We start from the raw sequence: 72,089 nt of genomic DNA, 5'->3' as shown, positions 1-72,089 counted from the left end.
TGTGAGCTGGATGTTTCTTTGGCACTACGAAGTACACTGAATAGATGCCCTTGTTTACCTCGTGAGCTGGATCTGTCTTTGGCACTAGGAAGTTCACTGAATAGATGCCCTTGTCTACCTTGTGAGCTGGATCTTTCTTTGGCACTAGGAAGTACACTGAATAGATGCCCTTGTTTACCTTGTGAGCTGGATCTTTCTTTGGCACTAGGAAGTACACTGAATAGGTGCTCTTGTTTACCTCATGAGCTGGATCTTTTCTCGTGAGCTGGATCTTTCTTTGGCACTAGGAAGTACACTGAATAGGTGCCCTTGTTTACCCCGTGAGCTGGATCTGTCTTTGGCACTAGGAAGTACACTGAATAGATGCCCTTGTTTACCTTGTGAGCTGGATCTTTCTTTGGCACTAGGAAGTACACTGAATAGATGCCCGTGTTTACCTCGTGAGCTGGATCTTTCTTTGGCACTAGGCAGTACACTGAATAGATGCCCTTGTTTACCTCGTGAGCTGGATCTTTCTTTGGCACTAGGAAGTACACTGAATAGATGCCCTTGTTTACCTCGTGAGCTGGATCTTTCTTTGGCACTAGGAAGTCCACTGAATAGATGCCCTTGTTTACCTCGTGAGCTGGAACTAGCTCAATTGCGCCTTATGAAGAAGAGACTCGATTTCTTCTTGTAGGATCTTTTGATGCTGTGGAGACATCTTCCTGAGTCTTGGTGGATGATGCTGGGGCTTCTCCAGAAACACAATTGAGTAACACCCCCCCCCACGCTACTGTAGCTAACACCCACTGATCTGACGCGATTCCCTCCCATGCCTGGGTGAATTGAGAAATGCGTCCTCCTACTGGAGAGGCATGGGAGGGACCCTGGGTGGGAATGTCATTGCTTAGAGGCGGCGGTGCCTCTAGCAGTGGGGGCTCTACCTCTACCCCAAGCCTGGTAATGGGTGGATTGGCCCTGAGATTTGACCCAAGAAGCGGACTGTCCCCGACTGTAAACCTGTGAGCGTGGGAATCCCTGCCCAGGAAAGGAACGTTGTGGGTTAAACACCCCTTTGTTGTACATAGAGTTTGTTTGTTATTTGACCTAATGATTTTAGGGTTTCACGTTCTTCCTTTGCACTTTTAAGTGCATCATCAACAGCTTTGCTGAAAGGAACATTGGGCTCAATGGGCATATTTAGCAAGGTAGCTTGTGTCTCTAGTATGAACCCTGATTGGCGTAGCCAAGAATGACGTTTTAAAAGTGCACCTTCTGCAATAATGCACCCAACATTGTCTGCTGCATCTAAGTTGTTCTTGAGAATGCAGTTGGCAACTTGCTTGCCCCCAGACACTGATTTTAAAATCTGGGATTTCAAGGGCTCAAGAACTGTATCCAGTTGTTGTTGGACAGTGTCACATAGGTGGCAGCTATAGCTTGCCAACAAGATGGTACCGCTGTCGATGTAGCCACTTTCCTGCCTAATGTGTGTCATTTTTTACTGCCTTTTTCAGGGGTGTCTCTGTGGATGCTAGCGGGGTACCTGCCTTTTCTCTTGTGGTTGTCACAACCAAGGAATCAGGTTTCAGTTGTCCTCTAATGTAGAGGGGTTCTGTAGGAGCAGGCTTCAACTTTTTTTCAATTCTAGTGTTAACAGCTCTAGTTAATGATGGAGTTAGCAAAGACGGACAAATACTACTTTGTACCGATTGAAGTAAAGGGATAAACTGTGTAACTGACTTTTTATCCCCTAAAATGTCATCCGCAAAGTCTGTGTCCTGCAGGGCTTCTTGAGTGTCCATCTTAAAATGCTCTGCTGCTTTAATAAGTAGTTCATTATATTGTAGCTGATTATCTATCAGGGAATCAGCAATGGGTTGGTCTTGGTCTTCTGGTGAAGGTAAGACATAAATGCCTGGGCCATCATCTTCATAATATTGATCCTGTGTGAATTGGTCATCTTGAGAATATTGGTCTTCCTGCTGTTGGTCATCAATAATGTATAAATCATCTAATGTGTCCTGACCATGTGTAGGGGCAGTCTGAGTCGAAGATGTGTCAGGGGGGTGCAATGAGGGTGACCTTTGTGTTCTAGCAGGAGGTTCTCCTCCCACTTGGGGGTCTGTAAATTGGTCAGGGTGCCTGTCCATACAGTCTACAAAGCATGACATTTGTTTCATGGTCCTTTCAAACCTTTGCCATGTTCACTGACTAGAGCTGGGGACATCTTGAAACTAAAAAGGATCTGTGGGATCCTTTCCCTTCAAGTAGAGCTTCTGTCAAGGTAGAAGTTGAAGGAGTGTAATGCACGTCTTTCGATGCGATATTAACAGGCGTGGAAAGATCCATAGATTTTGTTGGAGTTGGTTTTAAAATGTTTTTGACATGTTTTTTAAAACATATATTTGTTTAAGTTTCAACGTACCATGGACATCCAGCGAGTGTATGTTTCAGCGCTTGTTTTGCGGCAGTGCAAAGGAACGATTTTTTAGGCGCAGTGTCTGTTGTTGCTTTGCTCAGCGTCTGTTTAGATCATTTGTTATACGCCGATCACAAAAGCGAGGACCCTGAGGACAAATGACGTTTCGAGATAGAAAGCGTTTTCCCGCTTTCTTTTCATACCGCCTGACTGTTTGTCTGACGAATTAGTCGAGGAATGGCTAAGGGTTGTGTGTTTAGTGTGATGGGCATGTGTGCCTTTGTCGCTGAATATGGTCTCCATCACAGGACTGCCGGCCTGCTTATCAGAGGCTGGGGCTGGCACTTGGGATTTTGATGAACCCAATCATCTTCGGCGTCACTATGTGCACTGTGGTGGGCAGTCATAATTTCGAAAAAAAAATGTCGACAGACAAAAATGTCGACAAAAAAATGTCCCAAAAAAAAATGTCGACTTTCGTTTTTTTTAATTATATATTTATTTTAGGGGTTCGGGAGTAAAAAAAAAGGGAAAAATGTAAAAACAAAAAAAAAAGGGGGGGTTGGGGGGGAACCCCCCATTTAAAAAAAAAAATGCATTGAAAAAAAAAGTCGACATTTTGTTTTTCAACATTTTTTTTTCGAAATTTTGACTTTCGACATTTTTGTTGTCGAAATTATCACTATAAACCGTGCACTGTAGCTGCCTTGTTCATCTTCAGACTCTTCTGCGCCTATTGGCACATCAATGGACGCCTCGGCCTGCATGGTCTGGGCCGCCCAACATTTAGTATGCCGGTACTTCAATGTTTTGAGTTTAAAAAGTTTACATGATTTGCAGTGTTTCTCTGAGTGATCTCTAGGAAGGAAATGATTGCACACACAGTGCGTGTCATTCCATGGGTATTTACTGTTGCATAATAGGCAAAATCTAAATGGTGTTTTTTCCATTATTAATGTAAAAGGCAGCGCAACGATAAACGGAAAATGGAGAAAAAGGAAAAGACATTCTTTGTGTGCAAGAGTAGATGACCACCCCCCCTCTCCCTACTGTAACAGGCTGGGGACTAGTGTAGGCCGAAGCCAATGGTCATCGCGAGGCGATGATCTCCCACCGAAGGTTGAGAACTGGAGCCGTTCGTCGAAAGCCGGTACAGAATGGTTGTCGAAACGATAAGCAAGCAAAGGCTTGAACAGCTAATATTTTTATATAACTTTTTATTACAAATGGCGTTAGCCAGGAAACTCCGCAAATAGTGACCGACTTCAATGGCGGAAAAAAACAATCTGAGGGACCTCAACGCTTGAAGCACCATGGGTACAGTACACGTCACACAACACGCCCAGTCGACGTCCCTTTTGGAATTTCAAAAACAAGTCATGCAATACTCTGTGACTACCACTAGATGTCGGACTATGCATAGCATGTGATTCCAAGCAGATCCAGAAGCCTCAGAAATGAGGCTATGCTTGAGTATAAGTAAACTGAGCAAGTAGTGTGATACATGCCTACGGGTAGTCTAAACAGCAATATTTAGAAAAGCAACAGTAGTGCTAAGAACAACAAAAGTATTGTGAGAAAGGCATGGTATCAAGAGAGACAGACGCAAAAGTCACAGTTTGAAAATCTTTATTATCAAACTGTGTGTGGTTGGTGTAATGCCTACCTGGCCCTTACTCTAAGGGCATTGTTCCCTCATCTGATGCTTCTAAGGACCTTCGATGTCCGTAAGTCCAAAACCAAAGTTTGTCTGTGCCCAAACCTATGCTTGCCCTCACTCTTAGACCAAATGTGATGGGGGATTTTCTTAAAGGAAAAATGGTGACTCAAAAAAGAAAAAAAAGGAAATGTAAACCACAGCTGTTTTCAGGTAGTCGTACCAATAGGTGTAGTTCTGCCAGTTCAAAATAGTTCAACTCAAAAGGGTTGCCCTTGGAACCTTCCACTCAAGGCTCTTGCAGCAAGTCAATAGAGTTCACAATGTCTCTGGGTCTCTTGCGGTTCCCTTCCCCAAGCTTTGATCCTTCCAGTTTCAAACAAAAAATCACAGTTCCTGCTAGACCTCTCAGGGTTCCCGTCCCCAAGTCTAGGCCTCTCTTCACAAAGTTCAATACTGTATTTAGCGGGCCTCTTAGGGTGCTCTTCCCCAAACCTAGGCCCCTCATTATGAAGTTTAACGAACAAACAAAAAGTTCCTCTTGCCAGGATACGAAAGGTTCCTCTTGTCTGGATGTACCTTTCACTGTACAGTTCTTTAATGGTGGTAGTTATCAGAGACTTTCGAGAACGCTGGGTTCTTTGCTCCTCCCAGGCAGGCCTATTCTGACCTCTAACCCCTCCCCTTATTCTCTGGCACCATTTCCTCTTCTGTGCCTCTTTCACTCTGTCCTGTTCCACTTTATTGTGCTTCCTGCACACCTTCTTTTTCTGTCATGCACACGTGCACCTTCTTTCCACCTTTCTGCGCCTCTTGCACACTTCTCCTTACCTTTCACTGTGCTCTCTTGAACCTTCAATTTCTCACTGTGCTCTCTTGCACTTTCATTTGCCCTTTAACGTGCCTCTTGCACTCTCTGCATTTCTTTCGGGTCGCTTGCTCCCGCTCCTGACTGTCCGTTTTCCTTCTCACAGTCTCTTTGCTGTCTCTCTCGGTTTTGGGAAGCTTGCACCCCTCTCCTTACTTTCAGGTGTCCCTCGCACTCACTCTTGGCTGTTTCCGCGTCGCCAGCGCACTTTGCTGTCTTTCATTACTTACGAACTTCTAGAACACCTTTTCTATCATTCTGCTTTGCTTTCTTTTACCGTTTTCCAGCTTTCGCTTTCTTCGCTTTGCTTTTACCTTTCTCTTGCTTCGCTTGGTTTTCTTTTGTCCCACTTTCACTCACCGGGCTCTTCTTTCAACAACGCTCCTGCCCCAGCCACTGGCACGCTACTGAGTTTCTCTCTGTCTCATGAAACTCACCCATAGTGGCGCCGGCGATCAGGACAAATGGGTTTGGGTCGAGGTCAGAGTCTTACCACCTGCCCCTCAAACAACCTTGGGACCAGCACACGTCCCAAGGGAACAAGCATTTCCCTGGACACCACTAGCAGGATACAGGATGCCTCGCTCCGGCTCCCTGGAGACACGGCTCCCTAGCCACGCTGCAGCCCCTCACGAACACCGGGCCAGCGTCTCAGCATGCCGTTCTCCTCCGGATCCTCCAGGCTTCTCTTCCTGCAGCTCCCTGCTCCTTGGCTACTCTAGTCCAGTCAGCACCCCCAGCTCGCCCCCTGATTCTGGCAGAACCTCCCTTTTTATACTGCAGGTGAGAGTCAATTGGAGTCAGGTGTGCACAGTTGGGGAAAAGTGCCTGACCTTGCCTGACTATTAGAGGGACAATTCAAAGGTGTTAGATGGCCGGCCTCACTTTGTATCCCTATGTTGTTTCTATGGGTAATCCTCATTGCTACCGATTGCCTCTTCCTGGTCCCAAAACTTATTGGAAAGGGGCAGGCGATGGGGTGTGATCGGAAATACCCCATTAAGGCTGAGGGGAAGTGCCTTGGTGTATAATTGGGAAGAGGGGAATATCATGGCTCGCCCTTGGGTATTCTCCTCCCAATCCCCTGTGACCCTCTACTAAGGTGATTCTCCCTTGCTTGTGCACCCACAGGGTCAGGATCCAAAAGCGATGACCCTTCCCCGTCCACCTGATTGAGAGATCCCCGGGGAGTAGATCGAAGAATACCATCAGGTTTCTCACAGTATACCCCAAGTACTTTAATGCTCAAATGGGCACTAGAGGCCTATATTAACACTGTATTGAAAAGTAGTTCCACAGCAAGAGAGCTTTAATAATAGTGTGACAAACATATAGCGAGAAGTGTTTCTGTGAGAACATACATTCATTAATTCATGTAACCATTTTTTATAGAAAATGCTAAGTAGCTTGATAGCTTGAGCATATTTTTATTAATTTAATTTATTTGTAAAGCGCTTGAACACAGACCCGGAGGCATAATAGTGCTAAGACAAGGCAAACAACACGTAACATGAAAGCAGGTCAAAAACTCACAGAAGGGACATCACCAGGTTATCAGACAAACAGAACGGTTTTCAGACTTTGGTTGAGGAGTGCAAGTGAGGGGCATGATCTAAGATCGAGCGGAAGAGTATTACAGATCCGTGGAGCTGCGTGAAAAAAGGTTCTCTGGGCCACGTAGGAGCGTCTGGTTCTCAGGACCTGCAACAGGCAGGTGTTATTGGACCTCAGTGTTCTGCGAGCTGGCAGCAGTGAGATGCAAGTAGATATTTATGAATAATGCATAACACGCGAAAAGTGATTCTGCTACAAACAGGAAGCCAGTGTAGAGCTCTCCTGGCCACAGAGACATGCTCTCTTCTATGTAAACAATAACCACAGCCAGGTCATTTTAGTCCCGAGTCCAATGGGTATGTTCTTTTATGAAGAATGGATACAATGTGTAATGTTTGCATGTATGAGATGCCAGTTAGCTTCTAACGTCAACAGGGGTTGTTTACATGTATATGGACTTGTTGGACAGTGCCAGGCCTCTGCCTGGGTTCAGAGATTACATGTCTAGAGACTCAATAACATGCAAATCACATTGTACTTTGCCATACTTGACTCTGCATCACCTCCAGCCTCACCAATGATAGACTAGTGTGTACGTTGGCACAGTCCTATATAACACACTACTAGTGGTGTTTGTGTGAATCACAGATGCATTTAAGTTGATTCATCCATTTGGATTTTTTGACAGCACCAATAACTTTCAACTCTACTTTGGCCCGCAGATCTCAATATGGTCACGATTCGCTCCCTTCACTCCCATTCCCACCACTTGGGGGCATGATTTGGGGTTTATTCCCTACTGGACTTTCCTTCCGAACCTTATGCTACAGTGCTGTGATGAATTGGGAACTCTACTTTGGCCCTCAGATTTCAATATGGTCACGATTCGCTCCCTTCGCTCCCATTCCCACCACTTGGGGGCATGATTTGGGGTTTATTCCCTACTGGACTTTCCTTCCGAACCTTATGCTACAGTGCTGTGATGAATTGGGAACTCTACTTTGGCCCGCAGATCTCAATATGGTCTGGACATAACTAATATAGTCTCTTATTCATTTTAGGAGTGGCTGCTACTGTCTCGGGAGGATAGCTTAAGGGCAATGTGCTTGCCTTGGAAGCAAGACGACACAGGGCAACACAGGTTCGATCCCCGGGTCCGCGCTTAGACACCTCTGGGTATTAAGTGCTTTATAAATAACCTATTTTATCATATCATACTGTTACATAGTGAAAAGCATTGTATGCATACGTGAGCCTTGTTAAGGGCTCACGCATGCGCTGTTGGGATAAACGGATCCTGAACAGCAGTTGCCGCCGGGACCTTGCCACGAACAGACGCGTCTCCAATTGTCTCTGTGTGTGCGTGTTTGCTGAGTGTGTGAGGCGGCCCAAGGTACTCCCAACCACATAACACATACTATCTCACATCATCCACAGCTGGATGATGTCTAAAAGGATCCATTTATATATCATACATGCTTTTCTGAATTAGGAGCTACTCAACCCCATCAAACGTAAGATTGCCCTCTTTACAATTGATAACAGGGTTTTTACGGTTTCTGTGAGTGCTAGAAGCACGCTTATTTATTAGTTACATTCTTAGGGTATATACACCAGTTAACAGTTTTTTTCTATGACACTATATTGTTATGGCGCTTGAGTGTGACGTCATGCGTTACGTATGACGTCACCCACATTATTTACACAATATAACCAACTTCAAAATGGCGCCGCAAGGCGCGCCAAAAGACATCACACGGGACACATCCTGGCTTGATTTGAGCACACGGGTAAGTTGTTGGTTTGAATCTTTACACATATTTTAGTGGCATTGGCCTTACAGTTCTAGTGACAGGATATATCTTTTCTAGGTATTATAAACCTTTGAAGGGTTGCTATAACCTTACAAGCCACTTAATAATTCCTGCTGACCTAGAGGAAGAATCGATTATTGACAATTGGTCCTGATTATCTTAATGACTCATTTACAGTGGGTAACGCAGGTCTTGGGACCATTCACTTCTTTATGAGATCGCAGTAAAGCATATTCAACTTGACCACACAATTCCACTGATGTATGTTCTCTATCTAGGGACTTAAAGTGCGAATTGCCAAGTTATTTGCTAAGGATTGGACCTGGATTCACTTTCATCACTATTACCAACATTTCGATTGGAAATTTAACCCCAACATACGTGTTCTTTATATTGACACAGAACACCCAGGGTAAGCATACTTCTACCCTCTAAATAACATGGCTAAATAGATAATTGTTGTACTTTGAAGATATGGCTTACACCAGATTAATGGACCTTGCTATTCTATTGCTTGTTGTCCCATCTAGAAATACACACTAACCGACCCTGGTGAGTAATCGCTGTTTGTTTCAGCCATTTGGTCATGCATGTTGCACAATATAGATTCCACAATAGGAGCTCTTTTAGTATCACCAGTATATGATTATCTTTTCATGCAACACAGGGAGAAGGTGATCACAGACATATATTTTATATTTTTTGTCTAACTGGCATTGCACACATGTTGGTGAACTTTTAATCTACTTGAGATGTTTGTTATGGTATAATTTCTTTCTGGACATTATATCTTGCTGAGGGAATTCGCACCCAGCTCACGCATAGGTTTTTGCATGAAGTTAGTCATGGTAATTTGCAACTCCAATTGGAAGGAGAGGGTTGATGGGGTTGAACTTTACAACTACCAGTACCTGTTATTTATTGATGTGTACCATACATATTTTTTTCCACATGTTCGGCCAAATCCTACCTGACACTCTTCAACCTTATGGTATGTAATCACCATTGTTACACTCGTGTTACCAATACTTATGTCTGGATGGTGTTATCCTTTGTTAATCTGCATACATGACATGGTATTTATTCTTTTAATCTGTACTGTGATATTAACTTCAGCCTTGAGGACGACCGACTGGTCGAAACACGTGTCGGCTGATAAAACTATTGGAATTCACCAATAAACAATGGACATTGGGATTTAACCCATATAAACTTATGTGTTCTCACTGACTAATAGTCAATTTAAGATTTCTGAGCCTGTGCGCATTAGAACAACACAATTTCTCTTTCTCTGTTTACTTTGTGAGGCTCTGGGTGGGCCTCTGTTGTTGCTCCTGCTGCAACTGACAACCCTACGACAACTTTGAGAACCCAGCGCACCAGTTCCTGTTACACCCCACACTTTATAGTTCCAGTCATACCAACTGCGCTACCCTCCCTCAAACCCGTTAGTAATCCTACACTGCCCAGCTTAGACTCTCCACCCTCAGAAGGTACCAACCCACACCCTAGAACAACCCAAATCAGGAACCTCCCACATCTGCACCTAAGGGCCTCATCACGAGTTGGGCGCTAACCCCAACGGTATTACCTCCAGGGCTATTAGCCCTACCACCAAACCCCCTGATGCTATTAGCGTCGGATCACGGGTTTGGCGGAACGGTAAGTCCCCATTCCCCATTGGGCCCATTCGGGAATTTCCCATTCCCCATTGGGCCTAATGGGGAATGTTCGGCGCTATTACTGCCGGCAGTAATAGTGCTGAAAATCGTCAAAATCGCTGCGGATTTGCCCCTAGCTGAAAGCTGGGGGAAAATCCACCAATCCCGTGATATGGCAGACCCAAATCCAACGTTAATAGCGTTACCGTCACATTTAAGGGTTACCGCCAAACTCGTGATGAGGCCCTAAGTCTTATGCAGACAACCCAGCCAACCTACAACAGCAGTCCTCAAAAGCACCTCCACTGCCGGATCATAACCAACCTACAAAGACACAAGCCCACAGAGTGCACTCCACTATCACAGTGGAAGAGGGCAAAACCCAACAACATCCAAACTATGCAAGGTCCTACAGGCGGGCTACAGCCCCTGTAACCCAAACCCAGAAACAACCTACAACAAAAGAGCAAAAGATTCACCGACACAGAGCTGGACGCTGCCAAAGAGAAACGGTACAAAGAACAAACCGTCCGGATATGTGCCCGCTTCCAGCAGAAACTGCCACAAATGCAGAGCACACTCCGAAAAACACCCCAGCCAATGAAACAAACATCACGAGAAGAGAAAAATCCCTATATCTAACACCGTACCTCGCAACTGCCTCACCACCTTGGCAACTCAACATCCCTGACACGTCCAGGCATGCCGAGAACCCACCGGAACCCTACAGGAAAAGAAGAGAAGATCAGAGAAGAGAAAGGAACAAAATCAACGCCATCACCCCTTATATCACAAAAACACAAGGGCACTGGGAGCAACCACATCAAAACATAGAAAATGAAGAAGCAGAAGAATTTATCATCAACCTGACAATCAACCTAACAGATCGTTTCAGCAAGGAAGCAGACTACACAGAGCACCAATCAATGTGTGACAAAAACACAGAAGAACTCCCACAGAACATCCACAAGACAAAGCTAGAATTAAAAAACAAATCTAACTGCATCAAAAAGATCCACTGCAACCTAATCAATGCCAGATCAATGTTCAAACATGCCACAGAGATTTTTGACCTCCAATGCGACAGCGGTATTGACATTTTATTCATAACCGAAACATGGCTGGACGACAACTACAAAACCACATTGCATAATTGCATCCCTGACAACTTCAAGTGGTCACAAGCAAACAGGAAAAACAAAAGAGGAGGAGGACTGGGGATAGCATACAAGGAACACCTGGGAATTAAAACAGATGAACCACTAAACATCAAAAACTGTGACTCCCTAATCCTTTACCTAACAGCAAATCCCAAAACAAACCTCAAATTTGTTCTGATAAACAGACTACCAACATACGATGCAACCTTCACCAACGTGTTCGCTGAAGCTATCACCAACCTAGCCATCGAGCAGTAACACCTAATAATCCTGGGGGACTTTAACATCTGGTTCGACGAAGAATCTGCTAACTCATAAAAATCACTATCCAAACAACTGAAGACAATTAAACTATATCAGCTAGTCAAAGGAGCAACCACCGCAGCGGGACATACGCTAGACTCAATCTTCTCCAACAAAAACCTCATCACCACGACGCCACCATTACAGATATTCTAGAGTGACCACCTTGTCATTCCCTTTGTGATCACGCTCCCCATGACAACAGTCAAACAACCCAACAAACTGCCAACTATCATGAAAAGAAACTGGAGAGCCATCAGAGCTAGCAACTTAGCAGAACAACTAAAAATCATCAAACCACCACCAACAACCCTGTACGAAGCTGACTTCGATAGAAAAACAGAACTACTTCATAAATGGATTGCCGGAACAATCAACGGGATCTCCAAGGAAAAACCTTTCACCCCATCATGCAAAAGAACGACAGCAAAATGGTTTATCCCGCTACTCAGCACCATCAAAAAAGAAAAACAGAAAGCTTGAACTATAATGGAGGGGAAAAAACGATCAGGTAAAGAAATTACAACTCCAGCAACAAATCCACTCATACAAAAAGGAAATCCATAATTCCAAAAGAAATACTACAACAGAATCCCAAAAGCCACCAACACCCAAAAATAATTGTTTAAAATCATAAACGAAATGAGAAACTCTCCTGGCTGCAACAACACACTGGGCCTCATTCCGAGTATGGCGGTAAGGGATAGCGGCCACCGCTAACGAGAGCGGTGGCGGTAATCCCTTACCGCCATACTCCGAGTTCCCTTAGCGCCATGGTGCTTTTAACACCTGCTTTTAGCAGGCGTTAAATACCATGGCGCTAAGGGACCTTGATGTTAATTACGCCACCGTAATTTACGGTGGCGTAATTGACGCCTTCCCCACTCCCATTATGCCCTATGGGGCAAGAATGGGAATGGGGAAGGGTAAATGGGGATTGGGGAATTACCGCCCCGCCAACCTTGGAATGGGGCGGTAATTCCGCCAACCACCAAGGCGCTGCCGGTCCGGGTACGGCGTCAACCAAGGCGTTAATAGCGCCATTGGTTAGCGCCGTACTCGGAATGAGGGCCACTGACACCTTCACTGAAACTATGCAGTGACCTCGCAGACCACTTCAAAAACAAAATCACCACCATACAACAGATCATACAAAGCAGACCATTCAACTACAACATGTAAAGCATCCAACCATCCAAGGATCAGCAGAAAAAACTCTGAAGCATCCCCCAAATATCAGCAGAGACATTTGTCAAGCTGGTAAGCAATAGCAACAAAGCAGGCTCCCCCATTGATCCATTCCCCCTAGACGTACACAAATCAATCCTCACACAAGGAACACCCATGGAATACTACAGAAACCTTTTCAACCAATCACTTTCAACAGGGAAAGTACCGCGATCATTCAAATTGGCATACATCAAGCAGCTACTCAAGGACACCGCAGGAAACGTGGAGGATCTCTCCAACTACAGATCCATATCCAACATCCCCTACCCAGCGAAACTACTCAAGACATACGTCTATAGAATAACACAAGAATTCATAGAAAAGCACCAACTGTTGGACCAAGCACAAGTAGGATTCAGACCCATGAGGGGAATGGAAACAGCACTGCTTTCAATCTGGGACCATCGAAAGACTAATGCAGACTCAGATAAAAGCACAGCTCTAATACTTCTGGATCTCTCTGCGGCATTTGACACAGTCAACCATGAAATCCTCATCGGGAGATTGGAAGAAATAGGAATCACTGACCTAGTCCTACTATGGATTAAATCCTCCCTAACAAACAGAACAGAAACCGTATGGATCAAGCCTTTCAAATCCACTACAAGGGAATCCACCTGTGGAGTACCACCAGGATCCTTCTCCTCACTGCTCTTCAACATATACTTGGTGCCTCTAATCAAGCTCATTAAAAAACATGGCCTCACTTGCTACAATTACGCTGATGACACACAGATCTTTTGCAAAATACAAGACACACAGGAAGGAAACACAACCCTGGAAGAATGCCTACAAGAGCTCTACAGCTAGATGAACACAAGTAGCCTCAAACTCAATCCATGCAAAACAGAAATAATGATCATAGCTAAAAGCAGGGAAAACAACCACTACATCCTATGGCCAACGGAACGGGCAACAGCACTGACTCCATCAACGATAGTAAAGGACCTGGGAGTCTTGATGGACAACGAACTAACACTTGAGCCACAAGTAAACGCCATAATCTAGAAATGTTTTTCCTGCCTATGACACTGGACCCAAGGGCCCTCAGAAATCGCAAAACAACCCGAGCACGAGGGAGGAGGAATTCCAGGGAAAAGGGGTATAGTCTAGTGCTATGAGAGGGAAGAACTGCAAAGCCCATAATGCATTTCAAGGAGTCACATCAAACAGAATACAATAGAAAATTCCCTAAGCCACAAACAGTCAAAAACCATAACAAAAGACTAACACCATATCATAAAGGGGGAAGGACCTATAGGGCAGAAAGAAACCCAACCATGCTATTGGGACAATGTATGGCACCGGGTGAACGAAAGGCAGTCATGCAGGAGGAATGCGGGAGAAGGGAGGGTTTGATTACACCTGGGAAGGGGAGGGGTAGAGGGACATTAAAAGCTGCGGGCGTGACTTCAGGCTCTCGCTCTGTTTTTGGAACTAGGAGCAGCATGAAGAGGGAGACATGTGGATGGAGGATGCTGCCAGCTGGAATTGGGCTTATTAAGGAGAAGAAACACAGGCCAGAGACGACTCCTTACACCCGAAAGCAATTTAAGGAGAACCAGAGTCTCAACCGGAAGAAGCAAGGAATCCTGAAAGGTTTTACTTAGCGGAAAGTATCGCCGGAGGCGAGAACAGCATTTTGTCTCTGCTTTCTTCAGTTTATGAACTTTGACGGACAAGGCACCACCCGACCGGCACAAAGTGCCTGTTAACTCCGCGAGGAAAGCGGCATCACAGTGATATTCCGGTACCCATTGCTTCTTTAAGGGTCCGGTCGGTAAGAAAAGAATTACAAAACCATGAGTGGGTTTAAGTTTGGTTTTTCCTCCAGTTCACGGTGACCGAGCCGGGAAGACTCCGAGACATTTAATTAATGCTGGGAACCACGAACTGAATGCTTAATAAGGAGACTGATCCTTGATGACTTGTTTTTGGTGAACTGTGCTCTGCTGAATAAAGATTCATAGTTGACCATTGATTGTGAATGTTAGCATGTGCCACACTGAGATGGAATTAGATAGAATGCTTATCTCTAGCCTACATCACATCTAGATAGGATTGTGAATGTTAGCATGTGCCACACTTGGATGGAATTCTGAACTTTAGCCTGCATCACATCTGGATGGGATTGTGAATGTTAGCATGTGCCACACTTGGATGGAATTCTTAACTTTAGCCTGCGTCACATCTGGATGGGATTGTGAATGTTAGCATGTGCCACACTTAGATGGAATTCTTAACTTTAGCCTGCGTCACATCTGGATGGGATTGTGAATGTTAGCATGTGCCACACTTAGATTGAATTAGATGGAATGCTCATCTTTACCTGTCTCACATCTGGATGTTTTTTTTTCTGAAGATTAGCATGTGCCACACTCAGATGGAATAGTGAATGATAGCAAGCATCACACCTAGACATAACTGCAAGGACAGCAATGCTAATTAACCGATCCACTAACAATTTCACCCCTCTGCATACACCTCTCAAACTCTAACCAAAAACAACCACAAGCCTACAACACAACAATCCGCACAAACTTCACTACACTGCAACAACAAAACAAACCAGACATAGACTTGCACAACAGCACACGCCGACTACCGACCGTAAAACACCCCAAGCCCAGTCAATGGACCCACCGGGCTGAGGCTGCCAACAGCACATCACTACTCTCTTGCACTTTTCCAGCTTATTCCCACTAACTCACCCCCCCATTCCCTTTTTCAGAGCCGCCAGAGTGCCAGGGGACCACTCCGGTGGTGATAGTGCACGGTACAAATATCCTTTAACATTAACATTGACCTGTGATTCCGACTGCTGATTTAACAGTGGGGGCAGCAGTGGGATCAACAAACGCTGAACCAAGCACAACATGAAAGCAGTAATAAAGACCCTGGCAGAAGGCCAACAACAATTACAACAACTCATCCAGGTTCAAGGCCACCATGCACAAGCGGACCGCCAGGCACTGCAGCAAGCACTTCAGGTACAGAGCGCGGCACAAGATCAAAGGAGAGAGGCGCTAAGAATCCTGGGGGAAGCTGTAGCCGCCAACCGGTCCCAACCGGCCATACCTCCCACAGTTTTATAAAAATATCAAGCAGGGGATGACCTGAGTTTTTTCTTTGGAAACTTAGAACGTATAGCAAAAGCAGCACATGGCCACAAGAAAGACGGGTGTTCCTTTTGGCTCCTTTGCTGATGGGAGTCATGCAAGAGGACTTAACCCAGATGTACCAACCCCGCGCGTAACAGCACCCTTTCTTTTGCTGATATAGGAGGGGCCTCCCAAGAAGCAAACCCAACAGGGGATACCTCTTACGTGGAACTGAAAATAACTATTTTGGAAAGACTGGGGATGGATGAAGAATAAGTACAGGGAGACCAGACTCAAACCAGGAGAAAGTCCGAGACAGCTGTTTTACCGGATTCAGGACCTGGTGGAAAAATGGTTAGGCAGACCCTGTCCTGGATAAGAGCTTTCATTCTGGGACATCCAGAAGGACTTGATCCTTTCCTTTTCTCTAAACCAATTTTTTGAACCAGAAGTACTGGTTAGGTATAAGACTGCCTTCACAATAGTTGGGAGGCTAACAGACATAACCTATAGGCACCATAGGTTATAGGTCTGTAAAGCAGCCAGGTTAGGTTGCTCATGTTCCTCTGTCCTTTGTGTCTTTTATGTTCAAGTATTTTTGAATCCTTGTTTTTCAACACTTTTTTTTTTAAATTAATTTCTTCTCTTCCGGTTATTCTTTCATTTCTTTGCTGTTCATTAATAATTTTTCAATAATATGTATATGTGTATGTAGACATTGTTATAAGTTGCTGTGCCTGTATTTGTTGTGTTTTTTCTTTGTTATGTTGATTTGTTTAATGCTCTTGCACTGTTTGCTGTAAAAAATATATACACATTTGTTTGATACTTGTGGTCTACAAGGTGTTTTTATGTGAATGAATGTAAAAATGATTTCTCAATGATGGGCTGGACTAAGGAGTTTTTTCTAAATAATTTAACCGAGATGTACCAACCCCGCGCGTAATGGCACCCTTTCTTTTTCTGATACAGGAGGGGCTTACCAAGCAGCAAACCCAACAGGGGATACCTCTTAGGTGGAACTGAAAATAACTATTTTGGAAAGACTCGGGATGTTTGAAGAATAAGTACAGGGAGACCAGACTCAAACCAGGAGAAAGTCAGAGACAGCTGTTTTACTGGATTCAGGACCTGGCGGAAAAATGGTTACAACCCAGCACGGCAACCATTGTACAGATTAGGGACAAAATCATGCTGGAGCAGTTCGTGGAAGCTTAACCGGGTCCCATTCAAAGATGGGTCAGGCAACACCACCACCTGTCACTACAAGAGGCTATAGATGTAGCCACAGTTTACCAGAAAGCTGGGACACCAAGAGCATTCACGATACCACAAGTAAAAATAGCAAGTGAGACAGGGGCCCTGCGCACTGGTGCATACTGACCGATCCCGGTGGAGTCCAAAACAAGTCCTGAACCCAGAGCTACCTCAGGAAATGGCAACCCAAGAACCACCGGCCCGCAATGTTTTGAGTGTGGGGAATTGGGCCATATAGCAAGGTTCTGCTTAAGAAAACCTAAGATCGAGCCCATGGAAATTGGAACTGTACAATCTCAGGAGTTCAAGGGAAGGCAATTATCCTATGTAATCGAAGTAACGGTGGATGGGCATCCCGTCCAAGCTATGTTGGACAGCGAAAGTCATCAGACAACGATCCAGCCACATGTGAGCAGTCAAGAAAACGACCAGGTGAGCGGAATAGCTGTGAAGTGTGTGCATGGAGATGTGAAGGAGTATCCCTCTAGAGATATTACTGTGGGTAGAAAAGGGGATAGAGCCCTAATAAAAGGGGATAGAGCCCTAATAAAAGTGGCAGTGATACCTTCCCTCCCCCCAGTCCTCATAGGGACAGACTTCCCAAAGTTCAAAGAATGGTTAAAAGAAGCTCCCTATGTAGGGACCGAAATAGAGGACCGTCCATTGAGGGAAACATTATCACGGAAACAGCAAAGAACCATTAAGTCAGACTGGAAAGGGGAAGCACCAGTCATTGCTCTGATTGATTGGAGGGTAGAGGACCATATACCCTCTTTTCGGACAGAAACAGAGAATGGTGAGACACTGAAAAGAGCCAGGGAACATGCCCGGGGTGAGGCCAATACTACAGGTTCCACGCCATATTTTAAAGAAAGGCAGGGTCAATACTATCGGATCACACGAGGTGGGGACAACATAGAGAAAGAACATTTGTTGGTGCCCAAGTCTTACCGCCAAAACGTGATCCAACTCGCCGATGACCACAACACGGGGGGACATCTGGCAGAAAATATGACCCTGTAGCGTCTCCTCCAAAATGTCTACGCAGAAGTGACCAACTATTATCAGGAGTGTGCCACCTGCCAAAAGACCAGTACGCATATCCCACCCAGGGCACTGCTACAAAGAATGCCACAAAGAATGCCCATAATTGAAGAGCCATTTCAGCGGATAGGGATGGACATTGTTGGGCCACTCGAACCCAGCAGCCAGGGATATAAATATCTATTAGTGGTAGTGGACTATGCCACCAGATACCCGGAGGCATTTCCCTTTAGGGGAATCTTGACCAGACAAGTCTGTGATGTCCTGATACCCTATTGCGTCAGAGTGGGGATACCCCAGGAATTGGTGTCAGATCAAGGAAGCAATTTTATGTCAATAGGGAGGAAAGAGGTGTGTAAAAACACTGTGAATCTTACATCTGAAAACATCCGTCTATCACCCGCCAACAGATGGACTTGTGGAAAGATATAATCAAACCATCAAACAGATGCTCAGAAGGGCCACCTATCCCACAGGGTTGGGCTGGGACCGAATATTGACATGGGTATTAATGGTACTATGGGATACACCACAATCATCTGCAGGATTTTCACCCTTTGAATTGTTATTTGAAAGGCAACCCAGGTCCATACTGAACATCTTAAAGAAAACCAGGGAGGACCAAGCGGGAAAAAAAAAACCTTAACTGAATATGTGAAAGAGATGCAAGAGAATTTAGGGCACCTGAGGGAGTTTGCACAAGAGAACCTGGGATGGGCCCAGTTGCAGCAAGAGAAATATTATGACCAAGGGACATGACTATGAACCTTCAAAGCTAGTGTAGGAGTTTGGACAGAGGATGGATATATTGATTTGGACGAGCACCCCTCTGTTACTTTGTTTAGGTAGGGAAAACCCCATAGTGATAGGTAGGCCTTTTCTTTATTGACAGAAGAATGCCACCTCTGTGTCCGACCCCTCACTCCAGCACGCCACAGTACAATAACCCTATATGCATACATATGACACCGAGCTATAATGAATAGGCAGTGAGAGCAAATCCACTCCATTTTCAATGTTGGAGGAATAGACAGAGATTCAGGCCTCCACGGAAATTAAAACAGCTGAGAGAAGCAAACCCAGAAAGGTAAAGCTCTCTCTTGGATGTATAATACAGATTAAGCCTGTTTTATGGTAAGATAACTGTAGCTAATAAAAAGTATGGTACATCCATTCTACAGGGTTGGATCTTCAATACCACTGTCCGTTGAATCAAAGGTGGCATTGGTTGCTTCACCAAACTACAGAGGCGTGAATATTAGGAAATTAAAAGATCTCTCGGGTAAAAGTGATCTTTGGCTTTAAGGCTCACGAGTAGTTCTGATGCCTAATGGGAAGTACAAAGGGAATGGCGAGGTGGGGCCAGGGTAATAACAGTGAGTATAGAGTTAATAGAAACTGGACTTGCTCTCCTACATCAGTCTCTTGCTCGTAGCATCACAGACCATCCCCTGTTGCACTGCTGCCATCTGCTGGTGAAAGTGTGAACTGAATTTGCACTGACATCCTAAGCATTTTATATATGATATTGTAGGTCAGCAAGTAGGACCAGTAGCAACTGTTTGCTATCGTATCAATTTACTAGCAATGGAGTTTTTAAGCATCTCCTGAATGCTATGAAGGAAATTCTAGTGGTGATTATATTGTATTGATTACATTTTTAATGTTATTGTTTAATATCTTGATATTTATAATTACATACAAATATATTTGCGTTCAAATATCTCACTGTCCAAAAGCCACAGCTGTGTTTAATAGAAGCTGGCATGGAGCGAGTGAGATATCCCACCCTTGCTGCAATTATCCTCTGCAGTTGTGAGTTCTTTACTTAAAGGCAGTGCCCTGGTATACGTTGCAGCTGACTATTTCCAAATGCTTTCTTCTGGATCCAGTTGCCAACAGATGGGTTTATGTACTTCCCCCCCGAGTTGCTATCAAGAAAGTTCAAGGGGTGATCTTATCTCCTCGCTCTGCTGTTGACACTTCCCCTATAGTGCTGACATGACGTCCCTATGGAGGAAATGCTGTACTTCTGGTTCTATATCTGCCTGATCCTCTCTCACCTACAGTAAATCCTCTTCTTGCTGCTGACTCTGATCAGGTCCCTGGCAGTGGATCGCTGCTGTTACAGGTCTACAGATCCCGGATCCCCTCTCACCTTCAGTAGCTCCTTGTCCTGCTGCTGGACCCTCTGTTCTGTCTCTGGGATCAGGCCCCTGTGGGTGGATTGCTGATCTAGTTCTATAGATACCTCATTCCCCTTCACCTTCAGTAGATCCCCATTCTACTGCTGGCACTTCCTCTCCAACTCTGTCATCAGGTCCTTGTGGGTGCTTTGATGCTCTAGTCCTAAAGATCCCGGATCCCCTCTCACCTTCAGTAGATCCACATCCTGCTGCTGGCACTTCCTCTCCAGCTCTGTCATCAGGTCCCTGTGGGTGCTTTGCTGCTCTAGTCCTAAAGATCCCGGATCCCCTCTCACCTTCAGTAGATCCACATCCTGCTGCTGGCACCTGGCACTTCCTCTCCAGCTCTGTGATCAGGTCCCTGTGGGTGCTTTGCTGCTCCTCTAGTCGGGTCAGTTTCTCCTGAATCTTCTTCATCTTCTCCTCTTGCTCCTTCTCCAGTCTGCTGAGCAGCTGCTGTTTCTCCTTCTCCAGAAACTGCTTCAGATGCTCAAATGTACTAAGGATGCTCTCTCTCTGCTTCATAATGTTTCCCTTAAAAATAGATTTAAACAAACAATAGACATATATTATATTTCTGATTATTATATTAACTATCATAACATATCTTACATATAACGTCTGTAGTGGTTCCCTCTCAATAACTCTTAAAATCATAAACCCAACACACGTGAATAACCGATTGCCAATTATATTTTTCTTATAAACCAGTTTTTATTATGTTTTTTCCATATTGCAACATTATTCATCATATCCTTGTTCAAATACACATTTTTGTTATTGTTGACCATTCATCCTATCCCATTCCTCCTTCCTCTCGCTCATTCTAACCCCTTCCTTCCCTTGCCCTCAATCCCCTGCCTCCCCCTCCTGTAGTATCTCGTACCGATGTGCCCCTTCTCTCAGGCATCCATGTCCCATTTCCCCCATGTCGTCTGATACTTCCTCATGGACCCCCTCCTTATTCCTGTACATGGTCTCCTCCATTCTGCTGCAATGGTCCATTCCAATCTCTGTTTCCCAAAGTGGGCATTTCCTAGGTCTCCCATTTTGCCACTAGGTCCCTTTTTACCACCATCGATGGTATGTGTATCAGTGTCTCTTCCCCTCTGCTTCCTTCACACTCCCCTCTTATATGCAGTAACATCATCTTAGGAATGTTCCCACTTCCCTTCCACATTTCAGACACCGGCCATGCGTTACTCTACCCCTGTTATGCAGTCTATCTCTGGAGTGGTATACTCTGTGCAGAATGTTGTATTGTATGAGCCTCATCCTGGATGATACATTGGGCCTCATTACAAGTGTAGCGAACCAGAAATAAGGGTGCCGGTAGCAACGTACCAGCACCCTTTCCTGAATGCCACACTACAAGTCTGCCTACAGGGGCCGTTGCGCCCGGCAGGTCTGACGTGCCGGGCGCATCCGCCCCTGCAGGCAGAGTTGTCACAGAAGCACCAGCACCGTTAACAGCGGTGTCAGTGCTTCCGTAAAACCCATTCCATGGGGTCCTATGGGACTCCACAGGAATGGGGACTTACCGAATCTGCCGCCTGACTTCCCTGTCCTGGTGGCACCGGGAAGTCAGGCGGTGGATTCAGGCCCATTAATCTCTCTTGAAGCCACTAGCGCTTCTATCAATTTTTCATCCTCTTTTGTTCATGGGTCTCTTTCCCATCTCCTCTTCTGGTGTGCCATGGAGGAAGGGGTATGTGTTTTATTTATGACTTGATATAGTGTTGTTATCCCTTTCCCCTTTTTTCTCTGAATAGATCAATCTCCGGGGACGGGGGTGTGTTCAGAGAAGTCCAATTCCCCTCCAAAGTGAGCTTCTACTGCATGTTTTAGTCTCATGTATGTGAAGAATTATTCCTGGCCCAGTCCATATTTTTCCTGCATTGTTTGGAATGGGTTATCTGTTTTTTATCCACTATATCTCCCAGTCTGCATACTTCCTTTTCCACCCGACGTGGCTGCCTGCCTGGCTTTTATATCTCTTTAATATTGGGATTTTCCCACAGTGGGAACTGTCTGGTAGCTTTCCCCTTCCATCCCATTGCGTGTGTGACTTCCTTCCTGATTTGCACCAATCTCGGTCCTGCTGGGGGGAGAGAACCCTTCCCCGGGCTTCTGTGCAGTATCTGTTAGGGGGTTCGGCCTTCCATTTGCGACAGTTCCAGTCTTATGTGAGCTTGATTTCCCCCTCCAAATACCCACTCATTTGCTACCACCAGATGGGCCGCCCAGTAGTATTTCCATATATCTGGCAGTCCTACCCCTCCGTCACATACCGCTTTTGTGAGCGCCCGCAGGGCTATGCGTGGATTCTTGTCACCCCATAATAGTCCTTTAATTATAGCTTTGATCCTTGTGAACTGTATCTTGGGTGTTTTCACCAAAGTGTTCTGCAAGACATATAGCAGTCTGGGCAGTGCCATCATTTTTAATGAATTGACCCTTCTGAGAAGTGTTATAGGTAGGTTAGCCCAATGTTTAGCGTCTTCTTGTTGTCTGCGATTTATTGGTTTTAGATTATTTTTATGAAACACATGTTCTACCTTTTCCAATATTATGCCCAAATACTTAAATCCCCCTTGCTGCACCCAGAGGGGCCTTCCTCAGGGACTGCATCTTCCCCCGCCTGTACTGGTATTGTGACTGATTTTTTCCAGTTAACTCTCGAGACCACAGTAAATTCCGAACTCCCGTATGGTATCCATTACCCTCGGTCCCATTCTTCTGGGATCCCCTCGATTTTATCTTCCCAGTTCCTGGGTCATCGGAACCCTTGAATTGTAGGATACACTCTAATGCGCTCGGCTAGTGGTTCCATTGCTATGAGGAATAGCAGCGGTGACAGTGGACATCCTTGTCTCGTTCCCCTCTGGAGCGAGAAGATATGGGATGTGTGCCCATTCACTCTAACTTTCGCGAGTGGTTGTGCATTTAGTTGTTTCTTCTATCCTATCCCCGGCCTGCCTTTTCCATTGCTGCTCACAGGAATTCCCATTGCACCGAATCAAAGGCCTTCTCTAGTGCCATTATTGCGTGGGGACCCTCCAATGAGTCGGATAATACTAAAGTGTTATGTATACGTCTCAGGTTCATCCTGTTTGCTCTTCTGGAACAAAACCACATTGACCAGAGTTCATTCGCTTGCTTCTTACCCCTACTAACCTTGTTGCTAGTATCTTGGCTAGGACCTTTGCCTCTCCAATCAGCAAAGATATGGGACGATACAGGGCACATTTATCGGTGGGTTTACCTTTTTTGTAGCCGTTCTCGTGTTTCGTGGGAGTGTGCCTTGTGCACAACTTTCCATGAACATGTCCCACATTGACTTGACCACCTTGTCGCCAATGTATTTCCAAAATGCAGTCGTGATTCCTTTCGGTCCCAGGGTTTTCCCACAATGTAAGCTCTTAATTGCCTCTTGTACTTCCTCCAGCATCATCTCTTTATCCATTACTTGTTGAGTTTGTTCATCAACCTGTGGCAGGTTTACCCCATCTAAGTATCTCCCAATTTCAATCTCTGTAGGCCCTGGGACCGCACTGTATAGCCCATGGTAAAAATGTGCAAAGTTGTCTATTTTATCCCCTTCCGTGTAGATTGTTCCCTCCTCATTACTGATGCCCCTAACCCATCTGGACTCCTCCTCCCTTTTCTCCAAGCATCCTTCCACTGTGAGAAACCAGAAGGTGTCTCGCCCACTAGTCCTGTGGATCAGTAATCCAGGTAGCCAGGGCATGGCCATCACTTTTGGATCCAGTTCCTGGGGGTGGACCAGTGCGGGAGGATCGCCTGCGTGAGAGTTCTTCGGGGAGTGGGACACTGGATGATGAGATGCGGTATCCCCTTCTCTGTTAACACCTTTACCCCATCCTACCAGGTAGGATGTTTAGGAACTCAACCACCCCCCGCCCTCCTTTTACAACACAAACACTTTCACACAGACAGCCCGCTATGGGAGAAAACAGACTAACACCCGAGCAGTATATCTGATGTGTCCCAATACAATGGTAAGGCAATTATGGACCATCACACACACCGACTCCCATTACACTTCCCCACGCAGATAAAAGGCAGAGCATGAGAGCTCAGTCTGAGTGAGTCTGTGAGGCAAAGCACATGAGGAAACAGCAGCTCCAAGATGGCAGCTTAATGAGAGACAAAACAGAAGGAGATCGCAAGGAGGGAAATTCCCTTGACCTTTTCGACAAGGAACCGTTACTTTCTAGAGACCTCGAGAATAGAAATCGTATGACCAGGAAACCAAGCTGAAGAATCCCGCATTGTGTGTCGGAGGTACCCGGGTCCTCCCGTGTCAATAATCGGTATCAGGTAATATTATCCCCACTAATAATATCGCCATATATATGGTTGCCGGGATCTGCCATAGGCGATATTATTAGTGGGGTTAATTTTTGGGGTAAATGGGAGTGGGGTTGCAGGGGTGTTCCCCGCTCCCTTTGAAATAATATGGGGGTTGTGGGGGTGTCCCCCGCAGGTTCAATGGGTTAATATAACCGCAAAAATATGGCGCCATTCTTGTATGGCAATATTTCTGCGGGGATATTAACACATGGAACCCAATAATCAAGGTGGGGAGAATAACCAGCTGCCGTGGTTCCAACCTTGGCTTCAAGAACAAAGCTGCTTCAGTAAAAACAACACAGCTGGTGAGTTGGGGCGACCAATACAAGACCGGGCTGTGTTGAAGCCAAGGTTGCAAGCAGCTCTGGAACGAACATTGTTAAAACGTGTGTGATAAGAGGCGCACGTGAAGTTGAACTGCTGATGAGTGATTGAACTTTAAAGCAAGCTACAATACCTTTGACAGAGTGGTCCGGCACTGCGTGGGTGCTCAATCGAAGGTCTCTGTAAGGTACCCAGCCGAGAAGTGACAAAAGTAGATACATTTGATCTAAGCCCAGCGGAGGGAGATCAATTGAAAGAGAACGAATGAATGTAAATCGAAGTGGTCCTGTGACAGGTCAAGCAAAATCCAGCACACAGTCAAAAGTCTTCGATTTTGAGGAAGTAGACAAAGTCTGGAAAAGTGCATGAATTCGGTCCGAGCCCGGCAGAGGGAGACCAATTGAAGGTTTTGTGTAAAAGTGGGTCGGAGCCCGGCAGAGGGAGACCCGAGGTGAATAGTGAATCACCTGAGAAATTGTGTACATGTGAAATCCTAAGAAGAAAGGAAATGTATTGTTTGTTTGTCGAATCAGGCCCTTTGAAAGAAGAGACTCTGAATGACAAAAAGACTTGGGCACAGAAGGCCCTGATGCTGAGTTTTTGAACTGCATCCTCATGCTAGAGAAGCCAGAGAGTGTACTAAGCTCGAGTGTGCCGCCTTGTCCCGTGCTGAAAACGTGGGGAAGGGGAGCCAATGGCTCAGATGTTCTGACATACCATTTCTTGAACACTTTTCTTCTGCATAACCTTGTTTCCCACACTATTCGCATTTAGATGTAAGGATTGGCAATAGGTTTATTAGTATAGGACCTTTTATTTCGACAAATCACCACTACGACTACGTTATTATTATTTGATGGTGTAGCTTGCTCTCATCTTTAGATTTAGGATTAGATAGGTGTTTTTCAATCCCAATTGAAGTTCAATAAACACCCTTGAAGTGTGGTCACTTGTGTCTGTCTTACTGTTTGATACCATGCTTCTCTACACCACCTTTGGACCAGAGTTCATACACTCTGGGTTTCGTGGCCCAGCTTGTCTTTTGCCTCATCCGTCACCGTTACTTTGTATTGCCCTGTGACATTTAGCATCTCTATTTTAGATTATTTTATTTGTTCATCTACGTGCCTCTTTTCTGTCCTAGCCACCTCTTTTTCTAGTGTCTCCAGCGTTTCCCTTCTTTCTTTCCAATATAACCTTATTGCGGCCTTTGCCCTTCCCCTAACTACTGTTTTATAATTCCCAAAGTGTGCAACCACTATTCAGTGTGCCCTCATTCAATTCAAAGTATTTAATCTCCTCCTGTATTGTCTCGATCCCTAGGTGGTATGTGTTCAGTCGCCACTCCCCTTACCCCTTCAGTCCCTCCCCTCTTATCGTAATATACAGCGGGGCATAATCCAATATCCCTCTTGTCAGGTTTTCCGCTTCCAATACCCTTCCGGTCATGGTACATGGAAACAAAAAGTAGGCTCAGCGAGACATTGAGTCGTGTGCTCAGGAATAGTACAAGAACTGTCTTTTACCGGGGTGTAAACCTCTCCAGATATCCCATTATCCTGTTGCCTCCAAAAAGGTCGCCAGATTGGTGCGTGTCTCCCTCTGGGATATTACCCCATCTGAGGACATCTATTTGTCGGTGAAGGACGTCATTAAAGTCACATCCCACTATGGTTAAATTTGCACCGTGGGTTGCCAGTATTGACTGACTCTTGTTAACTAGGTCTGGTTGTGTGAAGTACCTGAGGGTATTTCACTGCCCAGAACCTTAGGGAATGACAAGGAAGCATCCAGTGGGACGATACAGTATTCCCCCCACCTCTGCTCCACCTTTTCAGCATAGGCTGGTCCTGCGTACAGTTGACATCTGCAGCATGACACTGGGGCTATTGTCCGCGGTCTTAGATTCTCCTCGATGAAGGTTCTGCGGGCCTGGGACAAAAAGGGAAAGGTCACTTCTCTTGTCGTCACCCTCTCGCTTCCCGCCGCCTTTCTCCTTCTCTTGAACTGCTGAGTCGAATTAGCCTTTTCCTTGTGCTGTCTGCCGTATTCGCCTTTCTCGCCTCGCTAGCCTTGCTCATACTGTGCTCTCTGGCTCCACCGTTTATACCTGTGGGGAACGAAAAGGGCCATCGGGGGTGTGTGATTTTGATCAATTGCATGACCTTGCCTGGCCCTTGCATTGGGACATGTCAGGGAAACGGCTCGAGTATTAGTCTGTTGTCTTTGTTGTTGTGCGGTGCGAAAGTGATAGAGGCAGAAAAGTGGGGGTAGTGGTGTGGAATGTCCTACTTGAGAGGATGGGGAAAAGGTGTTAAAGGAATGGGGATACCTAGTCCCACCCGTCGGCGTCCCACTCCCACTCCCCGGGGACCCCCATCCAGGTGATCCTCCCTCACTGGTCCACCCCCAGGAACTGATCCAATAGCGATGGCCATATCCTGGCCATCTGGATGACAGATCCACGAGGTTTAGGCAGGGAGATACCTTCAGGTTTCTCACAATAGGCATGTCAATATTACAGTAGGTTGACCGCTTTTAGGTAGTTTCCGGGGAAGTATTATGACTAGTATAAATGCTAGTCTCACAAAACAGTTTCCATAATGGCGTCAACGCCATTTTAAGCTATGATATCACTGCGTCTTCACAATGTTACTACAAAAGAACAGCCATTTTGTATTGCCACGTTTACAGTGGCGTTTCAGATTGCATTCGGGTTATCCATCAGCCTTGATCTAACGTTGGACATTGTGAGTTTCCCTCTGCTTTGGGCATTTAGGATACAGTATATTTTCTTGATTTTTAGATACTGTTGGCTACATTTATGCTTTTATTTATAGGGTTGAGACATATATTCACCTTTTATTGGAGTGAACCTCTCCCCTTGATGCTCAAGGTATATGGAACTCAATTGGGGTCTTTGTATACCACTGGACTCTACGAGACTAGGCGTACATATATTGTTTCATTTTAATTGTGGAACACTGCACGATTATCCCAGTTTCTTCTGGTGTACAAGCCGATGCTTGCAGAGCTAGAAGGTATGACACTAAACAGATTCATCTATCAAATTTTAGTTAATTGGACTTTAGTAGCCTCATTAGGTTTTATTTATCCTCTATACAGCACTTCCCGCTTGATGCCATCGAGATCCTTCGCCATTTACAATTGGCTGGTCCAGAATTCTTTATAGAGGATCTCTCACTTAGAATGAGGTAAATGACCAAGTCTTTTTATTCATTGATATATCATTACTTTCAGTTTTATGAGTATACCACTGATGGTTTTTCACTTTTGTTAATTCTACAGATTAAATTGTCATTTGCTCCTGAAGAAGGGAGCTATGTCCCGAAAAGGGATGAGCTGGATTTCTTACAATAACACTGTTTTGGAAGAAGAATCAAAGGCCTTGCCTATTATCTTTCCGATACCCTAAACATTGAATGAGTATTTTCCATGAATGTTTGGCTGTTTATGCCCTATGTAGAGTGCAGGGGACGGGGGGTCCCTACCATTGGGATCCGGATTCTAGTATTGTGTTGCAATCTATGTGCCAGGATTGTTGCTTTCTCCCTGCACCTGAAGTGTTATATTTACTCTTTTTCTACTGACTAGTCACCATTTATTTAACTCGGGCTAACTTAGGAGTGCAGTGTGACATCTACTTTTTTGGTTTTTCTCAAGGTGTCAGTGGGCCTGGAGGCTGGGACAGTTTGGCATGTATCCTTTGGCAGTGGGAGCTGGGGGGTGGGGGGGACAATGCAGTGAGCTTGGAATTTGGGGTAGCTTAGCGTGTATCCTTTGGCAGAGGTAGCTTTGGGAGGGGGCAGAACAGAGGGCCTGGAGGTTCAGGTAGCTTGACGTGTATCATTTGGCAGAGGGAGCTTTGGGAGGGGGCAGGACAGAGGGCATGGAGGCAGAGGTAACTTGGCATGTTTCCTTTGACAGAAGGGGCTGGAGGGGGCTGGGTGTTTGCAGGACAATGGGCCGGGAGGCTGAGGTAGCTTGGCATGTATCCTTTGGTAGTGGGAGCTGGGAGGGGGGCAGGGCAGTGGTCGTGGAGGTTGAGGTAGCTTGGTATGTATACTTTTGTAGTGGGAGCTGGAGGTGCAGGGCAGTAGGCCTGGAGGTCACGATAGCTTGGCGTGTATCCTTTGGCAGAGGGAGCTTGGGGTTTGGGGGAGGGAGGGGTGCAGGGCAATTTCCCTGGAGGCTGAGGTTGCTTGGCATTTATCCATTGGCAGAGGGAGCTTTGAGAGGGGGTAGGGCAGAGGGCCTGGAGGTTGAGGTAGCTTGGCGTGTATGCTTTGGCAGAGGGGTCTTGAGGCAGGGGGCAGGGCACTAGACCTGGAGGCTGAGGTAGCTTGGCATGTATCCTTTGGCAGAGGGAGCTTTGGGAGGGGGGCAGGGCAGTGGGCCTAGTGGTTGACGTAGCTTGCCGTGTATCCATTGGCAGAAAGAGCTTGGGGAGGAGGGCAGGGCAGTGGGCCTGGAGGCTGAGGTAGCTTGGCATGTACCCTTTGGCAGTGGGAGCTTGGGGCAGGGGGGAGGGTTGGCAGGGAAGTGGGCCTGAAGGCTGAGGTAGCTTGGCGTGTATCCTTTGGCAGAGGGAGCTGGGGGGCGCAGGGCAGTGGGCCTGGAGGCTGAGGTAGCTTGGCGTGTATCCTTTGGCAGAGGGAGCTGGTGTGGCAGGGCAGTGGGCCTGGTGGTTGAGGTAGCTTGGTGTGTATCCTTTGACAGAGGGAGATTGGGGAGGGGAGCAGGGCAGTGGGCCAGGAGGGTGAGGTAGCTTGGCGTGTATCCTTTGGCAGAGGGAGCTGGTGTGGCAGGGCAGTGGGCCTGGTGGTTGAGGTAGCTTGCCGTGTATCCTTTGGCAGAGGGAGCTTTGGGACAGGGTAGGACAGCGGGCCTGGAGGTTGAGGTAGCTTGGTGTGTATCCTTTGGCAGAGGGAGCTGGGGGGCGCAGGGCAGTGGGCCTGGAGGCTGAGGTAGCTTGGCGTGTATCCTTTGGCAGAGGGAGCTGGTGTGGCAGGGCAGTGGGCCTGGTGGTTGAGGTAGCTTGGTGTGTATCCTTTGACAGAGGGAGATTGGGGAGGGGAGCAGGGCAGTGGGCCAGGAGGGTGAGGTAGCTTGGCGTGTATCCTTTGGCAGAGGGAGCTGGTGTGGCAGGGCAGTGGGCCTGGTGGTTGAGGTAGCTTGGTGTGTATCCTTTGACAGAGGGAGATTGGGGAGGGGGGCAGGGCAGTGGGCCTGGTGGTTGAGGTAGCTTGCCGTGTATCCTTTGGCAGAGGGAGCTTTGGGACAGGGTAGGACAGCGGGCCTGGAGGTTGAGGTAGCTTGGTGTGTATCCTTTGACAGAGGGAGCTTGGGGAGGGGAGCAGGGCAATGGGCCAGGAGGGTGAGGTAGCTTGGCATGTATCCTTTGGCAGTGGGAGCTGGGGGGGCAAGGCAGTGGGTCTGGAGGGTGAGGTAGCTTGGCATGTATCCATTGACAGAGGGAGCTTGGGGAGGGGGGGACAGGGCAATAGGCCTGGAGACTGAGGTAACTGGGTGTGTATCCTTTGGCAGTGGGAGCTGGGGGGCAGGGCAGTGGGTCTGGAGGCTGAGGTAGTTTGGTGTGTCCCCTTTGGCAGAGGGGGTGGGGAGGGGGAGCAGGGCAGGGGACCTGGAGGTTTAAGTGGCTTGGGGTGTATCCTTTGGCAGAGGGGGTAGGCAGAACGGGCAGGACAGTGGAGCTGGAGGTTGAGGGGGCTTGGCATGTATTTTTTATATTATTGGACATTTGTATGGCACCTATACCCAAGTGTTTCCAAACGCCACAAGACAAAATTGGGGATGGGACATAGGAAAGAAAAATTACAAAGCAACAATAACGGTTATATTGGCCTCGTGACAATCCTACCGTGTTGTTGGTGGCCCGATCCAGCATCACTGGGGCCACCAACAACAAGGCTGAACTTTTTAAAATCTGCAAGAATCTTGCCAATCCTTTTGCAGTCTCCCCCTCTCCTCCTCCCTCCCAGGCCCTCTGCACTGCACACCCACTTCTCCAAGACTCTGGACATCCTGTCCTCACTGTCATCTGCTCCACCCGACTCCCTTCTCCCCCCTCTCCTCCACCATAACGTGACGATAACCGGGAGGCCACTTCATCCCATGGCTCACCTCTACCACTCACTGCACACTATTAGAGGGCTTTTATACACCCACTAATGTGCTTACTATGGAATGGTATCCACAGCAAGTCTCTGTGCTATTGTTCCATCATCTGTAACTTCCGGGGGGTCCTTAGGTCTCTGTTAGGGAGAATTCTCATAAATGTGCCAATTCCTCCCACCTTAGAGCGCTCCGGCTCTTTTGCTAAACTTTGGAACTTTGAACGTTTTAATTCTGTTTGTTTTCTGTGTTTATTTCTTTTTGATATGGAGTCTAACCAACTCCATAGGCATCATCTTGTTTATTTGTGTCACACAGCACCCTCAGTGCAGTGACACAGGGATGCCTTTTAGGATGTCCCAAGGTTTAAATACCTTCTCTGGGATAAACTACTATTTCCCAGAGAAAGTAAAGTGAAACTGACTTTACTAGTCTTTTCAAATTCCTAGACCCAGCACACCCTATCTTACAATAGAGTGCTGGAGGGGTTACCTAGTATCCCCTATGTCTAGATACTCATGTAGCAGTCAAATGCTACCCTTTCCTCTCGAAATGGCTGGTGGCAGTGGTTTTACAAGGAACTACCATGATTTTTCCCGACCGCGAACACCGGTAATGTTAAATCGCGGGAGCCATGTTTTTCAAGATGGCGTCTGAGCCCTCTTTGTTTAAACAGTTCCGGTCTTCTTTTTTTTGCCATTTTCTTTTGGAAAGGTCCTTCTAGAGTTTGTCTCTGCGCGCCAAACCAGGCTTGTCCCTTTGTTCCATCGCCTTTGGCAGGCTTCAGGACTGAAGACCGCCTCTGGCGCCCAAGTGTCTGGGGTGGGCAGGAAGTGAGGAGGTGCCCGAAACTCCCTGTGCTTAGTCTCCTAGGAGACCCAAATGCACTCTGGTGCGATTGGCTGGCTGACTGTCCGGCAAAGACAGCCACCTTGCTGGGTGAGTGGCAGCTAGGCCGGAATGAATGGGAGGAAACTGGATAAAAGGCAAGTCTCTTGGCTTGGAAGGCAGAGTCGACCACTGGAACGAAAGAACCGAAGACGAGCTGGAAGAGGACGGCTGCTGCAACTCCTGGACTGTTGGTTTGCCCGGTGAAGCCCTGCTGCAGGTCTGAATCGCCAAGTTCATCTCAACAGAGAAGCCCTTCAAGGACGACTTCTTCCATTGAGTTGGTGGGACCAATCAACTCGACCCGTAAGCCACCTGGATACCATTCTGGGAGCTGGTTGTATTTTCCTCAGAGTGCTGCAGGAAACCGAATAACCAGGGAGAGGGACACCAGTTTGTGTGCTTGACTACAGCTACTGGAATTGAAGATTTGCCATTTGCCAGCTTTTTGACTAGTCCCAGTGCAGTGCAGGAGTCCCTGACTTCCTCCCTCTCGTCCCCACGACTGAGGCTCAGGAACAGCGAGATCTGCAGGAACTGCCAGGAACAGACGTCTTCAGCTGCATCTTTTTCTTCATTGTACAGTACTGTGAAACCCCGACCGAGAGAACTTACCTCTCACTGCGAAAGTGCTTGAAAATATGGCAACTTGCAGGCCTAGTCAGTTTGTTACCCAACATATGATTCTTTCTTTTACAAAATACTTCTGAGAACTTTGGGAAAGACTTTTCCGTTTAACAACCAGAACTGTTTTAACCTATACAAGACTTTAGCCCATTGACTTTGGCCTAACCTATTGCATTGAATTGACTCCTCTGGTGAACTCAAACTATTTGCACTGTTTAAGAATAACTGTAATCTTCTTTTTATTAACCTATGCCTTTTTGCTCCTACTTCAAAGAACTCACAATGCCATTTTGCTCCTCCTTCAAAGTAGTTTAAATGCCTCAGAACCTGACTGTGTAAAGTACTGAAGTATATTTTTGTGTGACATAGATTGCCTCATTCTAGTGAATGTTTTATAACTGACTGTGAAATAAATTAATAAGTGTTTTACCAAGAAACCTAGAGTGTAAGAGTGTATTTGAATACTTGTGATTGTAGACCTCTGTGTAACATTATTACAGCTCACATTCCCCTCTTGAGATAAGCCTGGCTGCTCAGCAACGCTACCAAAACTGTGTAGTATGGACTTATACCAAAGGTTGGTTTGCTTACACCTGTAGTCCTGGTTGTGTGTAGTGGTCCCCAAAGGGACTGCATACAAACTTTGCCTAACAGTCTCTGACCCCCATTTAGGCTTTGTGTTACTTTCCTAGGACCCCCATGTCGGATTTCCATCTCATCCACCTGGCTGTGGAGGTCGAATCTCTCCCGCCTCCAGCTCTTCTCCATGTACTCTCAGGATGTCTCCTACCTCACTCATCCAGCTCTACTCTGCATACTCTCGGGGGATGTCTCGTATCTCTCTCCTCCAGCTCTTTTCCCTGTACTCTCAGGGGATGTCTCGTATCTCTCCCCTCTAGCTCTGCTCCCTGTACTCTCAGGGGATGTCTTGTATCTCCCCCATCCAGCTCTGCTCTCTGTACTCTCAGGGGATGTCTCGTATCTCTCCCCTCCAGTTCTGCTCCCTGTACTCTCAGGGCATGTCTCGTATCCCTTCCATCTAGCTCTGCTCTCTGTACTCTCACGGGATGTTGCGTATCTCTCCCCTCCAGCTCTGCTCTCTGTACTCTCATGGGAAGTCTAGTATCTCTCCTCTCAAGCTCTACTCCCTATACTCTCAGGGTATGTCTCGTATATCTCCCCTCCAGCTCTTTTCCCTGTACTCTCAGCGGATGTCTTGTGTATCTCCCATCCAGCTCTGCTCTCTGTACTCCCCGGGGATGTCTCGTATCTCTCCCATCCAGCTTTGCTCTCTGTACTCTCTGGGGATGTCTCATATCTCTCCCATCCAGCTCTGCTCCCTGTACTCTTGCGGATGTCTTGTATCACTCCCATCCAGCTCTGCTCCCTGTACTCTCAGGGGATGTCTCGTACCTCTCCCCTCCAGCTCTGCTCTCTGTACTCTCAGGGGATGTCTCGTATCTCTCCCTTCCAGCTCTGCTCCCTGTACTCTTAGTGGATGTCTCGCATGTCTCCCCTCCAGCTCTGCTCTCTACTCTCAGGGGATGTCTCGTATTTCTCCCCTCCAGCTCTGCTCTCTTTACTCTTAGGGGATGTCTCGCATCTCTCCCATCCAGCACTGCTCCCTATACTCTTAGGGGATGTCTCACATGTCTCCCCTCCAGCTCTGCTCACTGTACTCTCAGAGGATGTCTCGTATCTCTCCCCTCCAGCTCCGCTCTCTGTACTCTCAGGGGAAGTCTTGTATCTCTCCCCTCCAGCTCTGCTCTCTGTACTCTCAGGGGATGTCTCGTACCTCACCCATCCAGCTCTGCTCTCTGTACTCTCAGGGGATGTCTCGTATCTCGCCCATCCAGCACTGCTCCCTAAACTCTTATGGGATGTCTCACATGTCTCCCCTCCAGCTCTGCTCTCTGTACTCTCAGGGGATGTCTCGTATCTCTCCTCTCCAGCTCTGCTCTCTGTACTCTCGGGGGATGTCTCATATTTCTCCCCTCCAGCTCTGCTCCCTGTACTCTCAGGGGATGTCTCGTATCTCTCCCCTCCAGCCCTGCTCTCTGTACTCTCAGTGGATGGCTTGTATCGCTCCCATCCAGCTCTGCTCTCTGTACTCTCAGGATGTCTTGTATCTCTCCCCTCCAGCTCTGCTCTCTGTACTCTCAGGATGTCTCGAATCTCTCCCCTTCAGCTCTGCTCTCTGTACTCTCAGGATGTCTCGTATCTCTCCCCTCCAGCTCTGCTCTCTGTACTATCAGGGGATGTCTTGCATCTCTCCCCTCCAGCTCTGCTCTCTGTACTTTCAGGATGTCTCGTATCTCTCCCCTTCAGCTCTGCTCTCTGTGCTCTCAGGATGTCTCGTATCTCTCCCCTCCAGCTCTGCTCTCAGTACTCTCAGGGGATGTCTCGTATCTCTCCCGTCCAGCTCTGCTCTCTGTAATCTCAGGGGATGTCTCGTATCTCTCCCCTCCAGCTCTGCTCTCTGTACTCTCAGGATGTCTCATATCCATCCCCTCCACCACTGTTCCATGGACTCTTGAAGGCACCCTCGTGCCTCTCTGCCCTGAGCCTCTATACACATATATGAAGGCATTACTCTCACCTCGAGCTCGGATGCTTTCCTGCTTTCTTCCTCTCCCCACTCCTGCAGCTCCTTCAGCTCTTTTTTCAGATGCTCCATGTGGCTGTAAAGTTTATCCTAAAGGAATGAAATCATTGTGTTAGTCAAAAGATTTCCTGCAAATGAATAATCTACACAGAGCAAGGCAGAAGGCTCCCAGTACATCCTAGCCGGTCCCCTATGCTTGTATATAGCCCATAAAAAATATGTTCTCTTAAACTCACTTACAGTCTACAATGTATGCTCCCTCATACTCCCAGCTGCCCCCATAGGCTAATGGACAGTCTATGTTCCCTCAGACTCCCAGGTACTCCCATAGGCTAATGTACAGTCTATAAAGAATGCTCCCTCCGAATCCAAGCTAATCCCATAGGCTAATGGACAGTCGATAATGTATGCTCCCTCAGACTCCCAGCTGCTCCCATAGGCTAATGGACAGTCTATGTTCCCTCAGACTCCCAGGTACTCCCATAGGCTAATGTACAGTCTATAAAGAATGCTCCCTCCGAATCCAAGCTGATCCCATAGGCTAATGGACAGTGGGCCTCATTACGACCCTGGCGGTAAGGGGTTAGCGCCAGCGTTAGCTGCGCCGACCCCTTACCGCCGATTCCGAGATTTCACAGCGCCATGGTGACTTTTACGGCTGCTTTTAGCAGCCGTAGAAAACCATGGCGCTATGGAACCTTGGCGTTAATTACACCACCGTAATTTACGGTGGTGTAATTAACGCCTTCCCCACTCCCATTGAGCCCTATGGGGGCGAAATGGGAATGGGGAAGGGTAAATGGGACAATGGGGACTTACCGCCCCGCCAACCTCGGAATGGGGCGGTAAGTCCGCCATCCGCCATGGCGTAAACGGACTTTACGCCATGGCGGTAAAGTCCGTCGATGGCGGTAAAAATCCACCAGGGTCGTAATGAGGCCCAGTGTATAATCTGTGCTCCATTAGACTCCTGGCTGCTCCCATAGGCTAATGTACAGTCTATAGAGATAGCTCCCTCTGACTCCCGGCTGCTCCCATAGGCTAATGTACAGCGTATAAAGAATGCTCCCTCAGACTCCTACCTGCCCCATAGGCTAATGTACAGTCTATGAAGAATGCTCCCTCAGACTCCTAGCTGCCCCCATAGGCTAATGTACATTGTATAATGTATGCTCCCTTAGACTCCCAGCTGCTGTCATAGGCTAATGGACAGTGTATAACGAATGCTCCCTTAGTCTTCTAGCTGCTCCCATGGGCTAATGTACATTCTATAGAGAACGCTCCCTTAGACTCAGCTGCTCCCATAGGCTAATGGACAGTCTATAGAGAATGCTCCCTCAGACTCCCAGCTGCCCCCATAGGCTAATATACAGTCTATAAGGAATGCTCCCTCAGTCTTCTAGCTGCTCCCATGGGCTAATGTACATTCTATAGAGAATGCTCCCTCAGACTCCTAGGTGCTCCCGTAGGCTAATATATAGTCTATAGAGAATGCTCCCTTAGACTCCTGGCTGCTCCCATGGGCTAATGTACATTCTATAGAGAATGCTCCCTCAGACTCCCGCTGCCCCCATAGGCTAATGTACAGTCTATAGAGAATGCTCCCTTAGACTCCTGGCTGCTTCCATAGGCTAATGTACAGTCTATAGAGAATGCTCCCTTAGACTCCTAGGTGCTCCGATAGGCTAATGTACATTCTATAGAGAATGCTCCCTTAAACTCCTGGCTGCTCCCATGGGCTAATGTACATTCTATAGAGAATGCTCCTGCAGACTCCCTGCTGTCCCCATAGGCTAATGTAGTCTACAGAGGATGCTCCCTCAGTCTTCCAGCTGCACCATAGGCTAATGGACAGTCTGCAAAGACTGCTCCCTCAGACTCATATCTGCTCCCATAGGCTAATGTACAGTATATAGAGAATGCTCCCTCATACTCGTAGCTGCTCCCATAGACTGGTTTACAATCCATAGCTCACCCATCTTGGAAGACACTCTGTTCATAGAGGTCCTAAGGTCATCAATCCTCATATCCTTTCCCCCATTAAATATGAATGTTGACACCACCCACGACACAAATGAAACCTGATTTGAGATCCTTGACCTGCCACAAACACACATAGTTCTCCTCAGCAGACCCTCCTACAGTGGGAGACTTATGGTCCCGGAACTTGCACCCTCAGCAAGAGCACCCACAGGGAGGCTTGGGATATCCACACATGGCACACGCGAGGTCATGTGTGAGGTCACATGCCACGTTACGTGCATTGCACTGACCAGAGAGTAAAGCTTAAGCAGAAACCTTAACATTAACTATGATTTACTGTGAAAAGGCAACCCGGGGGGGGGGGGGCATTAACATGCATTATCAGCCGACACCCTAGTTATAGGCCACAAGTTAGGCCACTGGCGTTGCATCTGGTACTGACACCAATGTACAGTAGACTCCCAGCACCACCTTCTTGATAAGAACCCACACCTAAAATCTGCTGCTTTGACATGGAGTTAATGCTGACATGTAAAGTTGCGGCTACTGCCCATGCAGAATTACTGCATGTCCTGTGGGATTCCATAATGGGGAATAGCAGCAGCCGTGCAGTGCATTCCTGACAATACATACCACACACACACCCTGTACTCTGTGGCAGCCTCCACACAGTACGAGCTGCAAGGTCCCAAACATGCCAGACAGCATTGTACTGTTGGGCAGCCTGGAACTCAGTAGGAGATTTAGGGCCCCAAAGAATACTACAAATGCCCCATGTACTCTTGGGTAGTCTCCACTCATGAGCTTTAGGATCCCAAGACATGCAACATTCATCATGTGTACTCTTGGGCAGTCTCCACCCAGTACATGATTCTGAAACCAAGGCATATCATGTACATAGGTTCTATCCATGGCATGTGTATTCTCTGGGGGCGAGGGCATCGTGGGACATGTGGTTACTGCCTGCTAACATGTGCATCTTGTACATTTGGTTAGCCTTATACTGTGACAACACTTTGGTCCCAAGCTTGCCATATGAACATTGTGCGCTTTTGAGTATTTTACTATAGACACAAGGTGTGACCTTTGTGAGCTCAGACCTTTCACATAATATACATAGTGTGCCCTTATTCATTCCCCTATACAGTGTGCACCCTAAGGACCCAGACCCGTCTAATGCACACTGTAATTTTTTGGACAGATTCTTTGATTCCTGGCCTTTACATACTTCTGGGCACCCTTATGAGGGCGCAGGGAGGGTTCCTTTTGCCACCAGTCAAGTCACACACACACAGTGTGCTCTTGGGCCCTTCTTTATAGGACACACTGCGTGAACTCTATGCTGCAAAGATACCTGGCACACACTCAGGTGTGTGATGTTCTTCATTGTACAGCTGCACGTCCTGGACCTCCACCTTTAGGGTTACACTGTGGCTATAATGAGTGCCATCATATCCACAACGTTACCCATCTTCCCCGGGAGACTGCCCCCCACGAGTCTCCTTGACCTACATACAGCACACATACTGTGTAATCCTGGACGCTAGTGTCTGGAATGGGAAGCAGTATGCACCGCCACCTTTCATCCCAGAGCTATAGTGCAAACTACGTGTTCCTGGACAGCCTCATTAATGAAGAGCAGTGTGTGAGAACATACCCATGTCCCAGACCTACAGCACACATACCTTGTACTCCTGTGTAGCCTCGGAAATGGGGAGCACTGTGTGAGACTTGTGATCACGTGACATGCTGCACACCACACAGATGGGTCTCTGGTCATCCTCGCAGAAGAGTTTCAGTTTCTCTTCGTGTTCTCTGCACAGATTTTCCTCCTGGGGGGTCGCATTGGGAAGGTGAAGCTGTTTTAACGTTTCCACCATGTTCCCCAGCTGCCAGTTGGGTCGGAGGGTTTTGCTCTGGGAAGTTTCCCTGCACTGGGGGCAGGGGAAGTTTGCCTCCAGTCCCTCCCAGCACTGAGTGATGCAGGACAGGCAGAAGGCATGTCCACACTCCACAGACACCGGCTCTGTGAAGTATTCCAGGCATATGGAGCAGGTGGCCTCCTCCTTCAGGCTCTGGAGCGGGGCTGCTGCGGCCATGTTCCTGCTCAGCTGCAAAAAAACAAAATGTTACTTTCGGTTTCGTTTCTCATCAGAGCCCTTGAAGGGGGCGTGTCCGTCCCTTCTCCTTATACACCCTGGAGGAGCGTGAGGTCTTTACTGGCTGTGGGACATGCCTATCAAGCTGGGTAGGCGTGTCCTCAGGAGAGCAGGGACTGGTGTTGAAATGACTTGCACCACAACTCCTCCTGGCACTCGTTGCCATAGCAGCAGTGCAAGCAGCCACTCGTTGCCATAGCAGCGGTGCAAGCAGCTATGGGCTAGTGCGAAAACAAAAGTTTATGCTATGCGTATTTGCTAGCAGATTATGGTGAAAAACGTGCTTGAGTGATTTTAGGCGCTTTACCTGCTGATTTGTTTTTCGAGCTAGATCTTCATTACCCACAGTAATTTGGGTGCACCACTGCCATGGAAGTGATTAAAAGTGGACTTGATGTACAGTGTGGAGTTTGCAAAGAAGCAGCATCAACGAAATTGCACTATTTAAAAAATATTATTTTGAGCATTTCCTTTGAGCTGAGTCCACCTGCTAGCCCCGCCTCCTCGGAACTCCACCCCCTCAGAACTCCACCCCCACCCTGGCCGTTGTTGGATCCTCCTTTACATGTTTTCCATTTCCACTATTGGAAGTGTTAAATCACAAATCCTTTTCAGGGCAGGAGTCACAAGCTACTTTCCTTTGCAACATAATATACCCTGGCATAGCATGTGCGTGTGTCTATAATACGTTCTACAGTGTATGTGCCCCCTTACTTTCCTGCCCCCTGGCATAGCATGTGTCTATAATACGTTCTACATGGTATGTGCCCCCCTACTTTCCTGCCCCCTGGCATTTCATGTGTCTATAATACGTTTTACAGGGTATGTGCCCCCCTACTTTCATGCCCCCTAGCATAGCATGTGCGTGTGTCTCTATAACACGTTCTACAGGGTATGTGCCCCCCTACTTTCCTGCCCCCTGGCATAGCATGTGCGTGTGTCTATAATATGTTCTACAGGGTATGTGCCCCCCTACTTTCCTGCCCCCTGGCATAACATGTGTGTGTCTATAATACGTTCTACAGTGTATGTGCCCTCCTACTTTCCTGCCCCCTGGCATAGCATGTGCGTGTGTCTATAATACGTTCTACAGGGTATGTGCCCCCCTACTTTCCTGCCCCATAGCATAACATGTGCGTGTCTATAATACGTTGTACAGTGTATGTGCTCCCATAATTTCCTGCACCCTGGCATAACATGTGTGTGTCTCTATAATACGTTCTTCAGGATATGTGCCCCCCTACTTTCCTGCCTCCTGGCATATCTTGTGTCTGTAATGCGTTCTACAGGGTATGTGTCCCCCCCTACTTTCCTGCCCCCTGGCATAGCATGTGCGTGTGTCTATAATGAGTTCTACAGTGTATGTGCCCCCCTACTTTCCTGCCCCCTGGCATAACATGTGCATGTGTCTATAATACGTTCTACAGTGTATGTTCACCCCTACTTTCCTGCCCCCTGGCATAGCATGTGCGTGTGTCTATAAAACGTTCTACTGTGTATCTGCCCCCCTACTCTCCTGCCCCCTGTCATAGCATGTGCGTCTGTCTATAATACGTTCTACAGCGTATGTGCCCGCTTACTCTCCTGCCCCCTGGCATAGCATGTGCGTGTGTCTATAATACGTTCTACAGGGTATTTGCCCCCCCCCCCACTTTCCTGCCCCCAGGCATAGCATGTGAGTGTGTCTATATATGTTCTACAGTGTATGTGCCCCCACTACTTTCCTGCCGCCTGGCATAACATGTGCGTGTGTCCATAATACGTTGTACAGGGTATGTGCCCCCCTACTTTCTTGCCTCCTGGAATAGCATGTGCGTGTGTCTATAATACGTTCTACAGGGTATGTGCCCCCCTACTTTCCTGCCCCCTGGCATAGCATGTGTCTATAATACGTTCTACAGAGTATGTGCCCCCCTACTTTCCTGGCCCCTGGCATAGCATGTGCGTATGTCTATAATACGTTCTACAGGGTATGTGCCCCCCTACTTTCCTGCCCCCTGATAGCATGTGCGTGTGTCTATAATATGTTCTACAGCGTATGTGCCCAGGCCTGTTCTTGGCCCGGGAGAGTCGGGCAGCTGCCCCAGCCGCAAAAGCCCCGGGGGGGCGCAATTTCCCCATCCCTGGAGACTCTGGAGGGGATGAAATTCCCCAGTTTGTGGGGCGCATTGCAGTGGGGAAAGTTCCGCGGGTCAGGTGCTGGCACTGCCCCTTTTCCGACTGTAATATCATGTAGTACACAAGTACTCGTGACATTACAGAAGTCAGAGGCTCCCTCGCACCACTTTCGTGCCACTTGGGTGGGGTTGGGGGGCATAAGCACAACAATTAAAACACTTCAGGTCCCCCTGCAGCTACGACCAGCCCCTCCCATCACCATTAGTGGGCCATTAGTCACTGAATGGTTTCGTGCTGGCATTGTGATGGGAGGGGAGGTGCAGTGGGGTGTGGGGAGTGGGCGTGCATTGTAGGCAGCTTTGCCTCTCCCAAAATAATAGTTTAAAGCAGCGCTATTTCTTTCATGTGGCTTCTTTTCCAAACTATATATCAATTCCACTTTAAACCACTTGCATGGCGCTGGTGATGAGTTAATTCATTATGCTGATAATAGTTTTGACCAGTGTTGATGAGTAAATATTCTTTAAGCCACGACCCGGTTTATTTATTTATTCATGCAATGTTGTCGGGTACATGGACACAGATAATTTATTTATTTGTGCAATGTTTGTCGGATACCTATATCCGACAAACATTGCATAAATAAATAAATACAGGTACCTGACAAACATTGCATGAATAAATAAATCCTTATAACAAGTCAACAGTCAGACTTTACTGTATCAAAGCATACACTTGATTCCCATTCAAAGAATTTTAAAGTGATTGTTTATTGGGTTCAGGTGTCTCCTTGTCATTGTCCTTTTGGCCTAGGTTGCCTCCAAACCCCCTTCAGCATCTTGTGTTCTTTGTTGGTTGTATATACTGCATCCTATGCCATATTCATGGTCTCTTGGTGTGCCCAGTCCTTATTATCTGCAGCCTAATTGGGACTGGGGCATACAATTGTCTTGGGCACCAATGAAAAAGTGGCCCACCGTTGCAAATGGCAATTCATTCCTTGTGTGACGGACTGTTTGACTTTGGGTAGGAGTCCCTTAACGATGTAGTTTGGGAGTGGCGCGCGGAGTGCGGTGGGGATGGCGCGCGGGATGCAGTGGGAGTGGCGCGCGGGGTGCAGTGGGAGTGGCGCGCGGGATGGGGTGTGGGGGGGCATTACTAGTGTTTCGCCCTGGGCACCAAATGGACTAGAAACTGCCCGGTATGTGCCCCCCTACTTTTTTGCCCCATATTAACGGAACAGGTGCAGTTCATTGAAGGGGAAAATCGTGATGGAGTGTATTGCTGCCTAAAATCGCGAGGCCAGGGAGTACTTGCGAGGCCAGGGAATACTTGTGAGGCAGGGAATACTCGCGAGACCAGGGAATACTCGCGAGGCCAGGGAATACTCGATGCATTGGGAAAAGCCAGGAGGCACCCGGAAGCTCCTGAGAAAGTCAACAGGTGGGGCGTGGCTGGAGATATTCAATTCTTACTGCAAGAACCTCCCCTTCTCTAGTGTCTGGATGTTGTCAGAGGTTAATGTTGGCCTGACCGTATCACCCTTTTGAAGACTTCCGGACACCACCTCCATCATTCAGCCACGTGGATGCAGAATATCATACAAGACCCCCCAGTGGCAGAACCCTGATGACGGCAGCTATGTACCTTGTAATACTGCATTTGCATGGGCTGGTCAAATCGAGGGCAGGGCATTCATCATTAAGAAGAGCGTGTACCCACCCCCACCAGGGCAGTTCCTAGCCAACTCGGTGCCCAGGGCAGAACTTCCCTGACTGGTACACGCCACTCCCAAAGTACACCTCTGTGTCACGCAACAAAACCCTCCTCAATATCTTTTATTTTTTTTATTGTTTTATTTATAGTGTATTTTGGTTAATAAAAACCTTAAACACTTTGAAAATAATACATTATATAACATAACATCATACATAAGTTTCTAATAAAACATTAAAATACAGATTATTTAAAATCATTCAGTCTAATGCAATCTAAAATTCATCTAACTTCACATATATTCTATTTTTATTCTATACAAATTTAAAAAGGAAAAATGACTTCATATTAAAAGATATTGGGCCTCATTACGAGGTTGGAGGTAAGGGATTACCGACACCGGTAAAGGCACTGATGCCGGTAATCCCTTACCTCCGTATTCCGAGGTCCCTTTGCGGGTCCTCCCTTAACGCCTGGTTTTACCAGGCGTTAAGGACGGGGCCCGCAAAGGGACTTTGGAGGTAATAACGGTACCATAATTTATGGTACCGTTATTACCGCCTTCCCCATTCCCATTGAGCGCTATGGGGGCTCAAATGGGAATGGGGAAGGGCCATGGTGAATGGGGAATTACCGCCCCCTCCAACCTTGGAATGGGGCGGTAATATCTGCATTCACCATGGAGGAGTCGGAAGGGGTTTGGAGGCAGCCATGGAGCTAATAGCTCCATGGTAATAGCTCCATGGTTATAGCTCCATGGTTATAGCTCCATGGTTACCTCCAACCTCGTAATGAGGCCCAATCAGCACAGTTCATCACAAAGCTCCCAGTTTATCCCACTCTGATATAATTCGCTTCCATATATAGAAGGCAGCCCCTATATACACCAATGGATATGCCGTAAAGATACAAGACCAGAACTGGTCTGATTCAACCATTCTATTATCCCCTACTAGATCTTTATACCCCGCTTCATACCAGCCCCTCAAATTATAACAAACCGTGAGTAAATGTCTTGTAGTTTCCACCTCCACTTTACAGAATCTGCATAATCTTTTTTCTCTGGGTATTCTTTTTCATGAACCAACCTATTCTAGACAAGGTAGCATATTGAACCTCAGCAACATAATACATCTACTGAACTCCCTCTTGCCCATCATTAATGCATATTTGCAAGGCTTATTGACAATCATCCCTTGGAGACTGTACGTGCAGAATCTACTCTTTTCTCCCACTCTATCCAAGTTCTTAATTGAATCCCATTGGATAGCTTTCTTACTGAGTTTACTATACCAAGGCTTTAAATTATTACTTTCCATTGGTAATTTCAAATTGATCTCTTTCAGAAAAGTTAATACCATCTTAGTTAGATCCTTTAGACCGTCATTATTCTGGACATCCTTTATCATTTCATTCCCCAGATTATTCAACAAGCTATCAGGAAACGTTGTGTCTAATGTAATTTTTACAAACAGCTTGCAACACCTTATCTTCCATAATGTGGACCATGATATCAATCCCAGTTCTCGGCGTATAGCCTCTTCTGGAGTGGATTTGGCCAGTCTTAATGCTGGCCTCCAGAGTTTGGCCTCCATTTTATCTATATTTCTCATGTATTCGGTTGCAAATGTCTCTAAAGCATACATAGCACTAGTCTTATAGATTTCTAATAAGCCTTCAATTGAATATCCTCCCTTCTCAGCTATATAAGCTTGCATAATATTCCATTTCTTTGTGATCTTCTTTTCTATAATGTCCATATAATAACATGCTGGAGGAGAATTTCTTATTGACAGACCTCGATAAGGGTACATTTCCACAACTTCAATGTTCCTATTGTCAATATGTATTTTTCCTTTTTTCTATTTGTACCTTTATTCCCAAATATTATAATCTTGGTTTTATTCACATTGATGCTTAGGTTATTTTCTTTTGCGTACAAATGGAGTACATTTAATAACCTTTGTTAACCAATAGAGGTTTTGTCTATCAGAATCGTATCATCGGCATAACATAACCAGCAAATAGCTATGTCTCCAATCTTCGGTGGAAAATTCCTAATTTCTTCAAATCTTTCCCCCATATCGGAAACATATAAATTATACAGAGTGGGAGAAGTGACACACCCCTGTTTCAAACCCAAATTGGTATTAATAGGACTAGTTCTTTCCTTACCCATATTCAGGTACATCACCACTGTGGTGTCCTTATGCATCTCCTTTAGAAAGTGGAGGACTATCGGGCAGATTTTCCATCTATCTAATTTGCCCCATAGTCTTCCCATATCAATAAACTGTTGCTAAACAAATGAAGCTGGTTTCATTACATTGTAATTCAAGTACATTACAGAAGAAATCAACAGGCCGATTCATGGAATTAATGTGTGCTGAAAATTTCAGCGCAAGTGTACGAAAGCGTGCGAATCGCAGTGCCAGTGCGAAAATCGCAGCAAAACCCGTGCACAGCGATTCATGGAAGTCCGTGCGCGTGGAAATCCATGGATGTGCGCTGAAATCCTGTTCGGCGCACGCTGGTGCACACGTCTTCAAACATCGTGCGCTCGCGCACAGCGAAAGCGCACATAGCGCGGCGCACACAACAAAAGTAGGTGTAACACGGGGCGTGACACGCGGAATGGGGAACAATGCATGAAAATGTGGGCGTCACGGGGGAAGTACAGGAGGCAAGTGCACGGAACGCCCACACGCTCGCCTACAACACGTATTCATGGAATCAAATGGGGCTAACGCGTGCGCCAAAAAAGATGCGCTAATCCGGAAACACGTACGCCAGCAGGAAGCAGGCGTACGTGGACCCGCGCAGCATAAAAGTGCACGCAAACAACAAACAAGCTCAGACGCCAGGATGAATATACCGTTCCTAGCAGCAGTGGTCGTGGGATACCGCAGGAGGAGGAGGAGGATAGTCAGGCCCAGAATTTTCACACCCAGAACCAGCCTTTTTGGGATGCCTGATGACCGGGTGTATGGGAGGTACAAGTTTCCACCTCACGTAATACTCGACCTGGTCAGTGAGTGGGAGGATGACCTCACATCACCCACCCTGTGCTCCCAAGCACTCAGCCCCCTGGAAAAGGTCCTCAATGTACTGCACTTCTTGGCCATAGTGGGGGGGTGTCACAGGCCACGCATTCACGCTGCCTGCACCAGGTGTTGGGCATTATGACTGCACGCCCATCAGTCCGCAGGCACATATACCTGCCCAGAACACCTGCAGAAAGGCAGGCTGTCATCCAGGATTTTTACGGGGTGACACACTTCCCCAAAGTGCTAGGTGCCATTGACTGCACCCATGTGGCCCTACGTCCTCCCAGGGCATCTGAGCACATCTATAGAAACCGCAAGCACTGGCATCCCATCAACATCCAGGTAGTATGTGATGCCAAGGGAATCATCACCTCAGTATATGCCAACTATCCAGGGTCCACCCACAACAGTTTCATTTACAGAATGTCAACCCTAAACCGGGACCTAGAAGCTGGGCGGCATGGCGATACATGGCTGCTTGGTGAGTATAAATGCCACATCACATGCATGCATGTCAGATAGTGAGTAATGTCACAACCCCACTAATGATACCCATCACCACCTCCCCAGGGGAGAGTGCCTACCCTCTGAGCACCCACATGATGACGCCAATTCGGAACCCCACCACGCCACCCTAGGTAAGATACAACACAGCCCACATTGCAACCCGGGGCATAGTGGAGCGCACATTCGGAGTGCTCAAGTCACGCTTTCGCTCCCTTGACTGTTCTGGCGGGCAGCTGCTATACGCTCCCCCAGTAGTGTGCAGGATCATAGTGGCAGCATGTGTCCTGCACAACGTTGCAACACGCCGGGGCCTGCCGGTGGACATGGTGGTGCCCCCACATCCCCAACCACATGCACGCCCGCTGCGCATGGCAGGGGAAAGGGCACGGGGTGAGGCAGCCCGTACGCAGCTGGTGGCTAATTACTTCACCTAAAATCACACCCCTGTGGAGTGCACACAGCCCTGGAACATACCAGCTGACAATCAATGATGATGACATAAGGGACAGTCAACTGTCACAACCATACCAGCCTGAGATTGGTCACCTGGAAGTGTTACATTGTGTGCATCCCTACCTACACAAAGATCACCAATGCTGTGCCATCAAAAGACACTTCTATACTGCTAAATTCATGACTCCCTTGCAAAATAGAAGATGACAACAGCGCCATGTCACCCAACCCCTCCCCAGCTCCGCCACACAACACACCATGGCATGTCATGCTATGTGAAAGCAAACAAAGCAATCCCCAAAACCTGACACAAGTGTCACAAAGTACACTGTCCCTAATGGATACTGGCCACACACAATATGCTCCCAGTAATGTAGAAGTAACAACACACATGACCAAATACTTACCAACAATACAATGCAGCAACACAACCTCAAACATAGGAAAAACATGACAGTACTAAGTTAAAGTTGTCATAGTCTTACAACCTGAATATGCCACCACATCGACCCCTTCCAACTGTAGTGTTGCAGCCTTCCAAATTTGTCAGTGTACTGCATAGAACATAAACTCCATCTCCAAAGTAGATGGCCTTGTGAGGACATGAGGAATGAACCTGCAAATTCGGAGGGAGACATGGAAGCACAAGCACATATCAATACACCATGCAGTGTACAAAACAACAACAATATCCACTAGGAGTGTCTACACAGTATTGACTACAGACTGCCCACACAGCTCATGGGAGCCCAACGTCACTGTGTACTTCACTGTCACTTGGTCACACCCTTTGCAAGCCCATGGAAACGGGAAGCAGGAGGGGTGTGTGTCTCACAAACCCAAGCATCTAACCCAAACTCAGGACAAGCCTGCATGTGCCCAGCCGGAATACAGTGGATGCCCACGGGAGCCACACAAGGCAACACACTGTAAAAAAAAAAATATCAAAAATGGCCATGTGGGGGCCAGGGGGGGTGGGGGAGGCCACCCAGGAGGTTGGAGCACAGGGTGCACACCAACACCCACCTGCGTGGATGTTGCAGAAAAAAAAATACCTCCTTGGGCTCATGGCCTGCACGGCTATGCCATTGTGGGAGAATTGCCGTCACTCTCTTCAGCCTCTGCTGCTGCATCAGGAGGTGGTGGCACTATGGGAGGCAGCCCACGCAAAGCCCTGGCATGGTCCTCCATGGCAGCAAGCATGCAGGTCTGGAAGGTCTGATTCTGGAGGATTAAAGTGCAGAGATCCCCATGCACCACCTCACGGGTTGCATGCATGTCTGCACGCATGGCCTCCCGTGATGCCCGGATCTCCTCATGTGTTGCCTGCATCTCAGCTGAGAGCGAACGTGTGAGCCGCTCCAGCTGCTGTTCTGTCCTGAAATTAGTGGAAGCCTCAAGGTCAAGAAGAGTCTCCCTGAGGTTATGGAGTTCTTCCCTCAGGGCTCCCCTGTGGGCCTGGGTCTCTATTGAGATGGATTGGCGCAGAGTCTCCAGTGCCGCCCGTCGGTCCCTGTTGGACGCCAACATGTCTTCCCTGTGTGATTGGCAAATGGAGTCTGTTGCCTGCTGTAGTTGCTCCATCTGCCTTTCAGGGGGGATAATGGAAGTGGCCATCCTCTCCATTGCCTGAGCCATCATTTCAACTGATGCTGCCTGTTGGGTTGCCATACCGTACATGGAGTTCTCCCATACGGTATTGCCTGGTGGCGTACGGCCACCACGTCGACGGGCACCATACCTGTTTGGGGCAAGGCGATCTGCACCTTGCTGTGCTGGCACTGCCTGAGGCTGCAGGACTGCATTCCCCCTCTGATCTGCTGGCCCAGGAACAGGATCAGATGCTGTGGAGTGTGACCCTGCATCCGTAACTGCCAAAGGCGGATCTACCAACACTGACATCCCCATAGAGGGTTCTACCCCTGGTGCAGGTGGGTTGGACAGAACAGAATCCCTGCCAGAAACACTTACCTGCGACGGCACATAAGTCTCATCATCCGATTCAGCACCCGAATAGAGGTCTGGGGAGGTGCACCCATAGGCACCCCTGGAGAGTATGGTCTGAAGTAACATTGGGTTCTCACCTACCACCACACCACGTCCCCCACTGGTGCCTGGTCGTGCCTGAGAGTCCTCCTGGGTCTGCACCATCTCCTCAACCTCAACAGCATCAAGTGCGTCATCACCTGCAAAAACATGAAAGACAAAAAATGGAAACAGGCATTAGCACCATAGCACACACGTAGTCCTGACAAGCCAAAGATCCAGTACATGATTTACACATGTCCCACATGACTATAACCCTGCCATGCATGCACTGTCAAAGAGTTGGAAGTGGAGGCAAAAGGGCAGACACTGGGGAGAGCAAGACGGAAAAGCAACACATTTGCAGCATGTTGGGTAGCACTGGCATCAGACATCAGGCTGTGAGTGCCATGTCCAATACACATACATGACACATGCCAGCACACACATGTCATGTAGCATAGCCACGGTAAAGTACAAAACTACAGCTATATGCCAGTGAATTGCCACTGTCACACATCCATGTGACATCGACATGATGAGAGGATTAATGCTGAACAGTGTTGCAAAATATGCATGTGCCACACACTGAAACACATCCAGTATCCAATAATACAGTAATTGTGGGCTGATCTATTTTTCGTCACTTTGACATCACAGGAAACATCTGTCATTTTCCACATGCAAACAGGCACTTATCAAAACATTTCTGCAGGCCAATACTCCATCAGCCTGAATGGTCTAATTGTGAACATAACCAGGTAAAACATTGCCACAGTGTGGCCAGTAAACAATGACCGAAGCATATCACATATGTCGCAATAGGGTAGATAAATGTCTAGCAAAAAGGGGAGAGTGGAAACTATCATCTTGAAGGCACACTTACAAATTCTGACCAATGTAGTTGGAAGATCGCAGTACAAGGTAAACTGCACTAATGTGGCCCTAATAGGCTACTGTGGGCAGAAGGGATGCAGTCATAGCCAAATACAAGGCACGTGATTGTATGTGAGGAAGCACATGGGTGACCCATACCACTCAGGTGCACACACCCTCACCTGGCACTCAATCAGAACCCGTCACCCAAACAACATACACATGGATGACACACACATGCATGGGCACTCACCGGACAATGCCTCGTAATCACGTAGTTCTCCCACACCTTGGATCTGTTCCTCTGTGACAAAGGTCGCAGCAACAGACTCATGTTCAGTGAGTTTGTTGTCCTCTTGTGGAGACCCATCGCCAGTCACCAGAGTAGCGGCATGATTTGAGGCCAGCTTGTTCTTTGCTCTGCGTTTCATGTCATTCCACCGCTTGTAGCAATCATCAGCTGTGCGCCTCACAAATCCAAGGGCACTTATGCGGTCCGCGATGATCTGCCAGTGTGCCTTACGTTGACCAATTGTGGTCTTGCACCCTGCAGTCACCACCATTTCGTGCCTATGTGCCGACACATAGGCCACAAGTGCATCAAGTTCCGCGTCATTAAAGCTAGGCTTCCTTGACGTGCCGGAGTGTGTAGCCATGCCTGGGGTCTCAGCCTGTACTGCTAGAGCACCCTTCTTCCTCTTTTTCAAAGGTGGAGCTGAGCCTGAGTGGCTTACGCCGCTCTGGTCCGTAGGGGCAGAAGCGCCGGTGGACTGGGTAGTAGGAGTGTGCGAATGCACAATGACCATAGGACTTGGTGCAGGCATTGTCTGAAGTGTGATGTTGGCAGGGGGAACGTCAGTATGATGGACCAGGACCGAAACTGTCCTGGCTGGGAGTGTCACAGCTGGGGTGGATGGAGCTGCAGCTGCCCCTGCAGCCTCCCCACCCTGCCTACTTGGGGCAGCAGATGACATAGCTGCCCCAGATCCACGTGGCTTGGTGACACCAACTTGCACCGGCACACGTGGCCTAGACTTGCTGACCTGGAAGTCAGCCTGGGAGTCATCCTGTGCTAGGTCAGGTGCCACAATGGGCTGGTCCAACAAGGGCTGAGCTGGGATGGTGTCAGCCACGTTTCCCTCAACCATGGGTGGGGGGGCATGTTTTGAAGGTCAGCCACCTTTACCTCCCTTACCGCTTGGTCGCCTCCCAACCATGGCACTGATGTTGTTGTGCGTATGGGAATAGCAGTAAACTATTGTCCTGGGCAATTGGGGGTGAAAGGGGTAGGGTACTAGATGGAATTCATACCCTAGTTCTCTAACAAGGCTGTCTGTGACCCCTGGGGGAAGATGACGGGTCACGCAACGCACAGGCAGCCCAAAAACAAAAACGAACGTGCACGCAACCCCTCGTAGACCATGTGCGTGGAAAAATGAACCCACACTACGCTGTGGCACCCAGAAACACAAAAATAAGCGTACGCGTAATACACGCAGCCTACAATGACCTCTGCAGGGGTACGCGACACACGGGGCAAGCACAGTTGCTAAATACGTGCGTGACTCACCGTCTGCCTGGAAAAAGAACGTGAAAAAGACGCGCGTGTGCACGTTGGCAACTCCCCCACCAAAAGAAGAATTGTACACTGTCTGAGGAGACAGGACAAAAGAAGAAGGGAACGCTGTTTGAGGAAACAGGCCCAACAAAAAAAGAAGAAAGCTTTCAGAGGTAACAGGGAGTACGAACTTGAAATGCTGTGAAGTAATCGTGTGTGAACCGACAAGAAGTACAGAATTCACCCACTCGCTCTCCACGAAAAGCACGTACAAGAAAATGGCGTCCTACACGTACCTTTTAATCTGGCCCACACGTACATGTCACTTACGCGTGTATGCGCCCTTTCCTCCAATTACACGTACTGACACTCGGACGTGCAGTTTTTCCACGTGTGCTCTGTCATCACGTGCTATGAGGGAAACACCTGCGCACGTCACGTCACAGAGCGCTTATGCGCTAAGGGCTTTGGTCCAATGAAATCGCGTATGTGTGCTGACACGCTTACGCGCTAAGGGCCTTTCCTCGAATTACACGCTGACGTGCAATTTTTTCAAGTGCCAAATCACTCCGTATCAAGCTGGCCACGCGAAAACACACGGAAGACCACGATCCTGCCTAGAAGGCCGAATTACTGCCCCCCAGAGCCCCGAGCACGCTCCCACCTGCCATCTGCTGCTGCCTGACTGCCTGCTGCCCATGTGCCCTGCTATTTGCTGCCTGCACGTCAGCCAGGGGTGCAGTTGCTGTGACCACCCATGCTGGAACTGAAGACTCCCGACTGGGATACCATCGCTCCACAGCCCAGCCCCAGGACCCAGTTGCCCACCGACACCTGTCTCTGGGGTTGCCATGTCGGGCACACCACCATCTGGCACCACTGGCAACCCCCAGCCAGAGAGGCAGAGGGCCACCAGCTTCACTTCCACCGAATTTGGTGTCCTGGTGGAGCAAGTCCTGGGGCAGTATGATGCCCTCTTTGGAAGTTCGCGCGCCGACAAGGAAGGACGGACCAGGATCTGGACGGACATCGTGACTGCCATCAACGCGGAGGGGGTGGCAGTCCGCGACTTACAATATGTCAAGAAGCGCTGGGAGGACTTCAGGTCCAGGACCCTCAACAAGGCCCGGCGCCTCTTGAAGGCAGCGGATGCTAAGGGGCGCCGGAGCCACCTGTCTGACCACCAAATGAGGGTCCTGGAACGCACATGCCCAGCCCTCCACGTCCAGGTCCTTGAGAGGCAGACCCGTCTGGAGTCGAGCGGTAAGTGTACATGCATACTGATAGGACGCTGTGCGTGTCGTGGTGTGCCTGTAGTGGGCAGGTTGCACATGTGGTTTTGTAGGGCCATGTATGGATTTGTATGTACAGGGGGGTGATGCTGACACATGCAAGTCCTGTCATGTGTGAGACAAATGGATGGTGTATGTGTGGGTAAGCATGCAGGCCAAATGCAGATGTGGGAGCACACATGTTTGAAATTCTGTGTATGTACGTTGGCATGGTTGTGGTGTCACACATGGATGGTGGTTCCTGCTGCATGTATCTGCACTGTGTACATGTGCATGTGTGTGTATTTCACAAGTGTGCAACTGTGATGCAACTTGGATGCATGTGACACTGACATGTAGAAGGCTGAATGCCAGATGTGACATGGATGGCGATCTCATCACTGTGACAGTTGGTGGACATGTACACATGCATGTAAGTGTGGTGGCGTGAGTGCATGTGTTGTGCACTCTCCGTGTTCCATGTGACGTCAGGCTCACCTTCGGATGCTCATGCTGTGGTATGTGTATGGATGGGGCTGGCTGGTGCGATATGGCTGTGGAATTTCTCATGTGTGTGATTTGAAATGACATGTGTGTTGGGGATTGTGATGCCATGTCTGAAGTTTGACACTGCCACTCATGTGCAACTCTCATGTGTGTATCAGTCCATTGTACAGTGCCCTGATGCCTGTGTTCTATCTCTCCCTGTCTGCAGCGTCAACTGATGAAGAGGGCGGAGAGGGTGCTGTGGAGCACAGCGGCAGGTATCACAACGCCAGCCGGAGACGCAAGGCCCAGCTCCCCTCCCAAGTTGTCATCTCATCAGGGAGTGAGGAGTCCCGTGCCACGTCCTAGGCCACAGCTGCCGAGGGTAGGTCCAAGAGGCAGAGGTCGGAGTTGGACTCCTCGGCAGCAGAAGGGGCAGCTGAGACCCCACAGGGTCCGACAGAGGAAGATGGCACGGAGTCATCCAGGTTGGTGGGGGGTTTGGTGGAGGAGGAGGCCGTGGAAGGGACAGACACGGGGTCTGGAGGTGGGGATTCCACTGGTGCTAGTGGTGCAGTGCAGGGGCAGGGACAGGAGGCAGCACAGGCCGCCGCGGAGGTGCCTGTGTGTAATCCTGTCCCCAATCCTGTGACTGCATCATCCTGCACCAGCAGGGATGCCTACGTCCAGACCTGTTTTCAGGGAGGGGATCCGCTTACAACAACTGGCCTTCCTCTCCCTGCGGACGTGGCTATCCGGGACCGGGTTGAGCCTGTCCTGAGTGGGATGGCGTTGCGTCAACGGGACATGCGAGGTGACCTGCAGTGTTTTCGTGAGGACACTGCACGTCATCTCGAATGTCTCGTTGGCCGCGTTGACCTACTGGGACAGGTCACCAGGGCTGGATTCTTCCGTTTGCTGGACCTTGTTCCGATCCCCTCCTCACCTGAACCCCCTATGCGCCAGTCGTCCTCCATGCCATCTTCCCACCCATGTATCACCTGGGTACCCTGTGGAGCTGCCTCTGACCCTGCGGCCAGGCTGGTGGAGGAAAGATCCCTGCCACAGTCGGGAGTCGGACGTCCAGCAGGGGTGGCCACCTCGACAACTGCACCCCAGCCGGAGGAGGACGTGCAGGCAGCAAGAGCCAGGGCACAGGCAGAGGCACAGCAGCAGCAGCAACAAGGTGGGAGCCATGATGGCTCTGGGCCTTCAACATTGGAGGGGCAGGCATCGGCCAGAGGGAAGGAGGACCCAGGACTGGAAGTGTCTTCCGTGTGGCTGCGGTTAGGCCATGCTATAGATGCAGAGTGGCGGCGGGCGGAAGAGGCGCGGCTCACCATGGTCAGGGCGGAGTTCTCCATGCGTCGGGCGTTGAGGCGGGCAGAGTGCCTCGAGGCGACTCACAGGGAGTTGGAACAGGCCATGAGTGCCTCCCTGCGAGACCTCGGGGCCAGGGCAGAGGCCTGCCTCCGGGACATCGACATGGAGTTCGATGATGCCCTGGCCCGGGACACCACAGAGTGAGCCGCAGGACTTGCCCGCCGCCATTGTATATAGTTAGATAGTGTTAGGTTTCCTTTCCTTTTCTTTTTTATTTTGGTTGCGCTTGGACAATGCACCACATTTTTGTATATAGTTTTTTATTAGGTAGTATTTTTGGTAGGTTTTATTTCGTCAGTTGGGCTCATGGACCCTGGATTGTTCATTTGTACATAGTTCACCATTGGATTATTCACATTTTTTTTATTTTCACCATGGAGCAATGGATTTCACTTTTTTTTTTTCCCTTGGATTTGCTTTGTTGGACTGTGACTTTGGACACCATTTCTTTTGGATTTCTTTGGATTATGATTTCTTGTTTTTTATTCTTTTATGGACATGCATCATTTCTTTAATTATTCCCAATGTTGTGTGTTTTTTTTAAATTACATCCATGTTGTGTTTAATACATTTTTTTCTTCATACTTCCATGTGTGCTATTATCTCATTGGTTTCATGCATGTCATGATATGGGTTTTCACATTCACTTGCACCCATTGTGTGTGTGTGACGGACATGTGTTCATTTACATACTTGCCTTTGGGGTTGTATCATGTAATTGCCTTTTCTATGTGGGTGGATGCAATACTTGGTTGGGTCTTTGGGCTGGGGAGGCTGGCCATAAGGGCCATGATTGAGGATCGTCATGACGTGGGGGCAGGGGGACATGAGTGGGGGCCTGCTGGCAGGTGCCCCGCACTGCTGGGTGTTGGGGGTGCAGGGGGACATGAGTGGGACATGAGTGGGGGCCTGCTGGCAGGTGCCCTGCACTTCTGGGGGGTGGGGCTGCAGGGGGACATGAGTGGGGGCCTGCTGGCAGGTGCCCTGCACTGCTGGAGGGTGGGGGTGCAGGGGGACATGAGTGGGACATGAGTGGGTGCCTGCTGGCAGGTGCCCCACACTGCTGGGGGGTGGGGGTGCAGGGGGACATGAGTGGGACATGGATGGGGGCCTGCTGGCAGGTGCCCCTGACTGCTGGGGGGTGGGGGCGCTGGGGGACATGAGTGGGACATGGGTAAGGGCCTGCTGGTAGGTGCCCCTGACTGCTGGGGGTGGGGGTGCAGGGGGACATGGGTGGGGGCCTGCTGGCAGGTGCCCCTGACTGCTGGGGGGTGGGGGTGCAGGGGGACATGAGTGGGACATGGGTGGGGGCCTGCTGGCAGGTGCCCTGACTGCTGGGGGTGGGGTGCAGGGGGACATGGGTGGGGGCCTGCTGGCAGGTGCCCCTGACTGCTGGGGGGTGGGGGTTCAGGGGGACATGGGTGGGGGCCTGCTGGCAGGTGCCCCTGACTGCTGGGTGCTGGGGGACATGGGTGCGGGCCTGCTGGCAGGTGCCCCTGACTGCTGGGGGGTGGGGTGCAGGGGGAAATGGGTGGGGGCCTGCTGGCAGGTGCCCCTGACTGCTGGGGGGTGGGGGTGCTGGGGGACATGAGTGGGACATGGGTGGGGGCATGCTGGCAGGTGCCCCTGACTGCTGGGGGGTGGGGATGCAGGGGGACATGGGTTGGGGCCTGCTGGCAGGTGCCCCTGACTGCTGGGGGATGGGGGTGCTGGGGGACATGAGTGGGAAATGGGTCAGGGCCTGCTGGCAGGTGCCCCTGACTGCTGGGGGGTGGGGGTGCAGGGGGACATGAGTGGGACATGGGTGGGGGCCTGCTGGCAGGTGCCCCACACTGCTGGGGGGTGGGGGTGCAGGGGGACATGAGTGGGACATGGATGGGGGCCTGCTGGCAGGTGCCCCTGACTGCTGGGGGGTGGGGGTGCTGGGGGACATGAGTGGGACATGGGTAAGGGCCTGCTGGTAGGTGCCCCTGACTGCTGGGGGTGGGGGTGCAGGGGGACATGGGTGGGGGTGCAGGGGGACATGGGTGGGGGCCTGCTGGCAGGTGCCCCTGACTGCTGGGGGGTGGGGGTGCAGGGGGACATGAGTGGGACATGGGTGGGGGCCTGCTGGCAGGTGCCCCTGACTGCTGGGGGTGGGGTGCAGTGGGACATGGGTAGGGGCCTGCTGGCAGGTGCCCCTGACTGCTGGGGGGTGGGGGTTCAGGGGGACATGGGTGGGGGCCTGCTGGCAGGTGCCCCTGACTGCTGGGTGCTGGGGGACATGGGTGGGGGCCTGCTGGCAGGTGCCCCTGACTGCTGGGGGGTGGGGTGCAGGGGGACATGGGTGGGGGCCTGCTGGCAGGTGCCCCTGACTGCTGGGGGGTGGGGGTGCTGGGGGACATGAGTGGGACATGGGTGGGGGCATGCTGGCAGGTGCCCCTGACTGCTGGGGGGTGGGGATGCAGGGGGACATGGGTGGGGGCCTGCTGGCAGGTGCCCCTGACTGCTGGGGGGTGGGGGTGCTGGGGGACATGAGTGGGAAATGGGTCATGGCCTGCTGGCAGGTGCCCCTGACTGCTGGGGGGTGAGGGTGCAGGGGGACATGAGTGGGACATGGGTGGGGGCCTGCTGGCAGGTGCCCCTGACTGCTGGGGGTGGGGGTGCAAGGGGACATGAGTTGGTGATCAGTGGTGCAAGCTTACATGTGGCTTGGCTGGGGGGCATGCCCATGGTGGATGGGCTGCCTGCGGGACATGACCAGGGGTGCGGGGTAGTCCCCTGTTGTGTGGGCTGCCTGCAGGGGCTGTGGAGGGTGTAGAGGGAACACCTGGGAGGACCCACACTGACAATTCACGTGTAGGACTCCCCGCGCACCCCCGAAATTCACGTACCCCACTCGCACAGGGCCTATCGCGTGTGAAACTTCCTGCGCACCCCAGGAATACACGTACCCCAATCGCACAGGGCCAATCGCGTGTGAAACTTCCCGCAAACCCCAGTAATACACGTACCCCACTCGCACAGGGCCTATTGCATGTGAAACTTCCCGCGCACCCCTGAAATACACGTACCCCACTCGCACAGGGCCTATCGCGTGTGAAACTTCCCGCGCACCTCAGGAATACACGTACCCCACTCGCACAGGGCCAATCGCATGTGAAACTTCCCGCGCACCCCCGAAATACACGTACCCCACTCGCACAGGGCCTATCGCGTGTGAAACTTCCCGCGCACCTCAGGAATATATGTACCCCACTCGCACAGGGCCAATCGCGTGTGAAACTTCCCGCGAACCCCAGTAATACACATACCCCACTCGCACAGGGCCTATCGCATGTGAAACTTCCCGCGCACCCCCAAAATACACGTACCTGGATCCAATCGCGTGTGAAACCTCCCGCGAACCCCAGTAATACACGTACCCCACTAGCACAGGGCCTATCGCGTGTGAAACTTCACGCGCACCCCTGAAATACACGTACCCCACTCGCACAGGGCGTATCGCATGTGAAACTTCCCGCGCACCCCAGTAATACACGTTCCCCGCTTGCCGTGTGCTGTGTGGCGGCCCTCTATACTGGTACAGGTTTAGCACAGCCCTTTGCGCTGGATTGGAGATTTTGATGGCTGTTCCTTGCGCGAGGGGCGTTCTTGGGGGTGTAACTGGCGCTGCTGCACGGTCGCTGCGCCACTGTGCGCCACGGCTGGTTTTGGTAGCTAAAATCCATGAATACGCTGTGCGCGGAAATGGATTTTAGCGCACACGGCTGGTGCAGAGATTCGCACGTGCACACTGTGGACCAGCCGCGTGCGCCACTTGTGCGCTAAATTCTATGAATGACCCCCTTAATGTGAAAACACAGCTGTTGCTGCCCAAGTAAATGGTTCTTCTTTCACCTGCTCTTAACGAAGGCCTTGCCTGAATGCAGCTTCAAACTGCCAGTACATGCACACTGTGGTGTGACCAGCCTGCCACAGTCTGAGGGTCCACTGACCACTGGCCCTGTGTTGCAGGCATTCTGTTCAAACCAACTCACTTGTATTTCGCAAGGGTTAACACTAGACTAACCATAATAATTATTTTCTGATAGAAGGCTATCATTCCAATGTGGCCTGTCTGGTACACTCCTGTTGTACTCTCTCAAAATACCCCTTTGAGATAGGGAAAGGGGACAAATAGCACCAATGAGTGTTCCTGTCTGCTTTGCATTAAATCACTGTGCATTTCGGGGGAATCGTACTAAAATGTCACCATGATTTGTGCGCCACTGCAGTCACTGCGACTTTGAGGGCGCACAAAATACTGACTCCCATTACTGCACCCTGTTAGGAAAGAGTTCATAATTGTATGTAATTTTCCCTCCATGTGTCAACCCCCAAACGTTTTTCTGCTGTTTAGACACCATTGACTGACTTTTCCAGAGAGGCACAGCCTTCAGCTGCACTCCTCTAGGCTTTCGCTCACTTTTTATGGGGAAACTGACATGCCCTTAAGACAGTCAGTACTGGGAGACTTTGTTTCCCTTAGTCCTTTCCTCATGTTGCAACGCTTGTGCAACATGTAACAAGCGTGCAATGTATCTTACCATACAGCACACTTGGGTCAATAGTCATTCTCAAAGGCCCTAGATACTCTTGCTGGACTTTTTATGAACTGTGCAGATGTGTTATGGACAGGACGGGTGGCAGCTATCTTTTCTCATTCTTTTTAACCCTTTCCTGCCATGTTAACCGCATTAAACGCGTTTGGCACGAATAGCTGGCCTGGTTCCAAAATGGCCATACCACAAGGTTCTTTGTCCTGTCCTTTGGCCATCTTGCCCCTTCACCTTGCCCAGGTCGAGTCGACCCGGGTCAGTCCGTATTTGGTCATGCACTTTCCCACAAATCCGAATGCTTTCGCTGGCTTCTGCATACCTTGTGTGTGTGCCTCCAGGATGTGGGCTGGAACGTCTGGTTCCAATACACATCCTGGGTGCCAGAGAGTCTGGAGCGCCATGAATGACTGGGACCACCGTGGTCCGTGATTGGTCCACGTATGGAGTGTGTGTTTGTGAGCAGATCTCCCATTGGGTCCTCTCCGTTTTGGCGCGAAGGAAACTTTGGATAAGAGGAGGCTGAAAACACCACTACCAGGTCGATCTCCTGAGTTCTCACTGAACAAAGGATAGGATCCAAGTATCCTGCAACATGAAGCCGAGTCGAGGAACTGCTGGTGACCCGCTGGAAGGTTTGGCACCCTGAGCCCGCTGTCGTCGCGTGGGACCCCTCTGCATCTGGTCGTCCTAGAAGGTCTGCAAAGACGCTTCGACCCATTGGAATAGTGGGACTAATGATTCTCGGCACCTTCATCAAACCCTGTAAGTAAGCTTTCTTGGAAGTGTCCCTGGGCCAACCAGTGGACTGACCAGCTTACCCAGTTGCTTTGCTCTGTCACCGCCACCGTTTTGATGAGGCCCTCGAAAATTGGTATACTGCTATCTCTGTATCCCCGGCACCCTCACACCGAATTGCGTACACTTGGCATTCCCAGGTCTGAAGTGAGACGAGTGCGCCAGGACCGGAGTAAACGTGGTTACCGTGTTGCCCTGCCGCGGCAAAGTCCTTTGCAAGTCCACTGCATTTGTGACCCTCTTGCCCCTGAAGCCTGCTGCAGTGAAACTGGGTCGATTCATCCACCCGGAGTGGAAAAATTGCCACTGTCCCATTTGGGAATCATCGCTGTATCTCAGTAACTGAAAGGTGCAGAGACATCCTTTTTGCCGTATTCGAACCTGCAAGCAAAGTGGACTGAACTGGCGAAGTTTGGGTCTGCTTGCTTCGGGGACCGGTGAGTACTCCATACCCCAACCGGTGGCCCCTAGGGCAAGGGCCCATTTTTACGCACAAGTGGCCCCTGGGGGTCCCTCTCCTTTCCACTGCTATTGCAAAATAGCGACTCCATCCCAAACTCTCGAACTGCCTCTGCCTTCAAGTGGAGGTCCTTCTTGAATAGTGGGAACTTGTTCTGCATCTCCTCGTCCACCTTCCCCAGCTGCTAGAGACCTCTGAAGAGACCCTATTCTGCCCATTGGAACAAGCGCGTGCGCTGACATTGCATGTACTATTGAGCACAAGGCTCTTCTCTTCTTAGGGCTTGGACTGCCTCTTAGTTAGGTGTATTGTTGATGTTGAACTGGGCCTAAAGACTATCGGCACTGCCTGTTTCCTTCCCCTCTAGGTTGTCGACATATTTCGTGCATTTAACCCTTTAGACCCCAATGGTCTTGTATATATATTGTATTGAGTGTGATGTATTAGTTTTCTTTGTGTTACTGTGATTCTTTTGCTATGGTCTATGTTACAAAGGCTTTGTAATAAATGTGTCTATATTTTTGATATAACACCTGTCTGAAGTAATTTGTAAGTGTCCTTGCTCTGTGTGCTCATTGAGGTCTTTCAGTCACCCTCACCCCTCCTGAGACTTAGTCTTGACGGCCTGCCATAGCTACCTTGATTGGTCTGGCTTGTCCAGAGGTTACCCTGTTCCAAGAAACTAGGGTGCACTTTTGAACATCTGCCCACCAGGTCAGAGTTCAGAAATCCATCTTAACAAATTGGTGTACAGCGGTGGGATAGGACTGAAGGTATCCAGTGTTGCATACTAGTGAAGGCATTTCGAGTTATTCCTACCAGGACACATAGTGAATTGTTGTAGTATAACTGAAAAAGGCCATAGTCCTATCTAACAATATGGAAACAAGTACCTTGTTAACTTTAAATGCTTCTAAATCTGAAACATTGAGAAAGATATGTGCTGAAATAGGTGTCTCTGCTCAAGGCACAAAAATGGAAATGATCCAACGAATCATGGACTGGCAAGAAGCTCAGCTTAGTGCCATAGCTTCTGATGACAGTGCAGAAGGAGGTGGGGCTGCTCTCACTGGCAGAACTAGGAGTTCTGCCGCTGCACTGATTCATAGAGACCTGTTACGCTCAGCTGGTCTCTGCAGAGGTGTTAGGGCACGCTTGCAGCCCTCCCTGAACTTGAATCACCCCTTCAGGCCTCTCCCTCAGTAGAAAAGCTGTGATTTGTGGTACGTGGTGATACTGCTCCTGCGTGGAGATAAGAGTATGTGAGTGCACCAATCTGTGATTGTTGTACCTCTTGAACCCTTCACCCCAAAGTACGGTTTCTGTGAGCATACACCGGCCCATAAAGCTCACCTGTGAATTATGGAAGGGAAGCTTTCCGTCCTGCTACTTCTGGTAGGGGCGTCGAATGGGATCTAGTTCCTTCACTGATCCATGATAAGGATTAGTCTAGTCCAGCTGCGACTATGTTTCTCCTTATGATAGGTTAGTCTTTCTTGAGCTCTTGTGATGCTGTTTGTTCTGTTTAATGTCTTTATATGTTGCTCCTATTCATGCCCGCAATAATGTCTCTCTTCTGTTTACTTCATTAGATGGAAATGCGGCCTCAATGCAGCTGTGAGACACGAGACGCGGCCGGATGGAAGATGGATGGATGCTACCGCAATGTTCGACAGCAGGTAAGTGATGGTTTAAGGAAAGCGTGAAGTATGGCGAAGCACAACCTTAAACTAACTGTTTTTTCAATGTCTAACCTTGTCTACTGTTTTTCCTTGCAGGCGCTGCTGTCGACGATGGAGCGTGTTGTGCTGCGGTGCCCAGAGGAAGATTTCAGCATTCCGGAAAGTGTAAAGATGAATACTTGGTTCGCCGAAGAGATGTACAGGTAAGAACAGCTCCCCCAGTTGGTAAGTATGCTGGCAGGAAGCAGGATGTCCAGGAAGCAGGATCTTCAAAGGTAAGTCTGACCTCAGGCGACGGTGAGCGTTACGCTGCTTGCAAGTGCAGAATAACGCGAAGCATCTGTCTTGAGGATCGGGGCAGCTTATATAGCTGCGATCATGGGCACGCCCATTAGGGCCGGCTTACCAGCCACACCATGCCACTCCCAGAGAGTGAGCATGTGCAAAGGCAACCCAATATCAGACACACCCAAGAATACACTTGGGGCTGCTTAATGGATGGAATGTTCAAGGCATCCTGCTTAATGGATGGAATGTCCAAGGTTAATGCATCTGAAGTGCTATGTCCATAATAAAAGCTTTTTTACTTTTGTTCATGAGCCTGGTGCCAAAAGCACCACGACAGTGTCCACCCAGGTCTCCTGTGCATGCCACCCCTGCATGCCTGTGCCCCTGACTTCATGACCATGACAGCACTCCCCCTCAAGGCACCTCTCAAGTGTGGTTCTCCTCCCGGCCCTGGTTTGGTGGGATTATTGCAATGGAACTGTCTGATTAAACGCGGAGCATGGACGTGTTCACTGGGTTCCCAAGTTCGGTCTTGAGTTCCGTAACCGTTCCAGTCAATTAGATAATACAATTTTGATCGAACCACCTTGGAGTCCAGGATGGATTTGACTTCATATTCTGGTTCTCCATCTATTACATGGGGCTCTGACGGAGAACTAAGCCGTGTATTGGACTTCATTGGTTTGAGGAGAGAGACATGAAATACGGGGTGAATTTTCATGTGAGATGGTAACTCCAATTTCATGGCGACAAGATTGATTATGGACTTTATAGTATAGGGGCCTAGGTAACTTGGGCGGAAAGCTCTTGGCCCCTTCAGGGGAATATATTTGGATGCTAACCACACCCTTTCTCCAATCTGGTAGGCGGGAGCTTCCTTCCGATGTCGATCAGCAAACAGTTTTTGTCTTTCCTTAGCCTTGGTCAGATGCTCTGTCGCCTCCTTAAGAACCTGAGTGATGGTTTTATGCAAGTTTTTTATGGCTGGCATTTCCAGGGTATCGGGTGGATCAAATACTGATGTCCTCGGTTGTCTTCCGTGCACAGTGTAGAATGGAGTTTGCCCTGTGCTTGTGTGAACTGAGTTGTTGTATGCATACTCAGCTATCCAAAATATATTTTTCCAAGAATCCTCAGACTGTTGCAACATACACCTCAGATATTGCTCTAAAGTTTGGTTGGTTCATTCAGTTTGCCCATCAGTTTGAGGGTGATGGCTTGTGGACAACCGGAGATCGATTTTGGCAATCGTACAACACTTTCTCCAAAAGGAAGAAACAAATTGAGTTCCGCGATCAGATACTAATATTGATGGAAAGCCATGCAATCGAACAATTTGTTCTAGGAACACAGAAGCGAGAGTTGACGTAGTTGGGAGTCCCTTCAGAGGCATGAAATGGGCCATTTTGGAGAATAAATCCACAACGACTAATATGGTGTTGTATCCATTGCAGGGTGGAAGATCCATGATGAAGTCCATCGACAGGGTATGCCAAGGTGCTGGCGGTACTGTTAGGGGATGTAGTAAGCCAGCGGGGTTCTGTTTCTGAGACTTATGTTGTGCACAGACACCACAGGTTTCAATAAACTGGGCGATGTCTTTTCGCCAGGTTGGCCACCAGAAGTTTTGTTTTACCTTAGCCTGAGTTTTGGCTATTCCTGGGTCTCCTTCCACTAATGAATCGTGGTCATTTGTAATGATTTGCTTTTGCAGTTTTTGGTCTTGGACATATAATCGTCCTTGGAAATACAGTAGATTGTCTTAGATGGGGTACTGGTCACCTTTTAACAGCCATTCCTGTAGTGTTGATTGATCCATCGGGGATTGCAAGCTGGTTCTTTGGTCATCCACACATGTGGTGGCAGCTATTCTGGTTTGAATCCTTTCCTCAGGAATTATGGCCACGGGGTCAGATGCTGTAAAAGCCTCTTTTTCTTCACTCATTTGTGATAGAGCGTCTGCTTTCCCATTGCGTACTCCAGGTCTACAAGTGATAATAAAATCGTATTCCGTGAAAAAGAGAGCCCAACGAAGTTGACGCGAGGATTGTGCTTTGGCGGTTTTCAAGTATTGCAAGTTACGGTGGTCCGTGATGACAGTGACCGTATGTCTCGCCCCAAGAAGGTAATGTCTCCAGGCCTTGAATGCTGCTTTAATCGCCAGTAATTCCTAATTTGTGATTGCGTAGTTCAACTCGGGGGCTGAAAATTTACGGGACCAGAATGCAATGGGGTGTAGTTGTCCTGTTTCAGGGTCTCGTTGTGACAATACTGCTGGCATGGCTATTTTTTAAGCATCTGTCTCAACTATGTAAGGTAGGTCTGATCGTGGGTGTCGAAGGACTGGTGCTGTAGTGAATGCTAGTTTCAACTTCTGGAAGGCTTCTTCAGCTTCTGTCGACCAATGGAACTTTTGATTTTCCTTTAACAAGGAGGTAATTGGATGTACAATTTGTGAAAACCCAAGTATAAACCGACGGTAAAGGTTAGCGAATCCGAGCACGCTTTGCACTCCTTTCGTGGATGTTGGTGAGGGCCATTGGAGGATTGCATCCACCTTTCGTGTATCCATATGTGCGCCTTGTGGTGTGAGCATGAAACCGAGAAACTCGACCTCGGTTACATGGAAAAAACATTGTTCCAACTTGGCATACAATTGGTGTTGTCGAAGCTTCTCTAAGACTGCAGGGACCTGGCCTACATGTTCTTCCATGGAATTTGAGTAGATAAGAATGTCGTCAATGTAAACAAGAGCGCAAACTTCCAGTAGTTCACAGAGTACATCATTCATAAAGAATTGGAACTCCGTGGGGGCATTCCATAGCCCGAAGGGCATGACCTGGTATTCAAAGAGGCCGTACTTTGTGCGGAAGGTCGTTTTCCAATCGTCTCCCTCTTTTACTCTTACAAGATGGTATGCTCCCAGGGTCGGACTGGGACAAGAAATAGGCCCGGACAACCAAAAAAAAGTGGCCCACCCCTCGCCTCAAAAAAGTGGCCCACCCCGCGCCTCAAAAAAAGTGACCCTCAAACCATCATCCGTGAATCGCGTCAATTCATGACTTTACAGAAAATGCTACTTATGGAGGGTTCAAGTGTCTGTTACATTACAACACATAAAATAACATAACTTTGCATAAAGTTCTGTGACACGGTCCACAGCTCCGAGCAGGAGTAGCATGAACACGACCTTTCACCCCTTGACAAAACAGGAAGTGGCATCAAATAGCATTGCTCCTAAGTACACTACGAAAAATATGGTTATGATTTCACTAATGTGACATACATTTCATACAAGAATGGATCACCATATGTACCATTAATATCTATGTGTAGGATCCATATTGTCAAATTACTGTGAATGCAAGCAGACGTCCAAGGCCAAATGATAATATGTTATTGTATAGCACTTACGCTTAAGCTCTTTTTTTATAGAACAAAACCTGCATACAATATCACCCAACCTGTGTTGGTACTCAAGTATCGACCTCAGAAGGATGAAAGGCTGAGATGGTTCGAACCTGCAACCTGCAGATCAGACACACATCGCAGCAGCGAGCACTCAACCCACTGAGCTATCATATCGGCTGGAGTAAAATGAGCAATTATTCTGTAGTGTGAATACCATTAAACTGGTAACTGAGATTTAACAGCAGACCAGTTTAGCTCATCAACACCCTCACGTAACACCAATTACATCCAGCCGGAATCAAGGCCTTTCTTTGGACAAAATCCGTTTTTTATTTTACATGCCAGAAAGAAACCCCCCCTTCCCAGCGAACCCCCCCATGACTGTGTTTGCATGCACACCCACCAGTAAAACTGAACCCCAAACACACTGGATCCAAAGAAGCACCCACCGCAACGGTGCCTGCATAATGCAAACACGTGATGCTATGGTCAAATATTTGTACACTGTACACAAGCTTTTAGGCACAAGGATTTTGTCAAGTGACTGAGGACAAAGAGATGGAATATCTTGTATGATCGTAACAGAGACAACGGCAGAAAAAACATGCTAGTACTGCAACTTTTGAAAAGCAAAATACATAGTCACTCACGGTTACGGAGGGAGATCCCGCCTACCGTACCATTGGGACCGCTTAGGGGTCTTCCCCGTGGGGTCCCACTGTCCTCATAATGAATGAGGAGAGCTTGTACTGTGCCGTAAAAAGTACAACAGCACAGCCATGGGAATTGCTGATAATGAGGAAAAGTAAACCAACAGTCCCAGCGTACAAAGGGAAAATCCAAAGTGAGGCGCACGCGCGCGCCCACACACAAACATGCGCAGGCACGCAAAACTTCTATACAGTCCAGAGACAAGTTCTTATCATTGTTAAAAAAAAAAAAACAGACCTGTCGGTTTTACCAATGCCTGTTACATGTATTACTATGTACATGTCTCAGAAGCAATGCATGCTCCATGCCAGAGAAGGGACGTCTTTTACCACCTGTAGAACATCCTTGCCAGCACACTTTTGCCCCCATACTTTTGTATGCCATTCTCCCAAGATAAAACTAACGCCCCCCACCACAACAGCTGCCTGCCATCCTGTGTAACATGTGTATGCCAGCCCTTTTTTTTACAAGGTTTTCCCAAATGGACATGTCACCCGTTTAAGACATAACATCACAATCCATAATGTGCTCATGGCATGGGATGAAACTTCGATGCACTATCAGGCCCCCATATAGCCACGTGGCCATTTCCTCTAAAACCGTAACGGGCATTTAAACGTAAAAAGACGCTGCGTCAACTGTGGGGCGTCCAGAGCTGTACATGGGTTCGCTCACTGTGTGCGCAGTGACATTTCCGTCATTGAAGAATCTGGTGCATTGTGGGAACTGTAGTTTTGCTTGGTAGCAATTTAAGCTATGGGAAACACGGCGTCATACTGGCATGCCGCCAAATGATCACACTGCACACCCCTCTCTTCCCAATGACCCCTGCGGCTTGCGCCCCGAGATGCTGGCATAGGTTGGCGGGGAGGCGGGGTGGGTGGTGTAACCCTCTTTTGTATCGGCCCTTGTCTCTGGCAATCCCACACAGAGTCTCTTTGCGCGGCAGCCGTGTGATCTTGGCCAACATACGCATATTCGGCGCTGCTTGAGTCTATATTAGTGCATTCCTTAGGATTGTAAAGGTTACTTTAATTCATTTTCGTAAATGCACAAATATGCATTGTCTTGCCCTAAAATGACCCACGTTGCAATCAATAACTTGCTCTGCGCGGCTTGCCTTTAGATGACCCCATCTCAGTTTTAAATGATTGTAGGAACTCCCCTTTTAATCTGGAACTCCACACCAGTAATGTTGGCATGCACACAACCCTTTATTTGAGCAGCACCCGTGCATTCATGGGGGCGCTCCATACCTTTCTTGCCCGGCTTCCCTTCAGTGGGCTTTGGGGTGGCTGTTGCCATCAGCACTGTCTCCTCCACGTCCTTCCCACCAGCGACAAAGGGCAGGTCCGTGCCATTGGTTCTATCGGTGCCGGCAGCAGGGGGCACGGTGCCCCCTGCCTGGGGCGAGCAGAGTCTGTTACAAATCACTGGGAGGGAGCAGGCTGGGCTGAGGCAGCCCCGCCCGTCCCTCCCAGTGTTTTGTAGCACTTACTGCTGCTGGCGCCAGGGTGTCGCGGGCCGAGGCAGTTAGCCGCCGGCCCGCCGCATTTATCAAAGAAAAAGGTAATACTTCAGTGTTACCTTTCTCTGCATCTGCGGCGGGCCGGCGGCGGAGGCGGGCGTGGGGCTGCAATTGCAAAGGATCTGTAAGTTACTTACTTACAGATCCTTTGCAACTTGCATCCGCCTGGCGAGGCCGAGGCCCTGGCCTGGGGGCTGGTTCCTGAAGTGTGAAGCCCACGCCTTGGCTGAAACCGGCCCATGTGGGCTTCAGGAACCGGCCCCCAGGTCTCCGGCCATGATTTTGCATCGGCCACGGGCCGATTGGCCGACGACCCAATCCGACGCTGTATGCTCCTCCTAAATCCAGTTTTGTGTAGATTTGAGCATGTTTCACTTGGTCCAGGAGCTCTGGTATAAGTGGTAAAGGATATCGATTTTTTACTGTGATCTGATTGATGGCTCTGTAGTCGATGCAAGTTCTTAAGTCCCCCTCCTTTTTAGGCACTAAGAATAATGGCGAGAAGGCAGGTGACTTGGACGGGCGAATGAAACCGTTCGCCAGGTACTGATCCAGGTAAGTTCTAAGATGCTGATTTTCCTGTTTTGTCAGAGCGTAAATTCGGCTGCAAGGGATCTGGGCTCCGGGTAAAAGATCTATTTGACAATCGTAGGGTCTGTGCGGGGGCAGAACATTGGCTTGCTCTTTTTTGAAGACATCCTGGTAATCTTGGTATTCAAGGGGGAAGGAGCTGATGAGGCTCAACACAATTCCTTTCTTCGGTTTCAGATTGGTGTCTTCTTTTTTGTAACATGTGTCAGCACAATCATGAGGAAATGTCAGAACTCGTTTTCACCAGTCGATCCTAGGATTGTGGGTCTCCAGCCAGGGCATTCCCAATATTATCTGGAACTGAGGAGCACCGATGAGATCGAAAGTAATGTCCTCTTGATGCCCGTCCTGACACAGAAGCTTGACTTTCTCTGTGTATTGTGTCACCGGGCCGGATGATATCTGAGAACCATCCACAGCAGTGACATTTTCCGATTTCTGCTTCTGTCAGAGAGGAAGGCCTATTCGGAGAGCCAAATCTTGGTCAATGTAGTTACCCACAGCTCCACAATCAATATATGCCTCCAACGCATGTATTTTTGATGGTTGCTTGTGATTCACCAAAAGCACTGGAAGGACTAGATGTGAGGTCTGTACGGATTCCTTTTTCATGCTCGACAAGCGGACCCCTACACTTGCCGGGCATTGGCGTTTCCCGAGTTCTGTTCTTCTTCTTCATCAGTTTTGTCTGTTGCCCCAACAGTTTTCTTGGGTGGTTTTACCGGGCAGTCACGGAGAAAGTGACCTGTTTATCCACAATATAAGCAAAGCTGTTGTTCTCTTCTTTTTTCCATTTCTGCTTTGCTAAGGGGACTTCGTAATCCACCAATTTGCATTGGCTCAGACTGTTCATGTGGTTTAGTCTGATTCTCACAAGGTTGTACGTAAACTGACCGTCCCTCTGATCTAGCTCCATCCATTTTCTGATTCTGCAACCTATGATCGAGTTGCACCGTCAGGTCTATGTAGTCCGCACACCTCTCAGGGGGATTCACCACTTGCGCCAACACATCCTTAAGTTCCCCACGTAACCCTCGGTAAAAGAGTGTAGTCCTCTTCTCTTCTGGCCAGTTGATCTGGGCTATGAGACGATTGAAGGTTGCAATATAGGTTAATAGATCTTGACTCCCTTGTCTAAGTGACAACAACTCGTTGTCCAGAGCTTGTCCTTGACTATGACGGGCAAATAATTTCTCCGTCTCATGTTGGAAATTCCCAAAGTTCCGGAGTTAAGGGTCATCTTGATTTACCAAAGGTATAGACCAGTCCGCCGCACTACCTCCTAAATATGAGAGTACAAACTCCACTTTGGCTTGGTCATTAGGCTCCTGGTCTGCACAAGAAATGAAGGTGACATTGGTTCATAAATACAGCGAACTTGTTTGAGTCACTGATGAAGCGTTCGGGAGGGGCTAGAGGCACTGCTCCTGGAAGAACCACCTGAACTGGTGTTGATTGTTGTGGTGTGGAAGAATGAGAAGACTGGGTCACTCCAGGCAGTGGAACCTGTCCTGCTTGTAGTATTTGTCTTGCCAATTCGTCAGTTCTTTCTCGAGTTACAATAAGATCCCTCCGTAATGCATTGGTTTCCTGTCTTGAAGCATGTACTTTAGCCCGTAATTCCCCTAGTAAGAGGGCTAACTGATCTGTTTCTGAAGTTTCCATAACGCCCAGGCAGAGAGTATTAGATGCTTTGCGTTCTGTTACGCTCACCTGGTCTCTGCAGAGGCGTTGGGGCACGGTTGCAGCCCTCCCTGAACTTGAATCACCCCCTTCAGGCCTCTCCCTCAGTAGAAAAGCTGTGAGTGTTGGTACGTGATGATACTGCTCCTGCGTGGAGATAAGAGTGTGTGAGTGCACCAATCTGTGATTGTTGTACCTCTCGAACCCTTCACCCCAAAGTACGGTTTCTGTGAGCATACGCTGGCCCATAAATCTCACCTGTGAATTATGGAAGGTAAGCTCTCTGTCCTGCTACTTCTGGCAGGGGCGTGTCGAATGGGATCTAGTTCCTCCACTGATCCCTGATAAGGATTACTCCAGTCCAGCTGCGACTATGCTTCTCTTTATGATTGGTAAGTCTTTCTTGAGCTCTTGTGATGCTGTTCGTTCTGTTTAATGTCTTTATATTTTGCTCCTATTTATGCCCGCAATAATGTCTCTCTTCTGTTTTCTTCCGTAGATGGAAATGCGGCCTCAATGCAGCTGTGAGACGCGAGACGCGGCCGGATGGAAGATGGATGCTACCGCAATGTTCGACAGCAGGTAAGTGATGGTTTAGGGAAAGCGTGAAGTATGGCAATGCACAACCTTAAACTGACTGTTTTTTCGATGTATAACCTTGTCTTCTGTTTTTCCTTGCAGGCGTTGCTGTCGACGATGGAGCGTGTCGTGCTGCGGTGCCCAGATGAAGATTTCGGCGTTCCGGAAAGTGTAAAGATCAATACTTGGTTCGCCGAAGAGATGTACAGGTAAGAACAGCTCCCCCAGTTGGTAATTATGCTGGCAGGAAGCAGGATGTCCAGGAAGCAGGATCTTCAAAGGTAAGTCTGGTCTCAGGCAACGGTGAGCGTTACGCTGCTTGCAAGTGCAGAATAACGCGAAGCGTCTGTCTTGAGGATCAGGGCAGCTTATATAGCTGAGATTGTGGGCACGGCCATTAGGGCCGTCTTACCAGCCACACCCTGCCACTCCTAGAGAGTGAGCACGTGCAAAGACAATCAATTAGCAGACACACCCCAGAATACACTTGGGGCTGCTTAATGGATGGAATGTTCAAGGTTAATGCATCCTGCTTAATGGATGGAATGTTCAAGGTTAATGCATCTGAAGTGCTATGTCCATAATAGAAGCTTTTTGGTGTTAAATGGATGTTCTTGTTTACTTTTGTTCATGAGCCTGGTGGCAAAGGCGCCAGGACAGTGTCCCCCCAGGTCTCCTGTGCATGCGACCCCTGCATGCCTGTGCCCCTGACTTCATGACCGTGACAAGACCATGAAGATTTGGAGGATGTAATGTCTAATGTTTCCTCTGCCAGTGCTGAAGGTGAGGCCATACTTGAATTCAAGAAACAAGAACTGCTGTTTAGGCAGAAGGAGCTTGTATTTAACATGGCCAAACTGAAGATAGAGCAGGCAGAAAAACAGAAAGACAGGGATCCCCAGTTGGAACTGGCCAATCTTCAGGTTGCCAATGGATCCAAGGGTCCTGGACATGGGTCTGGGTCCTCCTCTCATCCAAGGTTT

General features: G+C 48.6%; 1 protein-coding gene across 1 annotated transcript; it reads right to left on the bottom strand.

Annotated features, from left to right (window-relative positions):
- Positions 1-20,305: 20,305 nt before the first annotated feature.
- On the bottom strand, positions 20,306-39,323 carry LOC138520562 (E3 ubiquitin-protein ligase TRIM39-like). Its single transcript, XM_069632902.1, has 3 exons — positions 38,885-39,323; positions 35,211-35,306; positions 20,306-20,773 (listed from the first exon to the last, which is right to left on the bottom strand). Exons 1-3 carry the CDS (start codon positions 39,296-39,298, stop codon positions 20,306-20,308), a joined length of 978 nt encoding a protein of 325 aa, XP_069489003.1. The 5' UTR covers positions 39,299-39,323.
- Between the last annotated feature and the right edge of the window lie 32,766 nt (positions 39,324-72,089).

Source organism: Ambystoma mexicanum, chromosome 13, assembly GCF_040938575.1.
Source record: "Ambystoma mexicanum isolate Mex_15411 chromosome 13, UKY_AmexF1_1, whole genome shotgun sequence".
NCBI classification, from domain to species: domain Eukaryota; kingdom Metazoa; phylum Chordata; class Amphibia; order Caudata; family Ambystomatidae; genus Ambystoma; species Ambystoma mexicanum.
This window is presented reverse-complemented; position numbering and strand designations above follow the sequence as displayed.

Coding starts and splice junctions, on each gene's coding strand:
- LOC138520562 (XM_069632902.1), bottom strand. CDS start 39,298: ATGGCCGCAGCAGCCCCGCTCCAGAGCCTGAAGGAGGAGGCCACCTGC. Junction 35,307..38,884: donor AGGCTACACAGGAGTACAAG/GTATGTGTGCTG, acceptor TCATTCCTTTAG/GATAAACTTTACAGCCACAT. Junction 20,774..35,210: donor GGAAAGCATCCGAGCTCGAG/GTGAGAGTAATG, acceptor TCTATTTTTAAG/GGAAACATTATGAAGCAGAG.